The sequence below is a fragment of the Poeciliopsis prolifica genome, unplaced genomic scaffold, assembly GCF_027474105.1.
Source record: "Poeciliopsis prolifica strain line A6 unplaced genomic scaffold, Auburn_PproV2 SCAFFOLD007, whole genome shotgun sequence".
In the NCBI taxonomy this organism is placed as follows: domain Eukaryota; kingdom Metazoa; phylum Chordata; class Actinopteri; order Cyprinodontiformes; family Poeciliidae; genus Poeciliopsis; species Poeciliopsis prolifica.
Window position 1 is genome coordinate 8,293,047 of NW_026562382.1, and position 72,089 is coordinate 8,365,135.

Here is a 72,089-nt window from a genome sequence, read left to right on the forward strand (position 1 = left end):
CCTGCGATAAACCGGCAACCTGTCCAGGATGTACCCCGCTTCTTGCCCAAATTCCCATATTTTCTTTGGTGTTGTATTTATATTTTTTATTTATATTCTTATTCCTTGCTTATTTTTGCTTAATTTAGGGTTTTGGCTACTCACATTTAGGGTGTACCTTTGTATTTAATTTGTATTTCTTGTATTCTTTTGTATGTTGCGCACTGTGTGCCACTTTTCTGCCTGGAAGCTGCTGGTAACTTCAATTTCCTGAGGGAGTCTTCCCAAGGGATCAATAAAGTACGAGTCTAAGTCTAAGTCTGATCACTGGCGATCCCAATGGGACAAGGGTGTAAAAAAATGGACGGATGAATTTGCTTCTTTCAACAAATGTGCACCTCTTTGTGTTGGTCTGGCTAGCACATCCAAACCCAACAATAATACTCAAAGGTTTGTGGTTGATCAAATTCAAGGGTTATGAATTGCTGTTCCTGTACCGTTATGGAAAAAGGGAGAAAATGGCTACATAAGTTACTCATCATGCAGGAGTTATTCAAGAGTATTTAGGCACGAGTTACTTTTTAATCACAAGGTTATTTCGATTCAGTTCTTCAGAGTGACTGAAAAAGATTTCCATGACGTCTACTGGATATGCTAACTTTGAAAACAATAAATAATGGGTCAAAGAGACGGTTCAGGTTAATTTGTTACTGTGTTTTGGATCAGGTGTAGTTTTCACCACAGCAGGGCAGTGAGCTTAAAGGAGGGATCTTAGTCTGTGGCAAGAAGAGGGAGTGGTGACTATATGAGAAAATCTCATGACCCCGTCTGGAAAAATACTGTTGTAGCTCTCTCAAGGACAAACGAGCGAAAGAAAAATAGAGTAACTTACAACACGAGCAAGTTATTGAAGGAGAATGTTTGATCGATTAAACAGTTTGACAATAAGTTGCAAGATGAGGATTAGTCATTCTTTTTTTGTGAATTTGAGACCAGATAAAAGCTTCCCAAGCCAACAAAAAAACCAAACAATATCAGGATCTTTACATTTATGATTAGGCAAATTGTTTAAAATTTGACATTTATGTATGATCTTTTATAATTTTTGCAAAGCTTATTTTTATATTTTCAAATATTCAACATTTTGAATGGGACTAATTGTCATCAAATAAGCAATTTCCCTTAAGGGCTCAACTCAATAAAGTATTTTTGATTCTGAAGTGATCAGTGACATTGAAACCAGCAATGAATTTCAGACATAAATAAATGAGAACATGTGCGTGGATGTGAAAAATGAACAAGCTGAAGTAAAAACGTGTCAATGAGTGTGAGTGCGATTCTGCATTTTGGAGCTTATGTAACATTTAAGCTCAGTTTGGGTTTCATGGTTCACTGGCTCTTGAGGGTCTTTTACATATGTCACATTCACTGCAGGGATTGGTTGGCTGACCCCTGATGTTTAATCCAGCCAAGCTCGGAATGAAGTCACAGAGCTTCTGGCCAGAGCAGACATTGCTTTTGCTGTCTGTAGCTTTTTATGGCTATGTTGAGAAAGACTCCACAACTTTGCTGCAAGATTTTAAATTTACTTACATTTGTGCATTACTTAAGCAATGAAAAAAAAAAAACTTTTATATTTTTGCATTACACATCCCTAATTTCACAAACAATATGTGTAGTTGGGATTCCACAGGTCTCTAGCTTTGTAAAGCTTCAACATACCTATATTGATATTTGCTGATTTAGAAACTATAATACAGAAAAATTTAACAAAAGTTTCAAAATGTTTGTTGATGGTGACTGTGGTGACTTATGTGGAGCTGCAGGAATCATAGGACAATTAGGTATGCTCTCCACAAATCTTATTTTCTGGGAAACTGATTGTCAACCAAAGATCTTTTTGGGAAAACAACTAACAAGTAGAAGAAGGTGCTCACCTCAAATGAGTCCAATATTAAAAACTTTATGTCCTGAGAAAACAAAAACAAGAACCAAATAAAACAGAACAAACATCCCCACTGAGAAACAGCTGTGGATGTGTGTTTTTTTTGGGGGGGGCAGGGAAAGCATGAATAAGAGAAATCATTAACCAAGAAGCCAAGAGGATGTTCTAACTCTGGACGAGATGCAAAGATTCACAACTCAGGTGACAAAATCTCCACAAATCAAACCTTCAAAAAAAGAGTGTCAAGAAGAAAGGTGTCTTTGAGAGAGAGTGATTAAAAGAAAGCTTTGCAAATGCCGTTTGGAGCCTCCAACGAGTTTGTTCCAGTATTGAAAAGAGAGAAATCACAAATCACATTAAGACTTACCAAATATCTCTCTAATGAGAATTTTTATCTGTAAAGCAGGAAATATACTGGTAGCATTTAGGTTTGATAGTGTCGTTTACAGAAGGAAAGTGAAACATTCATAAAAAAGGGATGACTTGGTCTCCCCTTGCAGTTTGTTACAACACATACAATGTTGCAATGAGCTTTTGTCTCACAGAGTCTGCTGAAAACTGACCGGGGATGAAGAGAAGCAGAGGAAAAATCCCGAGGTCATTCTGGACTTTGGTGCACAGTGTGAATACTTTATCTCACTGGAACAGAAAAGTTCCCACCTGCTGGATAAGAAAAGCTTGCAACAGTTGTTGCAGCACAGCATGTACAATGTAGGTAACAGTCAATTTTTAATTTGTTGGCACATTAAAACTGTACCATTTAGTACCTCTATTTTAATTAAATCTGTCTTTTAGCTTTGTTGTTTGTTTCAGCCAAAAAATCAGAATGAAACATAATGAAGTGGTTTACACATAAATTTTGACCCTTTTCTCCCCCACGACCTTTCATTTTAATTTTTTTTAAACCGGAAGACGAGCAACGTCAACTTGAAAGTTTTTTTTTTTTTAACTCTTTATTACTATTATCAACATATACATTAAACATGTAATCGGCTTCAAATGTACATAAAATCTGAAAAACATGATGAAGCCGATCTCAGCTGCATCCATACAGACAAAAAGGAACAAAAATAACAAAACAAACAAAAAGACATACATTAGGGGTTTTCCAGCAATTTCATGATGATTATCATATCATATAGTTCTGTATCTTGACCTTTGTTCATGAATTTCGCGATAAGAAGAGGTGGCAGTGATCCTTATGAAAAAGGGAAAGACGGTTTGGTTTTTAAGGAAACGACATTTGTGTTGAAAAACTTGCCATAAATAATAATAATTATGACATTTAACAGAGTTTCAAATTTCTTTTCTTTTCTCATAGTCCCAAAGATAATATCATTCTTGGAAAAGTCCGGTAAGTTCGGATTTTAGGAAAAGCCAGTAGTGAATATCATCCCACAAAAGCTTTGCAATACACACAATCATAGAAAAGATGTTCAGCGATTCAATATCACCATTACAAAATAAACAAGTGTTATCATCAATAGCAAATCGAAGTCTAAGGAATTCCTTAGAAGGGTAAACGCCTGAAAAGATTTTGAAGTGGACTTCCTTGGCTTTTGGAGGAATGGGAAGCTTTAAATAATTTGTTCTAATTTTTTCTTTCTGATCTTTGAAAAGAAATGCGATATAAATTTGGATTGGATATAAACGGAAAAAATAGAGAATAATAAAGCATTCCCGAAGTTTTTTGTTTTTCAATTTCTTATCTGTGATACTGAGCCCATTAATCAATAGACCAGGAAGCTCTCAGCGGTTTCTGCAATCAGGGATCTCATACAAACATTTAGCTGTAGATAAAATATTTGGGGAATAGCTTTAATATCTTTTGAAATACACTTTATTTATTTGTAGGTTATATTTACCACTGAATTCTTCAAGAGACATAACCTTCCCATTATTTAATAAATGCATGACAGACCAACACCTTGTTCTAGCCAATTATTTATAAAGATTGATTTATATTAATTTTTACGTAACGGCAATTCCACAAGGGAGTATTGTGTGGGCTATAGTTATGTTTATAGATTAACTTCCAATATAATAAAACTTGCTGGTGAAAGAAGGAAAGTTTAACAGGTACGTCAACTTGAAAGTGAAGAATCATGAATCTTGACCAAGGAAAGTGGCAAACATCAGCTTTATGTTATACTGCCATCTAGCGGTTCCAAAAGAAATGAGCGGACGCTTCTCTGTGCAGACAAGTCATTCATTCATTGCTGTCTTTCTTAATTACATTGACATTGAATATTTTTTTTCACTGCTAGTGTATCAGCTTGATGTTTGACAGAAAGCTGATGTTTGCACCTTTTATTAAAAAAAGTCACACAAAAATGAACCTAATTTAAGTTAAATAAAGATTGAAACAGTGAACAGACTTTGCTCTCATTTAACATCATAAGTAAATTAATTCAAAGTAAAAGCATCACCAGTAAAGATTTACTCACCTTTTTCTTTGCTTAAGAATCTTTATGTAATTCATTTCGGGATGTTGTCCTCAAAAGCTTGACAAAATGTAGAAGAAAAGCTAAATATCTCTGTGATTGGGTAACAGTTGATGTGTGCTCATCTTCATTATGTTAATCATGACCAGTCAAAATCAGTCACTCTTTTAATCTGGGCAGAACAATTGCTGTTCTCATTCTGCCCCTACCTACTTAAAACTAAAGCAAACACACAACGTAACCTTGGTCTACACTGCATAAGTTTTCTTTTCAATTATAGTTGCAGATTTCTAAGTTTATCTTTCTATTCTATTCTATTCTATTCTATTCTATTCTATTCTATTCTATTCTATGTAGAAGACAATCAGATATAATACAGTGTGAAAGTCGTATGTTTAATTAAGTATGAATCTATGGCAAATTACCCGTATTTTATCCTGTAGAGGGCAGCAGAAGTTCAGATGTCATCACCTGGAAAGCTTTCATATTTGAGAATTTGACCATTGTGAGGAAGACTTTATTGAGCAGTTTGTCTATACAGAAAGTTGATCAGTCCAGACACACACACACACACACACACACACACACACACACACACACACACACACACACACACACACACAACACACACACACACACACACACACCCACAGCCCCCCCCCCCCCGCCACACACACACACACACACATACACCCGCACATACACACGCACACACGCACACACACACACACAACACACACACACACACACACACACCCACACACACATACACCCCCACACACACACACACACACACACGCACACACAGACACACACACACTCATTCCTAAGGGCAATTTAGAGAGACCAATTAGCATGAATGTTTTTGTTCAGTGGGATAAAGTCAGAGTCCCCAGTGAGAACCCCATTCATTCATGGAAAAAAAAAGTGCAAGCTTTATCAGAAACCAGGATCTTCTTGCTGTAGGGCAGGGGTGCTCAAACTTTTTGAGACCAAGACCTACTTTTTCTCTCACCAGCTGGCTGAGATCTACCTCATGGCATGAAGACATACAAATTATAAATTAAACCCTATTGACTAATTTTTTATGCAAATATACATCAGTTATATCAGAAATGATAAAGTGATAGAAAACCTAATGCAGTTTCTTCCTCAGTGAGATTCTGACACTGGGAGCAGGTTACTGGTTTCTCAGTCAGAAGCTGGTTGCAAACCTGAGGCCAGCAGGTGCCAGTCAGTTATGGTAGATCTGAAATTTGGTTTGATGACGTCACTATGCGAAACTGCAGACTGATAGGAGGAACCAAAGAGCTCTGCAGATGTGAAGGCAAATCTTATGAATTTGGGATATAATTAATGTAATTTGACATAATTATCGTGGTAGAAGCCATTTGTTTGTTAAAACTTAATCAAATATGTGTGTGTATTGTGTTGGTTGTGACGTTTACTGCAAACGAACGAGGTAATTAGTCCAAGTTTGTCGTTTATTGAACGTTCAGAAACTCCAGCGGCTGTGATGAACCACAGCGAAGGAAAACAAAGGCAAAATAACCCGAACAGGTGATCAACTCAGAACCACTCGCACCTTTTTACTCTCTTTCTCTTTATCGTTAAGTACACCCGTTGCCGTGGCAACCGCCTGCGCCCCGCAAGCTGAGCAAAGATTACGTTAAAAACGTTCAGTCCATTACGATATCAAGTTTCCAGGCTTTGTTATTATTTAATGAACCTACAAACGTTTTGGATCTTAGTGAATATTTTTGATAAGCCTGTCAGAAGAGGAAGTGCTGCTCTGAGCATCCTGGAGGTCTTCAGTCTGTCACCTGCTGCCGAGATCAACTCAAAACCTCCCCGCGATCGACCGGTAGATCGCGATCGACCGGTAGATCGCGATCGACGTATCGAGCACCTCCTGCTGTAGGGTAACAGCACAACTAACTGTGCAGCACAACTAAACTCATGTAGTCCAAAATGTCACTCAGTATACTGCACAATTAAGGTGATCTCATGATATAATCCCAGTAGACAAAAAGCTGTTGTGAGTTGTAGACTTTGTGGGAGTCTTCCCACTTGATTTCAACAGGAACAAAAGTCCAGCAGCACCGACTCAGCATGGGTATCCAGGTGCTGCCATTAGCTGAGAACAAGGGTATCAAATAAATAAATACATATTTTTGGACAGAGATTTTAAGTAACTTTTTGTGCACTATTGGTTCAAAAGGGAGGCTAATTGTAAAGCCCAGTTTTGAAAAGCTATTGAAGCATCATAACATGCAATAACAATAGAAAATATCACTATAAAGAAAGGTTAGCTAGGGGTTAGTCGTATGAACTGTTTGTTACACGCCTGTTAGCAGACTGTGCTGCGAGAAAATTCCAACCACTTCTTCTTGATCCTTTTTTGTAATGGGCCCCCCGCTGTCATCCGCTGGTGTTTCCCTTTCTCACTTGCTGTTCTATTTTTATCTTTCAAACAACTGGTCTCCTAAAAATGGGCCTGTCCTGCTCCAGTAGGGGAAGAGAAGCTCGACTATGTATGGTATCCACCCACAGCACATCGCAGGCCCGAGTGCGCTCCTCTCTTCTTTGTGTCCACAGGAAGCAGTGAGAGGAATCACGCAGCGGGGAAAGAATTTCTTAAGAAGTTTTGAGATTTCTCTCGGCTTGCTAAAAACTCCAGCTGACAGACTTTCTTTCGCCTCCTAAATCCCTCTGTAGAGATTCCTCACTTTCTTCCATCCTTTCCCAGTTGGGCTGTTCGACATCTCCAGTTGTACAGCTTCATCTTCTGAAACCGAGTCACGCTCTGCGCGGGTGGATGGTTAGCTGTGGACCATGTTTTCCCTGTGGTTGTTCCTGCTCCCTTGCCTGAGCTTTGTGAGTGTGACGCCGGCTGAGAAGGGCCTGGAGTTCCCTCAGTATGACGGGAAGGACCGGGTTCTCGACATCAGTGACAAGAATTACAAGAAGGCCCTGAAGAAGCACAGCATGCTCTGTTTGTTCTACCACGAGAAAGTGCCGGACAATAAAGAGCTGCAGAAACAACACCAAATGACTGAGCTGGTGCTGGAGGTAAAGCATGACAAGGAGGTTAAACACTGGCAAATTGATAAAAGAGAAAGAGGCGAGTGGATGTGATACAGAATTAAATGATATGTGACATATAGAGGTCCATGTTTGTGCTCCAGTAAGCTGGAAACCCACAGATAGGAGAGGATTATCTGTGGGTTTTTATCTATCTATATGAGGAATACTCCTGAAGGTCAGTGTGTACTCTATGAATGCCCAGTTATCCAGGAAGAAGCATTGCTGTCACTTGAGGTTGTTTCACCCTAATTCACAGCGTCTCCATCCCATAGAAGTATGTGAGCTCTTTTCACCCCGTGCCGCTGCTCTGTTCAGAACAGAGCAGCTAAAGGTCACAACATTCTAGTCTGCAACACAACACCTAAAAAACCCAAATCTAATATTATGGCCTCATTCACAAACTGATTTCCGGGTTAAATGGTTCTTAATGTTTAGCACCAAACGGCCTTGTCTTACCGCACAAAGCTAAAGCAGGGCTCCTCTTTGACCTGTTGGAGGTAATTTGAACTCCTGCTAATAGCTTCCCTGCATAGGTGAAGCTATTATCAGGCAGGCATTAAGTCTCATGTAAGGAATTTGTCTAACTGGAATGAGGTGCACAAGTGACTGTAAGTGTAGTGTTCAAACAGTAATTTAAGGCTAAGACAACAAAAGTTTAATTACTAGAATATAACAGTCTTTTATGTTTCCATTAGCAGAAACATGTGCACTATTGCAGCAGGAAAGGGGATAGATTGTCAGAAAAAAATATATATAAATAAGGAGTCAATAAAACAGAAAATTAACATTTAAATAGAAAAATACAATAATCAATGGGAATATCCCAATAAAAAATGTATTGTCCTTTTAGAAGAAAGTAGTTCAAGTCCAATTCTAAAGTGAAAACATCACTCCGAAAATTCTTGAAAACCACTACGTTTCATCAGTGTCACAATATCTACAGTGGTATTTTGAATGTCAACAATTATCTGACTGACTTAGCATTATTGTTTCAGATATCGCAATCTCATAGTCTTCTTGACAAATCTGATATTGTGTCCCAACAGTTGGACACAATATCAGATTTGTTTCAGAGCACATTTCCAGCTTTGAGTCTAACACAGTAGTTTGCTTCATCCCTTCAGGAACCTGAATTTGTGTGAAAATATAAAGTTTTTCTAATAACTCTTTCAGGCACCACAGTGCAGTTTACATAGAAACTAAATTAGGCCAAATTAATGTAATTTTTTTTTACTGTGTTTGGTGATTTAATTTACAAATGCTGCAAGAAAAGATGTAAAAAAAAAAAGTCACATTCTTTTCATGCAGTAGAAGAAATATCTGATGAGTTTGTAGAAATTACTAATATTTGGTTAAGAACCGTCTAACGCATCGCAAATTGGAGTTACATGTATTCATGTGTGTACTGACCCAACTTGAAATCCACCATTTTGCTAGTCCTCCCAGCAGCACTTCACCAGTATGTTCCCTTCCCTGTTGCATTGGGAGGTCAAACACCAAAAAAGCTCCTGTCCTATACATGACAAATACCAGAACAATTATATGCTCTATGCTCTGACTGTGGTTGTATTTAGAACCAGGGAGACCGAGTGATTATGTAACTATGTCTTTCTGCCTCGAGCCTGCAGCACCTGTCATGCTGCCAACTATCTTCTGTGATCTTGGAGCTTTGTTCGGATTTGCTTGTCTTCATACAGAAACTGTAGATCTTTTCTTTCACTTTAACTCTTCTTAATATTTTTTTCCCTTGACTTTCAGCTTGTTGCTCAGGTCATGGAGGAAAAGAACATCGGCTTTGGGATGGTTGACTCAGTCAAAGATGCAAAAGTTGCAAAGAAACTAGGTGAGGACAGAGACGTGTCTTCAATCATTTCTTTCTTTATTATAGCAAGATGAATATGATAGAAGAGATTTAGCTTTCTTTTTTCTGAAATTGTTTTCCTTTTAATTGCAGGCTTGGAGGAGGAGGGAAGTGTGTATATTTTCAAAGATGACAGAGTGATCGAGTTCGATGGTTTGCTGTCTGCTAACATTCTGGTGGAGTTCTTGCTGGATGTGAGTAGATTTGTTTCAGAGAATATTTCCAGCGTTGAGGCCAAATCAGTGCTGGTCGTAGTTACTAGACCACCCAGGTCACTCTCCAAGCTCTTTGCTTTGGCTTCTCTCATTAGCTTTTGGAGGAGCCTGTGGAGGTCATAGAGAACGCTCTGGAGCTAAAAGCCTTTGATAGAATGGAGGAGGACATTCGCGTTGTTGGCTACTTCAAGAGTGAAGACTCTGAACGTGAGTGTTTTAGTTTGCAAAATGCGTGATCTTCTGCTGCCTGATCATCTTGTTTGTTTAGATGGCTTTGCAGAATAATTTCTTTGATTTTGATAGGAGCAAAAATAGATTTTAATCCTCTTGTCTCCAGGGATTATTCATAGTTTTGTATTCATACATTGAATTGCCAAAGAAGACCCCAAACAGTTAAGATTTTGCCAAGAAAATCAAAACAACACTTGTGTATTATTAACAATATTACTGGTCGAAAGCTTTTCTGAGATGTAAGAAATGTATCTCTACTCTATTGTGTAACACCACCACAATTTAAGAGAAATATATATTTTTTCTATCAAGTGTTATTTAGCCAAAACAGTCAAAAACTGAGTATAGTAAACAATCAGAGCTGTGCTGGAGCTTTATCCCATCTGGCCATCTGTGGGAGAAACGCACTGAGGTCAAGGATGAGCTATTTCCGCTCCCTGATGTGCAAAGGACAACTTGATCTGTGACTAAAGAAGAGAATACAACAATAAACATGTCTTTACTATAATACTTCTGCGCTGAGCTGCACATACTTTATATGTCGTTTTTGTTTTTAGATTATGAAGCATTTAAAGAGGCTGCAGAGCACTTTCAGCCCTACATTAAATTCTTCGCCACATTTGAAAAATCTGTAAGTGTCAAACAGAGTAGAAAAGTTTGTCATCAGGAATCTGCTATAGCTGGCTGATCTGATTCTGTTGGTCAAGGTGGCCAAAGAACTGACCCTGAAGCTGAACGAGGTGGACTTCTATGAGCCCTTCATGGAGGAGCCTGTCACCGTCCCAGGAAGGCCACACTCTGAGAAGGAGCTGGTGGACTTCATAACAGAGCACAGGCGGTAAACTGTGGACTTACCTCAACTTATCTCACATTTTAAATTATTTGCAACCTTGATTCGGCGTTGTGATACGACGCAATGTGTGATATTGTATTTTCTGTGCCACCAGACCAACTCTGAGAAAGCTGCGTGCAGAAAATATGTTTGAGACCTGGGTCAGAGAGCAGCAACATTAATACGTCTGCTTTATGTTTTTCTCACAACATTCTTTTAGCAGCTAGAGTTAAACCTTGCTCCTTTTCTTTCAGGAGGATGACATTGAGGGGATCCACATTGTGGCTTTTGCGGAGGAAGAGGACCCAGGTAAGACAACATGACATTGTAGAACAGGAGAGTTTATATGATATGAGCTGAATAGTTTAGAGATCTGTATCTAAACTATAAAACAATAAAAACAGGCCTGAACTAATATAGAAGAATAGTGACTTAAGCTTATATATCAAAACATATTTCTAAATCGCAAAATATATTTTTAAAGAAACTAAATAATAAGAACAAAATTTCTGTTTTCCAGATGGCTATGAGTTCTTAGAGATCCTGAAGGAGGTTGCCAGAGATAACACTCACCTTCCTGACCTCAGCATCATCTGGATTGACCCTGATGACTTCCCCCTGGTGAGCCTTATGCCTCCTACGTCAGAGTAACTGTGCCTGAAGCAAAGTGCAAAGGCAAAACAATTATGTTCTCTTTTCTGACTCCTTCCAGCTGATTCCTTACTGGGAGAAGACCTTTAAGGTGGATCTGTTCAGACCGCAGATCGGCGTCGTCAATGTTACAGATGTAAGTTCCCGAACCCAAACGTTCAGACCAAAACAACACTTTCTGACACAGTTTATCCTTTTAATGTGAGCTCAGGCAGACAGTGTGTGGCTAGAAATGGAGGATGAGGAGGACCTGCCCACGGCTACGCAGCTGGAGGACTGGATTGAGGATGTTCTTTCTGGCAAAGTAAACACTGAAGATGATGATGATGATGATGATGACGACGACAACGATGACGATGATGACGACGACGACGATGATGATGATGATGATGAGGACGAAGACAATGGGGATGATGAGGAAGAGGATGAAGATGATGAGGATGACGACGAAGATGATGAAGAAGAATAACTAACTGCCTTGACGTTGGCTCTTCCTCCATCAGTCCTGCTGTACAACTTTGGACTCAAAATGACTGTATGTCCTCTGAATCGGTGCCTGTTGATCTTTTTAATTTATTTTAACATTTAATATTCAATTTTTGAACATGTAAATTTCTGTGATTGGGGTTGAATATAGAAATATGTAAACATGTTTATCAGGGACATGCTTAATGGATATGGATTTGACTCTTCACAATAAATGGTGTTGATGTCACCATTGTTGAAAAACTGCATTCTTAATCAATCATTGCAAATTTATCCTTGTAGTCGGTACTTATGCTGTGATCATTCAGATTCATGCATTCATATTTACAGAAGGTGGACAAATCAAGACTTTTTTCTCACCTATTGCAGGTAGTGATCTAATGTTTCTGAAAAAACCCTACAACCTTTTTAACGCAGCTGATCCACAAAAAATGGTTGGTTCATGTGAGTCCCTTTAAATGTGAAAATGGTGTTCAGATCAGAATTATATACAGTTTTAACCAGAAGTTAAAATACACTGTAAAACCACAAAGGATCTGCTGTTTCTGTTTGACAATAAATCAAATGTATCTTTCCATGTTTGAAGTAAAATAGAATTACTAATTACTAATTACTCAAGGTTCCCTCAAGTGAACATAGTTTGGAAAGACCAAACTGTCTTTCATGGTTTGGCCTTGACTTTGTAAGCCTCCAAATTCACATCTGTCTTTAATGGGGATCTAATTGTGAATAATACAAATAGGTGTATTGTAAGTCAAAATGCAAACACACTGCTTCCTTTTGTCATGGATAAATTAAACAAAATTATGCAAGATAGGAAGGAGATTAAATAACTTAAGAGATCAGTACAAATATTTATTTCATTTTATTTTTTACAAACTTTGCCAGAATGGCTGTGTTTTACATGTTTGTTGTATAAAACAGGACATGGAAACTGGAGCTCATGACATGTAGTTGCATAAATATGGGAAATCAGTCTCTTTACTCAGGTTTTGTCCATATTAACATAAACACAACCGAGGCACGTGTGTAACGCTCAGAAACAAATCTACACTTTCTCTGAACACAGCAACACTTCAAGATATTACAACATCACCAACCTCATAAATTAAAAAACAAAAAAACAGATCAACTATCCTCACATGTCAAAAGTCAAGGTAGATTCTCAGCATGTTCTTCCACTCTTGGTAGACAGGTGGCAGTAACGTCTCAGATGAAACACAAAAGCAGTACAGAGACTGCTCAAGATATTCATCTTCAATAATTGCTTTAACAATTGGCAGTTTAAGAGTACAAATGGTCCATTTCAAAAATATTTTAAGAAACAGTTTTAATGTCAAACAGAAAACAGGAAATTAACTACCATATATGGACATGTCCTCTGGAACCACAAAGTGTGGCTGCTTGGTGTCATAAACAAAGGACATACACAAAATATCTTGACAAAAAAAGAATACGATTTTAACATGAATAGATATGTTGAATAGGCTTGTGGTTACTTATTTGCTACAGAAAATAATGGAGTGAGCACTCTGACTTCCTTCAAAACTTCAACCATGCAGAAAAAGAGAGTAAGTGTTCTCATCCCAAAATAATCCCTTTGTTGTAAACAACTTGTTGTCCAAAGTAACAAAACAATAAACATCGTGGCTTCAAGAAAATTAGCAACTGAAGCTCAAAGGACAAGAACAAAATACATTTCATAACAAAGCTAACAGAATTAGCTCTTTCATAATTAGCAGTCAGTCCATTATGGTTGTAGGGAAGTATGCTTTTACTGGAGGAAAATGTGCTATTTTAATATGTTTTTTATTATTTTTGCATCTAGGAGAACAGATCAATTATGGACTATAATATTGCCAAATCTTGACTATAATTAAATGTAGAAATGTATGTGTAGATTTAAACACATAAGTATAAATATCTAGAAATGAAATTAGTCTTGTTGCGCAGCTGAACCACCTAGAGTAAAACATGAATTAAGAAAGTGTGGAAAAGTATGACTTTCAGCTGCTTCCATTCAGTACCGCTATTAGTTTACAAAATGATGGCACAGTTTGAGAACATAAAGTAGGGCATGTGTGTGACATAGCTACTGATAGAGAAATGGCGGTGCTGACATCAGAGTGATGATGCTCGTCAGAACTTCAAGTTATTTCTCCCATGATTCCCTTTTCCTCACTGAACAAACTGTGAAATAGATCTTAAGTTTATAAACTTTAAGTTTATAAACTTTCATTGAGGCTTGATATGTCTTCTAACATCTTGGATGTCCTCTTTCTAATCCATAAATACATCACTCAGCCAAGTGTGTCTGTCCATAACCTACTGACTAGAACATTGGTATTCAGCTGGACTGTGCTTTGCTTTCTGTTCGTTAGACTCCTGTCATTTATCTAATACTTGCATGTCTTCAATTATTTGCGGCCCAGGTGTCTCATCAAATAAAGCATACATAAACAAGGTAAAAAAAAAAGAAAAGAAAAATCACAAAATAAAAAAGTTATCAAGCAATCAATGCACAATTTTGTATAAAAAGTAAAATGGGATAAAGCATATTTACATATAAATACTGTACATACATCTGTAATCCAGGATGATTATAAATAATAACTGCTACTGTTAAAAAGGAGTAAAGCACTGTGCAAAGGTATCAAACAACCACACATTTTTTACATTTCCTTTTCAGTAAGGAGTGATCTTTTAAGGTTGACTTGATAAATTATTCTCAGATGTTCCTTCAAAACTTTCCTTTGCACTTTGGAAAACAGCTGAACTTCAAAGAACATCGAAAAGCCTTCGAAAACCCTACGCCAGAATTTATCAAAAACACATTAAAAGATTACAAATAGTGTGGCTTCTAATGAGAGATGACTCAAGACCTTTTGACAGTGATACGGTTCTGGTAAAAAGAGTTACGGTAACTTTACAATGAATTGCTTAAGACAGACTCCAAAGTGAACCTCTATGAAAAAGCTGTGAACATGCTGCAATCCCTCTTTTGTCCTGATTCTGTAACTTTCCTCCAGCACATCGGTGCACACTGACATACAAACCAAGGGAAAACAGAGAGGCATGAAATACGTGATGAACTTTTCCACAGTTCATCATGGTATAACCACAAAATGTAAGATGTTTGTTGAAAATTTGTTGTTCTGCAATATGTTTCCATATGCTTGGAATAGCCCAGTCAAATCTAAAATGTAAATTTGTGTTAAGATTTGAAAATTGCTTTTGTCAGATGCTCTCCATCCAGTCTGACTGAACTTGAGCCAGTTTGAAGAAGCAAAAATTTCCCAAACTGTGAAGACACACTGCAAAATATTTATATTTTTATATTCAACAGAAGATGGTTGGACAAAGTAACCTCATTACTGAGCGGTTATGACTTCAAATGCATTTAGCTAAAATTGAAAGCCATGTATTCTTTTCATTTCATATGATAATTATGCAATATTTTTCCTGCTGCATATCATCCCTATGAAATAAACTGGAATTTGTGGTTAAAAATATGACAAAATGTTAAAAAGTTCAACAGTAAAGCTTTTCAGAGGCACTGCAGATGTCATCAGTAGTCCATGGAGGTATAACTAATGTGAGCCTTGCAAATGTTTTCAGAATAAATGCTTTCCTTCATCCTCATTCCAGCCCGTCACGATGACTACAACATATCAATTTGAAAAACAACACGAATAAGTACAAAAACGGTACAAAATGTTTGTCTTGGAAAAGTTCAGCTGGACAACTGCAAAAGTTCTGTGTTTTACAGAGCAGCAGCACAGCTGCACTGTATCACTACTAAACAGATGTTTCTGATTGGAGCAGCAGTATAAACTTATGAGATTTGGGGTCAATGTACTCTTCAGTCAAACGGATGTAAGGGATGCCTTTGACTGTGACTGCTAAATTAAAATCAAGACACTTCAACAGGAACTCTGTTCCCTCCTTAATGCCGCTGGTGACTGAAGCTTCGCTGATCAAAGTCCACTGATCGGCCATCCAGCGCTCTGGGCCGTACAGCAGGGTCGGACCGGGAGCGAGGTATGCTTCAAGGAAGGCCTGGACACAAGGGGGAAAAAAGTTATAGCCATACTCAGTACGGTATGAAAAAATGCTTAGTGTAATTTAAATCAACAGCTTGACAGAAAGTGAAAGTGTTAGTTAAACGTTAGTTCAATAATCTTGTACAACATGACAACAAACCAGACTGACCTTAGGACTCATGTTATTCACTAGGCAAAAAGCCAGGTGCTTCTGGATGCTCTCCATGCTGTGGCAGTGCTGCCTCCTGGTGGTGCGGAGGTATTTTTGCAGGGAACGAGCCATCGAGGGAAAGACGGCCAGAGCGGCTTCACGAACATCCATGATGTCAGACGGTGCTGCGTTCTCATCTTCTTTCTTCATGCGCCGGACATGTGTGAAGGCCTCCTCAACGGCGACCACCAGCCTGATAAACCCACAGATATAGGAAATACTTTTACATATGGCCATTTGTGTAATTATTAAAACAATGATCTTGACCCGAGACACTTGTGATATGGTAGAAAGAAACATAGAAGTATGATAGACCAAATATTTATCTTTTGGTGTATTATGAAAATGTTATTAATATTAATCATACTGCTCATTTATCCATTCTTTACCAGAGGTGGTTTGATGATAATGTGCATAAATAGTAGCTGTGGGTATCTTTTTCAAGAAACTGTAGCTTCGATTGTTCTAACTTAACTTAAGGTTCTCCACAAACATTTTTCCACAATAGACTTTGTCTCTGTTTCTGTCTGTGTTATATTCTGTGACCCCATTAGGAAAAGGACATTGACTTATCCCTTTTTCCCAAATCCCTGAAACATAAATCCTGTTACATTTGGGCGGAAGAGCAACCCGGTCTCAGTGGATCTATAACACTGGATTTGGAAACGGCTGTTAGAGAATCTGTGCCACCACTGGGACAATGTCATGACGCGTTTTGGTTTCCAGGACTCTAATTAGTTTTGTTCTAAAGGCCTGGTCTGCTGAAAATGTGTTATACACTTATGTTGGTTTTTTGTAACTTACCTGGCTCTTCGCTTGCGGACTCTCCTCTCATAGTCTGCCTCCTCATAGTATAGCTCACTGTGCGCGTTGTCTTTGCGTTTGGTGGCAGGTGTAACCATAGGCCGTGACTGATTTCCATTGCTGGGCTGAGCTGCAGCCGTACCACCTGGAGCTAAAGCCGGGAGAGAACACAGGTAAACTGATTATGTCAGTGTGACATAAGGAAATCAGCTTCCTGACCCGTCAACACTGGTGGTGGACCTCACACCAGTGATGAATGGGCATCGAGAAAACAACTCAGAAAACAACAGAGAAATCAGATGTAATCATAGAAGAATGAGTATGAATTTTTCTGGTCAGGATTATGCCCGTCCAAGTCAAATCTTTTAAGAAAACAGGGTTTCTGGACTCTGTATGTTCATCTTTGAGACATCCTTCCAGTTTAATTTGCAGATTGTTTTATTAATAGCAAAAGATAAAAGTGACTTTCAGTTAAATTATTACAGAAAGCATCTCATTGGGTGTGGCTTAAAGTAAATTGTGACATAATGTGAATATCAAAGTCTATTGACTTTGATTACACTGCATGTAATGGTTTGTGTAATGAAACTTGCAGTGGAACTGAATCTCATCAGCTTTTAATGTGGGCGCATTTGTTTTTCTCAAGCATGCGGATCAGTAAAGTTAGGGGGAGGTGGTAGAGTTAATGCTACAGGTCAGGTGAGGATATAAATCATTAATAACCTGATGTGCATATGTGAGTGTTGACGCATCCGCAGCTCAGAAAAAGACACCAAATGCAGTGATGAAAAACATGTGAATCATCATGTTTGTTGGGCATTTTCTACAGAAAAAAAAACAGCACCCTCTTTACCTCCTGGCCTACTTATATGTACTGTAATAAGAGTGGTGGCTGTGGGTGAATGGAGTAGGGAAGAATAAGCCATGCGTGGGGGTTGACAGGAAAGGAAAAAAGGGACAGAACAGGCGGAGCTGGAGACAGGCTGAGCGGAGGAAGGAGAGATGTAGGAGAATGTGAGAAACGAGCATTTCTCTGATGAATTATTTAAGGCATAAAACTCCATGCGCCTCTAGAGGGCTTTTCGTTATGCTCCGATAGGGATGGGGGAAGATTACTACGAGGACACTGTATTCCATACTATATCACCGCGAAGGATCAAGAAATCCAGAGCTCTGCAGTGGGTGGAGGATAAATGCGCAGTGAGTGGAAGATCCTTTTAGATGCAGGAGAGAGTACAATATGTGACACTGGAGAACAGGCACACGTAGTTATGGGGAACAATATGTCGAAATGCAACAAGGCGCTGCAGTGTGAGTGAGTAGGTAATGCACTATGATCTTTATATGGAGATGGCAAAGAGGAAGCAGCTAAACCATAAAATAAAATTTGATGTAAAAGTCTTAAAACATCTTTTACTCTTTGCTGAACTTGTTGGAACTGACCTTCTTTATTTTTAGACTTTTGCAACTTTTCTCTCATTTTACTGTTGCAACTGATCATTCATTTTGTCAACAAAACTAGCTAATATTGAAACTCCCAAAGTAAAAGGATAAAGACTGTCATCGTAGTTATTTTTATAATACAATGTTTTGACTAACATTTGGTCACAAGATAACAATTTACTGTTGGAGTGAAGCAATCGTTTATTCATCCATAGACTGGTCACTGGTCAATCAAACGTGAAATTTGTAGATTTCACGTTTAATGTATTTCATGTCAGTATTACCTCGACCCACAAATACAATCTGTGTATGTCATCCTCCAAATGGTCTATTAAGAGATAATGGAGGACATAAAAATTATTGCCTTTACTGGACAGGAAAGTTTCTGTCACATTTGAGGTGACCTACCGTCCACGTTGTAGACCTTTAGCCCAGCCAGGTGTTTGGCAGTTCTGTGTTTAGAGGCAGAGAGGAGGGCAGGGTTGTGCAATGGAAAGTCTCTGTAATAGTATTCCAGGATGGTCAAAGCAGCTCGTTGAATGCTGTGTGACAGAAGAATGAGAAAATATTAATACAAGTTTGGATTTGATCTGATTTGTTAATCTTGGCTTGAAATTCAATAACACAAGCTTTGTTTATAATGTGGCTTTGTATTGTTACAGTACATCAATTACATTTTTATTTACCTGAATCTGACAAATAACCCATCACCATGTATAACAAAATATTAACAGCATCTTGATGTAAATTATATTTTTTTCTGTGTACAATTTAAAATGATAAGTAAATAAAAAATAAAAGGTTAGGTTAGGCGAGCGCTGATCAGAGAAGCAGCCGAGATCCACAGCTCAGGTGGGGGAGTCTCTCAACAAGAAATTAATTAGAGATTAGGGTCTGAATTAACTTGAACTATTTAAAAATAGTCAATATTTGCTGGGGAACTTGTAGTCCTTTTTCAAATTGTTTGTAGGAATTAAACATTTTTGAAAATCTTTAATTATTCTCATTCCACGTCAGAAGTGCAATCAGAATGATAATGATTCAATACTACTTGGTGTTGGTTCATAATTCAAAATCCCTACAGAGCAACTTTGGGTTTGTGGTTGTACCGAGACGAAATCAAAAAAAGTTCAAGGGGCGTGAACAGTCTTGTGACAAAATGCGAACATAAGAAATTGTTTCAAGAGTACATAGAAATTGCAAACTCAATTCACATCAGTTTTACATCCTAAAACTATCCAGTGAACTTTGTGTGTGCAGTGAATGCCAAATTTTTCTGCCAGTTAACACAAGTTCTAACAAAGAAAGGCATGAGGGCATTCCAAGCTGCTGGGGCCCTCTATACCATTCATCAAAAACCCATTTGGAGCCAATTAGACTTATTATAAATGGTTAAGTTTATGAACCTTACATTAATACAATTCTTCTCGCCAGAAGAAGACATTAGGGGCACCGTGTCCTCCACTGTCATTCCTCCCCCAAGCTCCTTGACTCACACTAACAAGACTCTTGAGTAACTTGATTACAGCCTATGCCAGTCTTCCCTGCAGACACGGGCCTCCGATTACACTCATACTTCAGTGTGTAGCAACTAGCCAGCATGTGTCTCAGAGTGGACTGCAGTGAGAGGCTGTTTTCAGGCTAAAGAATTTGTCTTCAGAGTGATTGTAGGTAATTTTTATGATTACAACAACAGCCTTGTGTGTGTGTGTGTACCTCAGCTGTCCAATGTTGTAGTGGCGCGTCTCTCCGTCTGTGGAGCGGATGACGCACACGCTGTAGCAAGGCCGGAGGTGACGGAGCTCCAGCAGTACGACTGCCAGGTAGTGAACGAAGAGCTGGGAGTCCACCAGAGACACGGCAAACTGGACGATGCCATGGTAATCTTCATCCTGATTAAACCACACAAGAATTTCCAACAAACTGAATGAAGTTTTTTTTTTTTTCTCTGGGGCACATATTATAAAGCAAGGAAAAGTAAAAAGAAAAATCAAACACTTGAATGAGAGATTTCCATCTGAAGCTCATTAACTGAAAACACAACATGGAGCTTCGGCGTGATGCGGCTGAAGACATCAGAATAAATTACTTCAGGATTCTTATCTCATCTCATCTGAGGAAGTGAAACATCCATCTGTCAGGAAGTGGGTCAGACTGCTGCCAGTTGGAATCACTTCATGCATTCAGCATGCCAAAGTAAGTGAATATTCATCAGTGCAAACAGAGTGTCTGCATAGTGAAGCCAGAGATATTCACTTACATAAATTCTATACCTGTGTGTATGGGATACATGCCATCTCTGAATTATTGTAATTCATAATTCCAGTATGAGGTACAATATTTCTTTGACGTTGAGCGCTAAACTATTTATCAGTAATATATCAATAAAGATGCTGTGAGCTTCAGTCCTTTGTGGCTTTATAGTCCTTTGATAAGCAGTACTCAGGGAAACATGAAATAATTCTAACACTAAAGACTAGCTATATATAAGAAATAAACATAACTAGAAACAGTAAGATCTAACCAAAATAAAATAATAATGAAACTATAATCAAACCAAAACCACTCATCTAACTAAAAATCTATGCATGATTTAATTAATTTTCTTATTTCCTGTTTTTAAAAAGTGCATTGACATGACATGTGATGTATTTTTGTGCTATATTAATAAACTGAACTGAATTGAAATACATTCAACATCAGTTCCCAACGTCAAGCTTCTGCACACATGGCCTAAGCAATAATATAAAACCTCACAAACAAGTGGACCTCTAAATGATGAGATACAAAATAAACACGGCTTAAATCAAATTGCGATGAACTTAAACAGGTTACTCATCCTCAAACCTCTCCAGAGTTGGCTAAATGTGCCATAATTCTTGTCCTTTATTAACATTTATTTGTCGACATGAAATATTTAGTGGTGACAGAAAGTAGCAAGAGAAAATAATCTGTATTTATTGAGGAATAATATCAGTAGGAAAAAAAATTGTTGAGCAATGTTCACTGTTTTATTGTAATACATTTTGATAATGAGAGCTACACCAATGTGAGCTAAATAAGACGCTATCTGCAATAAGTCATGGTCGAGTCCAGCTGTGACAGTCATCATTATTACAATGACTATAATTAGTTATTTTGATGTTCAAAATGAGAACTCTCTTATCCTTACAAAGTTGCACATAGTGTCTCCTGTTTTTGTTCACACAATAAATATTATCTTTGAATATGCTAATGTTTGTGAGCCAACAGTTCTGCCTGCCAGTAGCTGGCAACCAGCACCCATGTTTACTATGTCTCTACTACGCTCAGCAGCATCCTCGCTCCCCAGGAGGTCCTGGCAGGCTACCATGGAAGCAGGAGTACTGTATAATCGTAAGCCCCAAACCAGAAAGCACTGGGGATTGCAGACATTTTTTCAAATATCCAACCTGTTTAACTTCCCATTTCTGAAGCTACAGGGAGTGAGCTGCAGTTTCAAATCTGAAATCCTCAGCCAGTTCTCTATTATAAAAATAATGAGGATCAGAATACATTGTATTCCCATAGGATACATGTAAAGAATAATAGTGGTATAGTGATATATTGAAATTCCTTTGCTGTTTGAAGGGTGAAATGCCATAAAACAAGGTATTTAACCACAATAATGGCATTATGTGAAGCCTACCTGTGCATCGAGGATCCGGACCCCGTAGAAAAGCCAGTAGGACATGGTGAGCAGCAGTGTGAGAGTGGTGAGAAAGGCCCGATACACACACACTCTGGGCAGGCAGGCCCGGCTCGGCCGCAGGAACAAAGCCCAAACAGCAACCAGGAGGATGAGGATTTTGAAGGAGATAGAGAGGAAGAGGCCCTCGCAAGCTGCACCGCAAGCCTGTAGTCTGTCCGGCCACATTACGACTGGGAGAAGCAGGAAGACCAAGGGTGTGGCCAGCACCAGCAGACCCACACAGGAGCCCACAGCCAGGGGAAGATATCGCCGGAAGCCCTGTGTTCGATCCTGTAGCTCTTTTCCAAGGCCAACCACTTCCTCTTGGGAGATGCTGAGCTCAGATGTTCCTGTGACAGCTGTTGTGGTCTCTCCCCAGTTATCATCCTGAAAGAAAAGTAGAGACAAAAGAAAGAGGAAACGATCTTTAAAGGCTTCTACTGTTTGGATATACCAGTTTGTCCATGGTGGAAGAGTTTACCCTCATTAGAAACCTTTGATATGCTGAATTTTAAAAGTAGCAGAGCATGAAAAGTATTAGATCCCTTACAGATCTGAGCTGTTTTTGCTTTTCATTGTAGTTAATTTTTCCAGATCCTCAAATTCAGCTTTTAGCTATTATTATTAGATTAATAAATCTAATAACCTTGCGTGGTAGTGAGAGTTTTACATAAGAATTAAATCACATTCCTGTTTGCATGCAGTATACTTTTGCCAGTCAGACCTTGGTTACTCTGGTCACTGAGCACAACAATCAACCAATCCCACTTGCAACTGGGACTGAAAGAAACATAAAGTGAAGGTTGTTGTGGAAAACTTTCATTACAAGCAACTTTAGATACTGATTTCTTTCCTTTTTGTTCAGTGGTTTGATCCTTCTTGTAATTCACACTGGAATTTTTATTGTGCTTTATGCAACCTTAAAACATTAATTAGTATTAGTATTGGGTTGACAACACACCACCAGCTATGTTTCAGATAGTTTTAGAAAGGTTTAGAACATTCCTCAGAATAATCTATGAGAAACAAACATAAAAAATTTACTTACAGGCTTACACAATAGATTTTATCCATTATGTAAGTGGCTCATAGCATGGGACATTTTTATATTTATTTAAATAGCATACGCTCTGTGCTATGTAGTTTTTTTTTTTGCTTTAGCTCATCATTTTTAAACTTTAAAAATCTAGTTGTCGTAATTCAACATGACAGAATGGGATGCGAAGGAAGATCCGCACGGCAGCATAACTCAGACAGCCCCTCCATACACACACCTACATGCCTGCATACACAAACACAGACTGTGAATCGCAACAACAGCTTCAGTTGTGCATCATTACAGGCCAGTCACCTCTTTGTATCTGAACAGTCGTGGCTCGTTTAAACATAAGCATTTCCAACACACAGACAGGCAGGATGAATGTGTAAGTGGAGATTGTTGTTTGCGTGTCATTAATTCAGGCAGCTATTTATTGTCCCCAAGAGTGCTGCCGTGTTGTGCCAGCTACAACCATTCACGAGAGCAGCAGCTGCAGAGACACGGATGGATGAGAGCTGGGGAAAATGACAAGCTGAACAGAAGAGCCTTCATATCATCACACACGTGTGCATTCAGACATACACCGAAGCACGTCAAGCAGCACACAGAGCCAGAGAATGCAGCGGAAATGCCGGAAAACCAGACAACAGACGGTCACATTAACGCTCATCTGTCTGGAGAGTATTTATCCCACTGCATACTGGGTCATCTCAGTCCATTGGGTGGTTTAAATGAACAGTTACAGATTATGAAAGCATTGTTATTGTTTTTTTTTAAATATAAACCAAGGTTTTGAATTACAGTTGCAAAAAGACACCAAATGAGCACAGACTCTGTCTTCACTGCAGTTAACAGCCAATTAACTCAGCCTCGCTGGAGGAGGGGATGCCAACGGGAGCCAGAAGATAAATGAGCATGAAAAAAAAGAAGAAGCAGAGGAAAGGGAAGTTGGGTAGGGGGATGGAAGCGGGTAAGGTGCAATTTAAGAGCAGAGAAGCAGAGAGAAGGGAAGGTTGGAGCGGAGTGGGGTGCAGACGTAGTTCATCCTGTATGTGTCTGTAAGGCTAATGAATGAAAAAAGCTCCCAGCCAAACACTCCTGGTTCCTTTAAGGTTCATTTTAGTTTCTGTCAAGCAATTTTTTTCTTTTCAGTTTTTCTCAAATCAACCTGCTCTTCAGTGATGCCCTGCTTTCATATTAGCATAAATGGTCATAAGTGAGTGAAATGATTCTGTATTTTGTAAGCTGGATAAATTGATGTACAGTAGTCATTCTATTTAAATAAATCTGAAAACATCAATGTTTTTCTTTTTCACCAAAATGCACCATATTAAAATGTACCATAAATACATTGTAAAAGAAATTAACCTTTCAGTGAACTAGAAATTACATAGTAAGCTGTTGTTTTTTATGCATACTCAAACTCTGGATCATTGAGCAAAACAATCTGCAACAATTCAGCAAAAATGACTGCAGTGTCAAATCTTGAAATATAGTTTTTACCTCATTTAGTTCGTAAAAAAAAAGAAAAGCCTGATCTTATTCAAATGTGGTCCTTCCTGGGAATTACAAAAGTATTGATATTCCTTGAGCTACTTCACATTTTCACCCCAGACTAATTGCAGCTGTTCTGCGAAGGACTCTATCGGGGAACATCGGTGAACAGACAGCAGAATGAAGACTAAGGAACACAACAGGGAGGTCAGAGACTAAGTTATGGAGAAGTTAAAAACAAAGTTAGGTTATAAATCTGTATGTCGAGCCTGGAATGACTCAATGAGGACTGTTTAATACAAGACATGGTTATCCAATTAAATCAAACAAGCAGCCAAGAGGTGCATGGCTGCTGATTGATTTGTAGCTTAAGTGGGAGAATTGGCTGTGAACTTCACTGCTTTGGTCTTTATGAAATACAGACAAGAATTCAACAGTTGTTGAAAATAGCCAAGCAAAGTTCCATTTACAGTTTACCAAAAGTCATTCGAATATTTATAAATTGTTGATCTGCCTGATAAGAACCAAATCCCAACAGTGAAACATAGTGATGACAGTATTGTGGATCTGTTTTCTTTGGCAGTGACAGACAAAGTGATGTAAGCTGATGAGAAGATGGATGAAGCGAGGTATAAGGTAGTATGGATGTTCAGCTTTAGACAGGAAGATGAGCCCACATCTTCAGCCGGAGTTACTAACTGGTTTAGGTCAAAGCGCCGTGTTCAGGTGTTAGAATGGCACAGTCACATTTCAAACCTAAATCCAAATAACAATCTATGGCAGGGCATTCTGCATCCAATCTGAATGACCTCGAGGCATTTTGCAAACGAGAATTCATAACCATTTAAATCTCTAGAGATGGAAAGCTGGTGGAAACACACTGTACCTATTTAGACTTGCAGCTGTAATTACAGCAAAAGATGGCTCTACAAAATCACTCATTTGGAGCAGACCGTACTCCCAAAACGTGGAAAAACATGCATACTTTTACTTCTACTTAGCAATTATGCACAACTCTGTGCTGGGCCAGCATATAAAACAGAGTTTTAATGTTCTCTGGTATAAAACAAAATGCAAAAAAGTTGATTCACCAGGTAAAGACTAGAAAAAAAAGTTTACAACATCTACAAATTGTTTCTTGAGAGGGTCTGAGATTTGTATTATCTGCCCACATCCACCATTAACAAAGCACAACGACAGAGGACAAATACTCTGCCAGCTGGAAAGCACGACGGCCCAGGCTTGCGCCGCTCCGGATGACGCGCTACATGTTGGTTGTTTATGTTGGATATGGTTCAATGCCACATAGTCTGACTGTTTTTCTTTAAATTACTGCTTTCCTTTTATTGTGTGGGTGTTTTTTTTTTTTCTTTTTACATCAAACTGCAAGCTGTTCATGTCTCGAGGCTGTGAGTAGTTATCTGGACATCCGCTCAGGCAAAAAGCTAAAGAGACAAGTAGTCACAGACTACAAGAGTAACATATGCTTTGGTGTTGCTTGAGTTAACAGTGCGAGGAAACTGAAGCTGCTTCCTCCTGGCACGATGTCTCTCACAAAGCGGCATGGGCAGGCTCAGCAGCAGACTCTGTGACTCACACACACATACACACACAAAAACACACTAACTCCACTCTAAGAGTATATCCCTATGCTGTGCATGTAATAAACACGGAGGATTATTCATATCAGTTTTCCCCAAAGTGGCGTTTGGCAGGAATCTCAGGCTAATCACAGCCTCTCTCTCTCTCCACTGGAGACCAGTTCATATTCCATCAGCTCCGCCAGTGGATGTTTGCTGCCTCAGAAAACCCAGAACAGAGCGGACCCGGGTGATTGTGATAGTAACGAAAGTGCTGCTGCTGGTGCTGGACAAATTTTTTTTGGTGGGCAAGACGCAGCACAATGGCGGATCACCTTACACCACCGACAAAGCATATGAGCCGCAAGCGGACAATCACATGCCAATGGGGAATGTGTGGAATGTCACTTTGCCGCCAGAAGGGCACACAGAGCAGAGAGACGGTGGAATAGGTCTAAAGAAAAATCAAAATATATGACTGAAGAGAAACTATGAGAAAGTGCAATTGCTTGAGTGTGAATTAAATAGCTCCTTGACATACAGATGAGTAGAAAATAAGAAGATGCTTTTCTAATTTAAACTCATTCCAACTGGGTCATTGCCTAAAAAAGGCAAAGTCCTTTTTTTAGAAGAGACTCTGCTTCTCTTTTCCCACATATTTTTCCTCTTTCTGCACCGTCTTTAGATTTGGTGCACAAAAGTCAGGCATTTTGGGAAACACCTGTAGCTTAAAATTTTAAAAACAACAGACCACAATCTTACAGCGGGAGGTGTCACAGTGAGAATAAAGCCAAAGGAAGTCATTATGTAGGAACAGAGATAGGCTGTTTCCAGTTTTTGTTCTCATTGCATGGTACAAAGAAGCCACATTAATCCTCTTATCTAAAGATCAGTCAAAAAATATTGAATAGTTTCTTTGCACTACTGCCTTCATATTTAAGCTTTTCATTCAAGAGGATGTTTAGGTGTATATTTATGTATTTGAAAGTAGAGGCTAATTTCCTTAAACTGCTCTCGCCTCACTAAATTACTTCTAGTGCTTTTATTATTTCCTGTTCATAAGGTTCCCACACAGCATGACCAGCATGCGCAGTGTAACCCAGGACTGAATCCATCCACGCCTCATAGAGCGATGCTAATCCTCTGACCTATTTGATCTTGAGTGACCATTGTTACTTTATATAAGGCAATGGAAAGCCAGCTGTGTTGGGAGCATGAGTTTATAAGGTCAGCATACAAAGTTCATACGAGGATTACCGGATTTGTTCTAAAAATAATGTGATTGCCCCATAGACAATTTCAGAGTGAACGTCTGGAAAACAATAATGTAACTGCCACTCATTTGCTATTCTCGATTTTCAGCTATTTGTCTTTATTTTCGGTGCACTGCGGCGTATGCGCTGTAGGAAGTGGAACATGAACAAATACCTGCGTTTCATCTCCAGGGTCCGCGGCTGCTGACGGCTCTCCGGGGAGCGGCTCTTCGTTGTGAACGGGGGAGTCCTGGGATGGCGAGTCGGGTGGGTTGATCATGACAGATCTCTCGGAGCGACTGCTGTCTTTGCTGCTGCCGCCTTTGTGTCTGTCGCGGCTACGTTCCCTAAAAACAGGGAAATTAACAAAAATAACAAACACAATGACTAATTCTATGTAATAATCACAAAGAGAGATACTAGAATAATGTAAAGGTTAAGGAATTGCGTGGACATTATTTCCATGGTTTAATACCTTGTGCTCAATTTTAAATTTGCTGATTTTGAAATATTTCTGTTCAAGAAAACCACAGAAAAGTCATAATGTAGAAACTAACAGAGTGCTACCCGTCACTCTAGTTAATGCCATTCTGTCCTGAAGCTACAAGCACCTTGCCGGTAAGGCTAAAATCAGGCGGGCGACTCAAGCAAGTAAAGCAAATATTTAAATAGTTGTACTATTACACAGCAGAACGGAAAAAGAGACATTGGCGCAGAGAGCAAGTTAAAAACTAAACTAAATTTAGAAAGTAATCATTCAGATGTACTGAATCAATCTAGAAATAATAAATAAATGTCAGATATGCCATCAATAAAAGTGTAATAATTAGTATCTTTACTGATAATCTATGTAATGTTTTCTGTTTTGGACAAAAACCCTTGACATTTATACCAACAGTTCATTTTTACCATAAAAATAAGTTTAGACAAGAAGGCTTGGATGCAGTGACTCTGGATAAAACTGACAAAGCTAAAACAGATAAGAGAACATCATGAGCCACAAAACGCTGATTGCTATGCCCATGATAAATACGACCCTAATCCTCCATATCAATCCCTTGCTATTTTTGTCTCACCTCATTCACTGGGTGACAAGTGAAACTAACAAAAGAAAAAAAAAAAAAAAAGTAAAATGCAACAGCTCAGGCTGGTGTGTGATCACACAGAGCAAAGAGTTCCAGCAGAGAAGCTGATGGGCAGATGATGAGGCCTACAGACAGGAAGCATACCCATGGCGGTTCGATCTCGCCGAGCGACTGGAGTAGCCGGAGTGGGTCGACTCGGTGTCCATCTGAGTGGCGTCTGGAGCTGGAAATTGGGCAGGAGGACGAGGAGTGACTTGTCGCGTGATAGAGATCGTGAGTTGGAAGCGGGGCTGAGGAGGAAGATGGGTGTGTGGGCTCTACTGGAGACAGGAATCCACAGAGACTGACAGCGACTCCAGAGAGCTGCTTCAAATGCCACATGAACCTGAGAGACAAACGGAGAGAAATCAGGGAGAGGCATCAAAACCTGCCTTCAGCAGTCAACAAATACAGTCACGATTGCCGTGCAATTTTATGTTAAGCTAAATTATTAGTAACTGTGCAACACTTTGCCAAAAAAAACACTTTCTTAAAACATCTCTTTACTCCTGCAAAACATTATTGCTTTTTTATGTTATGTGTAATTATAGACAAAATGGTGGGAATTTGTTCCTCTCACTTCGCACGCTCGACTCAGAATAATTTACGAGACAAACTTTATGTGTTAAAGACTTATTAAGAAGCAGATCCAAAAACACACACTGAAATACTCCACAGCAGTCACAGTTGCAAGCTGGCAAGATGTCTTTTTGAGGCTCATTTCTTTTAGAAAAGACGTACATATGTTCTTCTTGGCAAAGAGTTTTTCTGAAAATGACAAACAAGAAAAGCACCTCTGAAATCTTCTTAAACAAATGCCTCGCAAAAATATTCACATTCCTTCAAGTTTTTTTGTTTTGCTGTCAAGTTACAACTCTACATTTAAATGTATTTTATTAGGATCTTGTTAGATAGATCAACGCAAAGTTGTGCATATCTGTGTAGAGGGAGAAACATACATGAAACACTTTAATCTCTAGATTAGAGCTTAAAGTCTTTCATTGGCTGTGCACATCCACAGAAATAATTAAATGCTCAACTTTCAAAACTTGCTCGAGATTCTTCGTTGGATATTGACCGCCTCATTCAAATGAGTGAATATTCTTTGGCCTAAACCGTTTTATAACAGTGCTGCCTGTATGGTTTGATTTGTTGCTCTGCTGGAAGCCTCCAAAAAGTTTCCCTCCAGGCATAGTGGTGCCATTTCCATGTTTTATTTCAGAGATGATATGTTTGGTTTGATTTCCTCTCTAAAATGTCCCCCTTTCATTACTTGTAGTGAACTATGTAATCAAGACTTTTATTGCTTTCTTTCCAAAAAATGTGTTCATATTACCATTTCTCAATCTGGACCAGATTTATGGAGTCTATTTTTTTTATAGTTGCCTTGTTAACATTCTTTCATCTGAGGTATAGATCTCTGTAGCTTCTAAGCAGTTACCAAGGGCATCTTGGTTCCTTGTCTGGATGATCTAATTAATTTAATAACTTATGAAATGTTAGAAACTTTTGCATATTATTATCAATGTCATTTGTTTAAACAGTCATGGCTAAAACTAAATTAAAAGTATCTTTCATTTGTTCCACTTATCATCCAGTTAATTTTTCCACAGTTTTAGATTTTGGATATCTAGGAAACTATCAGATGATGATTTTAGATTTAGAGTTCATTATGAAATATTAGGTAAGCTTTTACAATATTGAAACTTAAACGGCTAGTAATAACACAGATATATCTGCCTTGTGTAAATGCATTATTAAATTCTCTTCTGGTTGTTAAAAACATTTTCTTTTACAAGCAATCACAAACTCTTGCACCTCCTAAACCAAATTAATTATAGAATATTCTATACTAAATTAAATATTAAAGCCTTCTTTTTTTTTTACTCAACATGCATACAAATTTGTTTAAAAACGGGCTGCATGTGGCCCACTCTGGGCCCTAAATGGGCGCAGTGCGATCCATCCAGGAGGCTGCCTTACTGTCTCACCGTGCATGACCATTCATTTGGACCACAATCTACGCCCTGTCTGTCTCTCAGCTGTTGTCCTGACAACCAGCCGCCAGTACCCATCCCCAGTATCACCTCCTAATAACTGGAATTATTCTGCACATCATTTACAGGCAATTTGTTGTCTCTCGAGTCAATGATGGATGCTTTATCTAAATTAGCACACGCAACACACCAGGATGAGATCATGGTGGCAAAGAGAAATCGGCTCCTGCTGATCTCTGTGTGCTTTTTGCTTAAAAACTATTTGGACTAAATCCTCCATTTAGTCAAAATTTGCATTTAAGCATCCCCCTACCGGCCAAATCATCTCACACTACAAATTGTTCAAATCATTTTGATCAGGCAGCTGTAAAGAAGATCTTTCTTTGTGTTGATGTTGAAGCTAAATGCCGGGAGGGCGTCATGTGCTTTGAAATGTCAATTATGAAGACAAAACCTTATGAAGCAGCTGCAAATTTTTTGACACAAAATCTCAAATCAAATTTCCTCCCGACATCTGCGGCGTCCACTGTTGCCTTGCCAACGCACAAGGCTGAAGGCTGCATGGAAGGGCAACAATCAATCTCCCCCTGCCGAGAGGAAATTTATGTGATATCTATGTGTGGGTGTGCATTAATGTGGGGGGTGGCAAAGGGATAGGACCCAAACAGCAAACAATAGCCTTTCAACCCATCTAGAACCCATATGGTTAAATGAATAAGCCTGAATCAAAGCTGTTAACCCCCTGAGTGCTGAAGTCGGAGCGCGTGGCTGTCGTATGTGGGCCAGGAGAATACCGGCGCAAAGCCCACTGATGCAGGAGACGATCATGAGGAGGCATGTGAACCAGGCCATGTGGAAGAATCGAAGCCACAGGCTAAGAAAAACTATCAATTACCGATCAAGAATAACTATAAAACATGTAAGAGAGAGAAAGAGAGAGAGAGAAAAAAACTTGCGTATAAGCATATTTTTTCTAACTGACCCTATTAAATGCAATACATATTTAAACATCCTGATGACACTGTGTTGAGAAAATATATTCTGCGGCTAAATGTAGTTGCATCAGCGCACATCGTTCTGCTTGGCTGCACTGAGGGAGTCACAAGGGCAGAAACTGACACTAATGTAAAACAAACATTCATTAATGTGTTTGTTTAATGGAAGGAGCCTGCTGCACAGTAGGAGCTAATATAATAACACGTGCAGGCAGATTGGACGCTGCTGGCATTGTTTCGCCTTTTATCTTAGGGACATGAAAAACACACTTTGCTCGTCATGAATCAATGTCCTTGCAAAAGGAGAGCTGCATCATTAGAATAAGTTTTTAGCCTCCAAATGTGAGACTGTGTGTTGCAACGATGATCTGAGAAAGAGATGATGATTTCATCAAAGTATCCAGTGCGGACCTGGCACCCTAAACGGCTCATATCTGCCTCGGTGCGTCTGCAGAGCTCATGCCGGAGCCTGGTTACCATAGCATCTGTGCCCTCCCTCTCACACCCATTAGCCATTGTGCCTCCCTTCCTTCCTCCATGCACACCATGCTCTGGTGGTATTACTATGCCATAATCTGTCTGATGCAGCAGCTGACTGTTTCACGAATCCAAAGCAGTCGACAAATTACGAAACTCCCAATCCACAAATGGCACAATTCCTACTGTAGCACATTACAATCTCTGGCGAGTCGGTTGGATTTTCGTTACCATTTTAATGTTGTTTTGAAGACAAAAAAAAAACAAAAAAAACAAAAAAAAAAACTGCAGCAAAAACACAGAAGAGAGACGTTCCGCTGAGCTTGTTAAATCAAATAAATCAGATGCAGGCTGACAGACTCTCTGTGTGTGTATGTGCTGTGCCAGTGGTATTTATTGTGAGTACAGTCTCCAATCCCTCTGTGGACTTCAGCTAACCCAGAGAAGCACCTGTTCGTTAACAGATTTCAGTCCCAGTGGAATTCAAACACATACATTTTCACATTCTGTGATTTTATAGCCACAAAACTCTGTGTTTTTTATTGTAAAGTAGATGATCATTTTAAAGGGAAAGGAAAATGGTCGACGGTTTTTAAATCTAAATGTGGCATGTATTTTTATTGAGCCCTATCAGCCTTCCATAGATAGAAAATAATGTGTTTGACTTCTGTTTGTAAACTAGTTTGAGCACAAACAAATCAATGGAAAGTATTAATGATATACCTCAACTTTATTTCTCAAGGAGAAATAAGTCTTTAAACGTTTTGTCTTTAACCTCTAATGTTCTGTAATAAACCGTTGTGGTCTTCATGGACATAATTTATCAATTCGGCGACTTCTGAAGGTAATTAGTTAGTATTGAATTTGAAAGCTTTAGAGAAAAGGATGATAAACACAAATGCATTTATTTAATTTCGCTTCCACATCTATGGAAAGCTATGTGTTGGTCTGCCATAAAATACCTCCAACCCCCTCAAAAAATACACAGAAATGAGTGATTTTAGTGTGACAACTATGAATTTTAAGGCAGTAAACATTGTCAAAAACAAACAACCTTTTATTTCTTCTGTAGGCGTAACTTTGAGTCGCATGCTTTACCACTGCTGCCCATTTTATCTCTGGCGTGCTGCAGAAATATTTCTTGGATACGTGCAAAAAAAAAAAAAAAAAAAAAGCAAATCCCTGACCTGCGATTGACTCCTGGCTTACCTCGCTTTGTTCACTCACCCCCCACCTTCACAAACACACCCACAGAGTAAAAGGAGAAAGTTAAGATCTGACACATTCCTCAGGAATGCAAACTTCAGGCCCTTCCGATGCGTTCAAGTGGAACTAAGTAAAAGTACAGTAGGAGGAAGGAGTAGCACAGCCATTGCTGAGGAAGAGATGCCCTTCAGCCCAGCCAGCCCTGCTGTAAGTGCTTTTACGTCTTTCTATAGGCCTGGTGTAAAGAATCTTGCATCACACCATCCAAACTTTAGCCTAAAGGTAGTGCTGTTTCCTCTTACATCCTGTCCAGCCAGTCAGAAACCATGGCTTTAAAGAGAACAAAAGGCAAAGCGACCCCTTTTCTTTTGATCTCTCCTTGCAGGAGCTGATATGACTCATCTGATCAGGAGTTCCCCAGCCTCTCCTAACAAGCCATGCTCAATAATAAATAACCGTAGCTCTCTTTGCACAGCATCGGGGGCAGCGCCAGAGAAGCTGCTTTCAGATTCAGCAGCACTTCATCCAGCTGTGCAACCCTGCAGACAGCTGCGGAGGATGGCGATGCCCTGCGGAGGCTGCCTCGTCTCCGAGCAGCCTGTGTTTCACAGGCGCTGGCAGAGAGGAGGGTGTTACTGATCTGCTTCACAGCTGCAGCATCAGTCCCAGCCTGAACCCCCAGTCAGCCCCATTCAGTGGCCTGTGTGATGTGCAATCACCTCAGATAAGCCAATCGTTTTTTAAAAACAAATTATTATTATTAGAGCTGTGTTCTAATAAAATATAAAACAAGCAAACAAAAAACAAACAAACAAACAAACAAAAAAAAAACAGATTAGGACGCAGCATCTGTTTGCTAAGAAGAAAAGCTTTTTTTTTTTTTTTATATAATCATCCTCGCCGCTACGACAGCAGTGAACTTAATTCCTAGGAGGTCGTCGGCTTTTTTTTTTTTTTTTTTTTTTTTGGGCAAAGACAGCCTCCACCCCGCCCCGCTGCCATAAACGCAGCATTTCGATAAAGCTTGATTTACTCTACCTTTGACTCTAGAATTGCCTCGAATTCCGGAATGCGCGTCTGGACGCCAGTCAGTGGATGTGCGGCTGCAGCTCTGAGGCGCGTCTGTCTGAGCCGAGAGAGAGACGCAGCTCCGTCACACGAGCCTGGCTATTGTAGTGAGCAGGACCAGAGAGGCAGGCGGAGTGGACGTACAATGCTCTCAACAGAGCCACAAGGAGATTTCACTCCAGACCACAAGAGGTCGTCCTTTGTGGGACTTGACGACCCTCCACGAAACAGGAAAACTTACACCAATTTATTTATGTTTTTTTTTCCCTCTCTCACGTTAATTCAATTTAATGGTCAATAGAGAAATCATGTTTGCTCGACTTGAAGATATTTTGCGGCGACAAAAATATCTAAAAGCCCAAATTCACAGTGAAAAGGATCATATTTCTACTTCTAGACAGAAATGAAGAAGTCCTGAAGTTCAAATATTTTCTATAAGTTAATTTATAAAATGTATTGGTTTCAAAATTCAAGATAAATGTTATATAGATAATACAGGTAAATTTAAAATTTTAATTCTCTTTTTTTTTTTTTAAATTTTGGCTTTACAGCTATCATTAATGCTCCATAACACTGATTTAAAAAAAAAAAAAAAAAAAAAAAAAAAAAAAACAGGAATGAGACAGGAATGTGACAGGAATTGATTTAATTTTTTTAAACTTTTTGAGACAGGAATGTCATCCTCCATGTCAACGTGCTGCAGGCTCTCAGCACCGTGTTGGGTCTCCTTTTTGCATAAATTTCTGCAGTTTTACAGAGTTTCTTTATTAGTGGCTTGCAACTCCTCTAGTTTCTTGGGTCTGGTTTCTGTCATCTTAAGAATAAGGTGCTGCATAATGCCTTGGCAGACACAGAACTGGCCAACATCAGCTGATGACACGGCGTGGTTCCTAAAAGCATCACTGGCTGTGAAAATCTCACACTGAACTTTGAGCAAATTCAATTCTATGCCTCTCAAAATATGTCTTCAAAACTGTGGAAACTTGATCTTTCTGCATGGAGTTAGCATGTTTTCCCTGTTCATGCGTGTGTTCTCTCCCGGTACTCTGGCTTCCTCCCACAGTCCAAAAACTGTGTGTGTGCATGGTTGTTTGTCCTGTCTGTCTCTGAGTTGACCTGTGACACACTGGCAACCAGTCCAGGGTGAACCCCGCCTCTCGCCCAGAACATTAGCTGGAGATAGGCACCCCACCCCCAGCCCCACTAGGGACAAGGGTTTTAGAAGATGAATGGATTTACTTTGTCAGAAAATGTACTTTGTGTGCAACAATCCAAAAATTTTGTCCTCCTCACTGCTTCTGAGGATGCTTCTGACTGTGTCTCTGATTCTGTTTTTAGTCCTAGCATTAAGGACTAAAACAGCTGTAGCTATTTAAAACAATAATTTTAAAAATTTATGAATGAATAAGAAACATTTAAATGAGTGTTATGGCGCCATCTTGTAATTTTACTCATCTCCGGAAGAGGGCGGTGTTGTTATCTAGAAAAATATAAAAGTATGTATGAAAAAAAAGAAAAATACTGCACAGGTTGGGTGTTATTTTATTTATACTCTCGTATTCTTCAGAATAACATTCAACATATTCTAATTTTATGTAAAACATAGCTACATTTAATCATATTAAAATTAAATCAATTGAAATGAAACAGTTCTTGAGTTTTTCTTTTATTACTTCATGTATCAAGTTAATTTTTTGTCTAATAAATGTTTAAAATATCATACTACACTCAGTAATCTGCTTTATGGTATTTATGGTCATTTGAAATGTGTGCTGCAGAAGGTCTCATTTTAATAAAAAAAAGAACAAGAAAAGACTCACATTTACAGCTTTTCTAGTTGTTGCAAGGTCTCAATCTTAGATGTCAGGGGAATATTGTTAGATTTAATAAATTATGTATATTTATATGAGACTAAATATGTAAACAGCCATGAGTAGTGTGTTGCTTTGAAAGGCTTGATTTTTCCAGTGTTTTGGTTGAACTTTGAATTTGACTAAACTCTAAATAAGCAAAGCACACAACTTTTGGTCTGAATGCTAAAGGCTATAAGTGACAAAATATCAACACTGCACATCAGCATGAAAACAAAATCCTGGAAGTAAAATACAGTGATGGCAGCATCATAATAAGATCTGAAGCAGCTGTAGTGGAGATACAGTCATTTTGAAGAACATCTTTATGCAGAGCATTATAGAAAACTACTTTACAAGTTACACAAATATAAACTAATGACTGGAAGAAATGGCTGCACTCTTGCAATGCTTAAGTTTAATGGTTACTGAAAATATATTTTTTGGTATTTTTTTATTTTTGCTGTCATTTTGCTGTCAATTTATGCAGTTTATCATACATTGATTAAATTGGATTTCAATACACAGTTCTACTGCAAAACCCCACAAAATGGCCATATCTATACAGAACACCTGCGAAATAAATATTTTTTTTTATTGTTGTTCAAAATAAGTGTACACTAAAGGCAAGTATGGGCAGTCAAAAATCCCCCAATCAATCACTATCTAATGGTTTTTACAATTCTTAATTAAAATATTGAAACATTAAAGATAAAACTAGTAATTTACTAATTAAAAACCCATCCCTCCATTGTTAAAATTGGAATTAAAATTTGTGTGAAATTAATTCAACAAATAGTTCTGATGCAGTGCCGAAAAGAAAGAATTTAATATCTGATTGATTAATGGCCACAAGTGACGTCAGCTTGGTCTTAATCCCACCCACTGACTTTGAAGTAAGTAGCTCAAAAGGAAAATAACTTTATGATGTGAAGCATAATCATTTTGTTGAAATAAATTGTACAAAATAATTTGCAAATAATAAAAAAAATGAGACATTTAATAAATTACACGTGTAAAGGAATATTCATCCTTTTACCTTGTGCTATTAATGACACCATTAGTTGTGCCATTTATTTATTTATGGCACTTTTGGACCTCCAGATTTACTGACTATAAGAATATTCAATAAGTACACTTTGCTTACAAATATTCAGAAAATGCCTTTCTTTATGGCACTAATTCTGCAGAATTTTTCTGAAACTGTCCTGCAGCTCCTTCTGGGATAAAAAACAAACAAACAATGAAATAAAAAAAACTCAGTCAATGTGCTCCTCAGTATCGGTTAATAATCGCGATCCTCAGATCCGGTGATTTGATCCTTTCTGACATTTCCCCTCAAACATCCAGGACATGGTTCAGGTAGGAGATGTAACAAACTGCGAGTCGCAGGATTTCAATTTTGGACAACTTTTTATCGGGTGGGAGGGTCGGTAGAAGTTTCCTAAGCTCCGCAAAAGCCACGTTGAAGGCAACGACGCGAACACGCTCCCTGGACGCATGCGCAGACCGATATTTGGCGGTTGCGCGCCTCCTGCGTCTCCTCTCCTCTCTGGAGCGCGCACGGTCCTCTCTGTCCTCCGGCATTTACCCTCGCAGGCGGAGGGAGGGAGGCTCTCCGGGTCCTTTGGTCCCCTGGTGTAGTCAGTTTGCTGTTGGTCAGAAATAAGAATCAGGGGCCTCATGCACCAAGCGTGCGCGCGCACAAGTCGGCACCAAAACCGATGTTTTTCATGATTTTAATATTTTATTGTTTAAATGTAAACGATGAAACTGAACCGCATTTATTATCAGACAATAAGCTAACGCTGCTTCAAAGCAGGACGTTGCCATGGTTATTGCTTCACGTGGTGGCAGACTTCCGGGTATTTATACTGCTTTACATACGTAATTATGGGTGGACCAGCAGCTGCGCTCTATTTTCCGCAAATTAGGATTTATAAAGGAAAGGTGCGGGGCTTTATCCAGCCAATTTTTTTTTTGTGCGCCGCACTTTTCAAAATTTTTCCTTACGCCAAGTTTTAGTGTGAAAACTGCCGCACTCTTTTATGCATGAGGCCCCACGTCATTTTCTCTGGAGGAAGAAAGTTTTTTTTTTCATTCTAAAGAAAAGAGGCATCAATTTCCCAATGCAAGATATTAAATATAAAAATGCTCTCTTTGGATAGAAATTGTCATAACGATGTGCTGCAGGCATTTTCTTTAAAATTAAGAGCGATTTCTCGCAGTCTAAAACTGACTCCACCGGGGCCCCTCAGCGTTGATCCTGGTTGGAGAGACCGCCGCTGTCCGAGGTGCTGAAGGGAGACCGAGAGAGACTGAACAAATGTAAAAACACAAAAACAAACAAAAGAAAAACTATCCAGTACTGTAATTTGAGCTTGTATGTATTTACTTATAAGGCATTCATCTTCTGTTTATTTTCGGGACGATCGTGAGAGGCTCTGCATGTGTTCAGCGATTATGGGGACTAAAGCGGGGTAGCTACACCCTGGACAGGTCGCCTAAACAGGACAGTACAGAGAGACAGAATCATGTTGACACACAATGAAGGTATGGCGTACATTAATCAATCAGCCTAACTGTCATATTTTTTTCTGTAAGAGGAAGCCGGACTACCTGGAAAGAGCCCACATATGGGAGAACATGCAAACCTTGGCTCAACTTCCAGCTGAGCCAAAGTGCAACAACAACAACAACAACAGTAATCAAATGTTTGTTTTCTTGCCTAAGATGACTAAGAGATCAATTCAAAAGTCAGGAAAAGTCAAAAGTCAGGAAAGGGTCTTAAAATAAAATGAAAACAAAGTGAAAACTTGCTTACCTGATACATTCAAGAATCCAGTTGTAAATGGCTGGAGAAAAATACAAAAAATAAAGTCAGAAAGCACAAAACCACATTCCTGTGTTTTACACGATGCTTGAAGTTAAAGAGAAAATTTTAGGATTAAGATGTAACTGAGGACCTGGGAAGGAAACCTCCTCATCTTGTTCCGTCTCCTCTGACAGTCCAGCCGTCTGCTTCCTTCTGCAGCCTCTCTTTCTGTCCTCACTGAGACACACCCACCTCTCTTCTGGAGCTACATGGACAGAGGAATTGAAGAAGGTTGTAGGTAAGATGTGAGCAATTAAAGCTAATGTAAATTTATTGGCTTGAATGATTAAAATGACAGGAAATCTTCATAATCTCACAGTTGAGATTTTTAAAAAAATGTATCATAGCATTTTATAGGGAAAAACATTCCTGTTGCGCTTCCTTGAATTGGACCAGATAAATGGACAATAAATGTCGCAAACGTTTTTAAAGTAAAATATGAAACCTCATGTTGGTCTTTTGGCTCCTGACATTTTGTAAATTGTCAGCGTTGATTATTAAATTAATGATCACTGTGAAGAAGATTGCTGCCGGTGGAAAATATGTCCTCAGATTCTGCAACAGGCTCTGTGAGAAATGACTCCACCGTGACAGAGCTTCGGCATATGGCCACCATCATTCTCTTCAAGCCACCTGTTTGTGTCTTGTCAACCGATAAGAGACAAAAACACAAACGGGTTGTAAATTGCTTACAGCTTTCAAAAAAATCTGAGATGTGTGAATGATGTTGGTAAAATCCTTATTCTTAATGTGTGCCTTTTACCCCTCTGACTGATTGGTGAAAATAAAAGGCTATTGGTTCTGATATTCTGCTTATTAAAAAAGCTTATTTTCAAAACCTGAGCAGCGTGTATTGTTTGGAGACTGCATATTCTCTTCCTTGTGTTTCCCTGCTCTTTTCCCACTGGGATGTCTTGGATTTAATTCGTCGTCTGTTTCAGTCTAGACACCATCTGGTTGAAAGGACAGAGCCTCACATTTTCTTCTTCTCTTTGACTTCATGTGCATATACACAAAAACTTAATTACGTTTCTTTGAACATTTCTATGTGGACTGAGTATATTCTTATTAATTTAGTTTTCATCCTCTGCTACAACAGTTTGTGAGTAATAAACCTTTAATTTCTCAACCCCTCTGTCAGTCATGTCTCTCTAGATAACAGCTGCTGTACAGTTTTGAGGGGAGATTTGGGTCGATCAGCTCTTGCCACTGTGTACTTTAAACGTGCATGAGTTATCTTCGTAACATGGGAAGGATCTGACAAATAACCAACTGAATTGAGTCAAATATTTTGAGGAGGTGATTAGTGAAATAGAAGCAGGTGGCAGATTGCTAACAGGCTACGGAAAAGAGCTGAGAATAAACTGAAGAAATCGAATAGGAAGAAATGGCTAAGCAGAGACAACACAGAGAAGCAGTAAAAACAGAAAACTACACTCTCCATAATCAGTGTTTAATTTGACGCCGACTCAAACCCCTGAACCAAAAGGTAAATTAGAAAACTACAAGCATATTACCACAGTAAACGTAATTAAAAGTCTTCTATTTGTGCAGGAGAAGACCTTGTGCTGCTCTTGCACAAAGTCTGCAGAGAAGAAAGTGTCTCTGCTTAAAAACATAAATCAAATGGTGAAATTGCCCATCTGTGTGGTAGGAAGGGAGCCTCCAAGTTGTGATGCTAGATTTTGTTGACAAGTCCAAAAAGTTTGGTGGCATTGGGACTTAGCTGAAGTCACAAATGCTCCATTCCAGCAAGAAAGGAGATACTGGAATGTTTTTTTTTCCCTTTCATATCTTGTTATGCTAATGAGTTGTAAGGCAGATCTGCAGTAAGTACCTCCAAGGGATCATTGGATTATGGAGAACATCGTCTGAGCCAAAGGCGATAACTAAAGAAGTGGCATGCATGTAAATGTTCAGATGTTCTTATCTGTGCATTCCTTTGCTATGACATCAAATAAGTATGCAGAAGGTTTCTCAGTCCCCTGCTTTGTTAACAATGCAAATCAGTGTCTCCCTGTGAGCCATGTCACAGTCCAGTGAACGTCTCTTCATCATGTTGCCTGCAGCCTGCAGGGGTTTGGACTCAGGGCTTTGCTCACACTGAGCAAACTATCATTCTGAGGAGAAAGGAGCAGTTATGCAACAAGAGGATGTCAATCCCACACTGAAAATCAATGTTTCAAAAGATCATTGACAAATTTTAAAGTTAGAACTGACAAAAGGTCAATCGAAAAGCAGCTTTATTTATTAATCTGTACATCAGTTCAAATGAAACTGAAGTGCATTTAAATATATCTTTGGAAAGAAGTAAATCAATTTGAATTACAGTGAATGTGTGTAACTTGTTAAACTGGTCTGTCTAAACACCGCACAGCCTTTATGCAACAGAGAAATATTACCAAAAAATAGAGAAATATTACCAACAAACAAAAATATATTACAAAATTTGGACTTTTGTCATGACCTCAACTACAAGAATGCTTTTTTTTTAATATACTCAAAATAGTTTATTGTGTATGTGAGAAAAACATATACATGAGAAGGTGATTAGTGAGCACTATTTCACTAATCACATTATTTTTAGAGAAAGCTGCTGTAAGGGCTAAACTTTGGGTACATTTTGACCAAATTACAGAATTTAGTTGGCCAGCTGACAGGGGCAATACATCAGACAGCCTTTGTAGCCAAAATGTCTGGGATATGTGTCACTGGAGTTTGCTTATCCCTTTAGTCATTGTCTCTCTAAGTGGAAATTGTATCCTTTTGTAGTGGTAAAGATGAAGATGATTAAGATTAAAATAAGAGTGAGGTTCAGTTACAGCTGGACAGCTGAATGAAAGAGCTACGAAGACTGAACAACAAATAGACAAATTAATTTTAGCCCGTCTTGCGTCTTTTCCTGAGCTGCCCAGCACCTGCCAGTTTGTATGTTGCCAGAAGGCCCTGCTGACAGCCAGCCAACAGACTCACAGTAAATCCTGCAGCTCTGTTTACTTAACGGTCATCCTGGTGATTAGATCAGCAACATTAATCTTTTAAAGGTTGCTATTTGCATCTCTGCAGTGATTATTTTCCATCAGGGTACAGCGAGAATGAATGTCACAACATCTGGATGGCTATAACTCACTGTGGATGTAAACAGTGATTAGGTCATAAACAGCATTAAAATCAGATCTTGGGATTAGCAGTTTATGTGCAGTTTCGCCATCTACTGGTAAAAAAGTGAAAACAGGATGAGTATATTTTTTGCTTGAATTAAGTTTGTGTGATTTTCTTAATGAAAACTTTCACATGCAGATGTCTGCATAAAAAGTTAAAGTAAAAGTTGTCACCCTACAATGGCATTGCTTAAATTTATATTTGAACGTCGTTTATGTAAGTAGTGGACTCCTACGATCCAGTATGTTTCAGTTCAACTGTTTCTCAGAAACTGACATTTAAAGCCTTTATGATGGAAACATTTAGCTACACTGAGGTCCCAAGAAGTTGAAATTTCGAAAAGAAAATTTCAACAAATAAATTAATAATCCCTAATTGATTGCACTTTTGATGATTTGTGTCTTTTGCAGTAACAACCTCCAGCGAATAAAAAAAAAACAAACAAAAAAAAAAAAACAAAATGGGAAAAGCGTTTTATTTCTTACAGCTATTATGTTAGCGTGATGATTGAGCAAAACCAAACAACTCTCAAATCTTACTGGTACTAAAGCTCACAAATGCACCATTGTTGGCTGTGACGTCATTTCCAGATCCAAATGTCAAATTCTATTGTAACTGGATTATATCTAAAAGTCACCAGCAATTGTTCATTGTTCAATGTCAGCTGCTACGATCAGAACCAAACAAATACCACACAACCCAGCTTTAGAACTACACTTAACCAAAATGATAGAGATAAAGAACAGAACTTTGCAATAATGAATTCCTCTGGTGGCCACATGATGGTGCTGTTGCTCACTACTTAAAAACACATTTTGCTGCCATACAAACTCCACTGCATGGCTGCTGTCAGGATTTGTCAAACGTCTCCACAGTGATTTAATCTGTGCACGTAGTTGTACAGACATTGCTCAGCTCATCGAAATATGATGAAAGAGCGGAAACAACACTAAGTTAGCACTGAGTCTGCAGCAGGACAAAATGGAAGAAAAATACTACATTATTGTTCATGCACAGAACTTATTCGACTTCAGATTTTAGTGGAAATGAGTCAAAATCTGAAATTACTCTCTGATGTTGTTACCTGAATCATGACGATAATTGTTAATTATCTGCACCTGAGTGTGTTTGAGCACAGCCAGATATAAAAACAGCTGAGTGACTTTAGCAGGTAGGGTGTGATTCATTCCAGGTCATTTGGTTGTGGCAAAAGACAATCAAGTTTTCCACAAAACTTGATTGTGGAAATCTCTGACCTGTATGCCATGGGTTTTAAAGCCACTACTGCAGCTGAGGACATCAAAGGTACAAGGTAACTTTAGGTGATGAAATATATTGTCAGAGGTTTGTGTCTGACAAATCTTTCTTGCACAGGAGACTTGAAGAATGCTGAGACATTCCATTATCTTGGTGAATCCAAACTTCCATGGGAGCAGCGAAAACTTTCAGATGACATCACAAAGGAGCAATCTGAGCTCATTGAGGCAAATATGATCATCTTTCAGGTAATTCTACATATCGGTGATCTATAAATGCACAATGATGTACTTACTGTAGTCCCTCTTTCTGTTCCCCATGTACTGGTTCAGTGTTCCTGGTATCCTGAAGAGCTGGCTTGATCGGGTGCTCACCAGTGGCTTTACCTTTTCACAAGGGAAACCTTCAAGGTAAGAGTTCAATGAAGGGTTTGCAGAAATCCAAACATGCTGTGTTCAACCGGTTTCCTTCTAGAACAAGAAAGCCATGCTGTCCTTCACTACTGGGTCTCTAGAATCCATGTTCAGTCCAACGGGTATGAATGGAGACATGAACATCACACTGTAGTCACTGCAGATAGTGTAGTGTCTTTACTGGTTCCACTGCAACATACTGGAAACCTCTTAGCAAGTCTTTCTCTGCAGAATGGCATCTTGCAGTACTGTGGCTTCCAGGTTCTGGCCCCTCAAATCTTCTGGGCTCCGGCTCTGGTCGTTACTGAAGATCGTAAGAACACGCTGAAGAACTGGCGCACACGACTGCAAGGCCTGCTGGAGGAGAAGTCCCTGTCCTACACAACCTTGGACTGTTTTGATGAGAAGACTTTCCAGTTGAAGCCTGATGTCCATGAGAAGCATCCCGGCAGGAGTTTGGTCTGACTGTGGGCATCCACCTGAACAAGCCACTGACCCTCACAGCCAGATGAAGGCTGGATGCTGATTCTCATGATTATTAAAAGTCATTTGTCTGGAAATGGAGATTGATATTTAAACTTGAGGTTCCAGAGTCTGGAGGAGAATCTACATTGCTTAAAGTCCAGAGTGAAATTTTCAGTTATGACAGCCATATCATCTGTTAGCATTAGGTTACTGAAGTCCAGTCACTACAGCCATCCACCAGGAAGTAATATAGCAATCATAACTTATTTCCATAGGCTATATGGAGATGCTGATTTTACTTTACAGTGAGACATCACTCATTTTCACTCTGCCAAAAGCTGATCCAATGACCATGGTATCAATGTGCTTGATTTACCATCAAAATGATCTGACCTGAACCCATAAAGACCCTCTGAGGTAGTAAGAGTCACCAGATCCAACAGTGTAAATGATCTGAAGGCTGTTGTCACTGCAACCTGGGCTTCCATTACATCTCAGCAATGCCACAGACATTGATGCAACAATGCATGCAAAAGGAGATGACATATAGAATCCCTTGTGTAAAAAATATATATTTTTTAAATTGATATGTAATACTCAATTTTTCTTAAACACTGCATTTTGGGTTTATCTGTAAGTCATAATCATCCAAACTGTAAGAAATATTTACCATGTATGTAATGAGTTTCAGTGCCAGTGACAAACATCAAAAAATGTTGACATCTTTCTCAACATTCAATCTTTTTGTGGTCTTGCACTGAGATGATTACAGACTTCCACAACAAGCTCTCACACACAAGAATTCAGCAAATCAGGCACCAGTTGAAAGATTAAGAATTATATTTCAGTCCATATTTTGAAAATCCTTTAAATTGGGTTGAAAGAAATTTTTTCTCCTGAACTTATTGACTTTTCAGCTAATTCTTTTATATTTGTGTATTTTTTTTTAATCTTTTTATGCTGTCTTTTTATATTGCTTGACAATTCTTTTTTTACTTGATTATGTTTTTAGTTTGTTTATGCTGTGGTTTTCTTCCTGGAAGAAACGATTTCAATAGAACATTCCTGGCTAAATAAAGAGTCTTAAACTTGCCCACCTCACAAGCACCAGTGAAGGACTTCCTGTGCAGTCAGGCTTTCCTTTAGAAACTATTATCAGTGAAGAAATCAGCCAGGCTTCATTTGTATACAAGTTTTACAAAACGGTGAACAATGCGTCAATGCTATTTACATTGTGCGCAATGGAAAGTAGAAGCAAGACAAACTAAAGAAAGCAACAAATAAAGAAAATCTTCCTGTCCCACCCTACCTCACAGCCAAACCTGAATTTACAGTTGCATCAGAATTCAAACATGTTATCTCAAAGCTAGACAAAATCAACAAAGTCGACTTAAAACAAATTATATTCAGCATAATATATAATACTGAAATATAGTCGAAAGAATATTGAGATATGGGCCAAATTCTTGCACAGCCATCAAAATAAGCATTTCTTCAGTAAAATTTGCATCGATTTTCATCAACAATAGTATAAACACAACCAATGATGTAATTTGATTCCTAAAAATCGCTTTTGGCTCTGTGAGAGTCTGGCATGTCAGTAAACACAAATTGTTTATCAGAGTGTTAAACCAAGTTTCTTATCTGTATTTATGCTGCTTTCATGCCTTTCGTTTTAGTTCTCCCACCAGTTCTGCTCAAAAAGCCATTTTTGTTGGTTCAATTGGAGGAAGTTGATTTCGTTTTAAAAAGAAAAACACCCTTTGGAGAAAAAACAAAACAAAACAAAATAAAAACAGTTAAATCATTTCATCAAACACACATAAACCAGAATGGTATTGAGTTTTATTTTGAAGGTTGAACCCAGATAGATAGATACACACACACACATATATATGTATGTTTTAGTCACATTTTGACATTAAATCAGACTAAACGTTTTCTGTTTTAGGTGCATTTGGATAACCAAACTTCTCTGTATTTTTAAATATCAAAAAAATTAGAGAACTTTAAGATTCTTTTTTCTCATTTCCTTTTTGAAATGTAGAAGTTTTCATACCGTACCATTGCAAATATATTTGAGCCACTTTTGAAAGCCAAGCGATGGATTCTAGAGACCCAGCGAACCAACAAAATATCTGAGCTGAATGAAGGTATATATGTGTGGTGAATTTTTGGTTAACACCTCAAAACACTCCATCCTTGTGAAATAACGACCTGAGCCTGAACACTTATTGTATTTTCAGTATTTTGTAAAATAGAAGATAATGCTAAAATAGTTTTTCAGATAAACATATGCTCAGGTTTGAGTTTTATGTCTGTCTTAAAGCGACACACTCAGTTTGGCCACACAATGGCACTGTGAGCCACGTTTTGCGATAAGCATCTCATAACATAAAAAGTGTGTGCAATTCCTTTTGCTTCTGACGCACACTATGAAAACACAGACAAAGCAAAGTTGGAGTGCAGATGTTATTGTTATGTTTGTCTTTGTTTTATTTAAATGGAAATTATCATGTGAAATATAGGAGAGCGACGCACCATGTTGTCAAGATATTTAAGAATCTGCAGCTTAGTGTGTGGAGAGCATGAAAACATGCCCTCCCTTCCCCCAAGTCATTTTACGTCATCCTTTCGTGTCAAAACAAAGTGAGTACAAACACAGCCTAAATATAACTTAACATAAACCAACATACTTCTGATGTAATGGGATACAAATCACATTGAGGCGACGCACTGTTTCTGTCTCACTTAAATCTTTCTACAGAGCCAAGAATTTGTAGTACTTCAGTTTGGGAAAATGTAACGATTGTTAATTGAACCCTTCCTCTGGAAAGAAAGAATCGGACATCAGTGCATTTGATGCGACATGTGTCCCAGTGCCATGCCTTTGAAGCCTGATGCTAAATCTGTTTTTCTTTAACGAGGCAACAATCATGAGTGGGCTTGACCACAGGCAACTGTCTCTGCAAAGGAAAGTAGTGTAAAAGAAAACCAAAAGCTGCACGGTGAGAGGACTACCAGGCCACTCTGGCTTCATGTGGGTGAAAGATAGCGAGACTGGCATGTAAATTTTAAACATCTTGTAGACAGAGGGACAAATACAGACCTGCATGCTATCAAATATTCTGGAGCCACATGTACACATGTCTGGCTCTGCTGCTTTATTGCTAGGCCCAAAGATGAAGAAAAACAAACACTGTAAAAAGGAAAAAAGGGGCAAATCATTGCTGAAATTCAGTGGTAAATGAAGAAAAATGTTTTTTTTTTCTGGAAACAAATCTTTAGGTTGGGGGAATAATCCTCCCACCTGGTGACCCTGATTGCTATTTGGTGGCATCTGAGAGGGCCTTCATGTGGAAAAGATGTATAAAACCTGGAATTTGAGTTGTGAATATCAGGCACCTCTTTAACTTTTTCTTTTCTTAACCAACTGTTTATTTGGAAACCAACTTTAGACTGGGTAAGCTTATTTTTGTGTGCCTGCATTTGAAAACATTTATTTCTTGTGTCTGCTCATACCTTAAGAAAGTTGCTGTCTTCTATTGGATTTCAGTTACTGAAATTATTGAGTCTGATTGTTCTTTTCTCCGTATGGGAGCAGAGAAAGTGTATGCCAATAAGAGCACTGGATTTGGTCATCTTTCAGGTAATACATTCCTAGCAGCAGTGCATTGTAGTATATTATCAGAACCTACTTACTGTAGTCCCTCTTTCTGTTCCCCATGTACTGGTTCAGTGTTCCTGGTATCCTGAAGTGCTGGCTTGATCGGGTGCTCACCAGTGGCTTTGCCTTTTCACAAGGGAAACCCTACGGCCTGGAAACCTTCAAGGTAACAGTTCAATGAAGGGTTTGCAGAAATCCAAACATGCTGTGCTCAACCTGTTTCCTTCTAGAACAAGAAAGCCATGCTGTCCTTCACCACTGGGTCTCTAGAATCCATGTTCAGTCCAAAGGGTATGAATGGAGACATGAAGTCTTTCTCTGCAGAATGGCATCCTGCACTACTGTGGCTTCCAGGTTCTGGCCTCTCAGATCTTCTGGGTTCTTGCTGCCGAAGATCATAAGAACACGCTGGAGAACTGGCGCACATGACTGCAAGGCCTGCTGGAGGAGAAGTCCCTGTCCTTCATAACCTTGGACTGTTTTGATGAGAAGACTTTCCTGTTGAACTCTGAGAAACATGCCAGTAAAGAGTTTGGTCTGACTGTGGTCATCCACCTGAACAAGCTCACAGTCAGATGCTGAGATGTTGCCATTCTATGATCAATAGACCTGGTTTATTGACCATAGAACCTGACTTGTTGAGTTCAAGCTCTGTGGTTGCTTGGCCTTTTAAGATGAAAATGGTAACTGTTTTCACCTAATGTGTGCTGCTGGTTGAAACTTTTGATTCAAACTTGCCATTGCATTGTAATTCTGACTTGAATACTATACCCACATTGCATGGATTCTGATTCTTCATCACTCATTCAGTTGTGCAAAATCAAAGATATATGCTTACGAGGGGCTTGCAAAGACGTGGCTGAACACTTTTCCCATAGAAGCAGCTTTTGTTTGGGTAAGGAGGAAATGAGACAGGGGTGGGGGCGAGGCACACTTAAGGAAGTGGCCTTGCGCACTTATGTCCAGACTACAGCTTGTGACAAATAGGAACTGGATTGCGTGCTGCTTTAAAGGTCGCACAAAGTCACTTTTTAAAATCCGACCGAGGTAGAGCAATTGCCTGTCTCTGTAGTCAAAGCCTTTTCAGATCCTGCCCTTCAATTTAGTATTGACCTGGAAGATATTAACTAGAAAATGTAAAATCTACATTACACAAACAAAAGGATTTCTTTGGATATATATATGCCAGAATAGAGATTGGGTGTAAGGTTTACATCATGGAATCAGATTTGGAGGAGTTCCTGTTCTCCCATTGTCCATCAAAGTTTTCCCACAGTGACTGCATGGAAGGCCATTTTTGTCTGGCTCTGTGGAAGGAAGTGGGTACCGTCTTGCATGATGAAAAAGTCTCCGGAAAAACAGATTTGGTTCAATAGAGGCCCAAATGCATATTTATTGGGTTGATGTAAATAGAGCCCCATATGTACTGTGAGGACTTGTCCAGCTTGTACAATAAATTGTCAAACATAAACGCCCTTCAAGCATTAAAGAAACATATCAATCAAACCTATTTAATTTTTAACTCTGTCAAACATTATTCATAATTGATTTATTGGTGTTTTTACCCAGCAGTAAACTGGTGCCTGTGTTTGCGGCAGGTGTCATCGGGTTAATAATGTGGGTTATTTACCCCCAACAGGCAGCTGGGGAGGGAAAGAGGTCAACCTGAGCAATGAGGTAAATTATTTATATGATTCATCCTCTTGCTCTTTCAAAGGTTACATTGAAATCCAATCAGTCATACCTTCACATCAAATGCAGCCTGCTGAACTTTGCCTTAGTGCGTGAATGAGTGAATGCATGTTTGCATTAACGTGAGGAGTGTGAGGCCGGCTCCTCGAAGGTATATCAAGATTGGCAGCAGGAAAGGCTTGTAATGAGGAACTGCCAGTGTTAACTTTCATGGTTTCCAACTGTGTCCTTTACCTTTGCATCACAGAGTGTCCATTGTGTGTTCCCCCGTCATCACAGCGGAAAGGGAATTCTCTCTGACATTTGAGCATGATTATTCTCACCTCTCACAGCAGCCTCTTAAAATTAGCTTTTTACTTGCAAGATGGAGATTTTCCAGAATGTTTTGGGGAACAACATTTATTTACATTTATTTATTGAACTGATAGATTTGATAGAGTATGCATCCTCCAAGACATGCACAGTAGTTTTCTAACTAAGACGTCTAACTAATCGTCAGTAATAGAATTCTGCTACATAAATCATAAATTCAACAGCGTTTTGTCCAACTTTTATTGTCACTTGGAAAGGAAGGTTAGGGAAAGGATTTAATCAATTGGCGAATAAATAAAACAGGAATGTAAGAATGTGGAGCATGCTCATTGCTCTTTGGTTGTTTTTGTCACCTGTCATGGTGGCAGACAGGGTGAGAACAGTCATGGTGTTCCTTGTGCTTGGTTATTTCTTGCTTGTTGCGCCTTGGACAGTGTTCATGGTTGAGTGTTGTTTACCATTAATGTATTGCCTTAATTGCTATGTTTAATAGTGCAGACAGTTGTGGTTTCAACTACCTAGGGCGTTATCTTTTTAAGGATGGCAGGAGACCTCTCTGGATTGTGGCACAGAGGTGGAAGCAAAGCAAAATGAAGAAGAGTTTGAATTGATAATGATACTTGTTAAATTTCTTCAAGACCAGGACCAGCGCCCCGCCTGACATAACACAATAAGATTAAATGCACCAAATTGCAATTTAAACCCGTCCAAATTGCAATTTGGACGGGTTGCATGTCCTCCTCCGCATGCAATCTCCCCCACATGTCCTCCTCCGCCCACCTTCTTTCTTCTTTCTTTCTCTACCCTGATATGTTTGTTCTTTGTCTTTTTAATGTAGTTTAGTCACTGGTATTTTCTGAAAGAACAAACAAACAAACAAACAATTAAAAGCAACAAAAAACCGAATTACAAACAGATGAACTCCAATTTAATTGCACTGAAAGTCAATGTTGTTGAATACCAGCTCAAAACACACTTTTTCAAATGGTTAATTGCTCTTTTTTCAAAGTCACAAAACATTGTTTGTATATCTCCCTTTAAATCATGTACCACCCAAAAATTTTTACTTTGTAAAAGTTTTTGGTCTTAATGTGACAAAATCCGAAAATGTGCGAAAACATTTGCAAGGCACTGCATAACTCCCAGGTTTAAATCCCTTGCATGAATGTTTATGTGTCCTCTCAGCCCTCACAACCTTCTGCTTAAGGTCGCAGCTTGAACAGCTGTTTAGAAGAATTATAAAAAAGTTGTTGACTGCGACAGCTGTGGAGGAACAAGACCACAAACAGAGCCAAAGAGGCCTGAGTGAGGTCCAGAGAAGGAGGGAAAACAGGGGGTGAACAAATAATAACAAAGTCCACCTCCTTCCTCTTCTTATGCACTTCTCCTGGACATGTCCTTCATCTCTTGTTCAATTTATCCTCATCTCCGTCCTTCTTTTGTGTTTGTCATCTGCACTCACTGATGTGAAAATTCACAGGAAACTTTTACCACAATGAGACTTTTCACATGTCTTTTGCACTATTTGAATGCTCATTGAAGATGCATGCCTCATGGGATTGGACTTCAGTTTAACCACGCGTATACATGTTCACAAATTACTCCTGACAGACACTTCACTCCGCTAAGCTGGCAGTGATTGGGCAGCAGCGAGCCTGCGATTTACAAAGTCTGTGGCTCTTGCACGTAAGGCCTGCCGTCATTGCTTTGATGAATAGAAGGAGATCACGCTATTGGATTCCGACTAAAGCTCTGATGTATGGAGCAGCCTGGTACTGAGAGCTTGACGTGAGGCACCAAAGCTGTTTCCCATTTACAAGGTTGAGTGTGGTTGGGAGGTTTCTGGTGGTTTGGGGTGTCAAAGTGACGGGGTTAAGACTCCAGTCAGCCATTACCCTCCTCTTTAAATCTTTTTGCATACTGTAATGAAAAACAGACCTTTGCTATCTCCGCCACAGGATGCAACAGGAATGAAAGGCATAGACGAGAACACAGCAGATTCCCCCCTGACGTTGAGTTTTCTGTTTCTGTTTGCTGTCTGTCTCTCGTTTCATGCGTCTACCAACTGTCACACATCAGTATAAGCAATCAAAGACAACAAATGGTCTCATGTGCTTTTTTCTTTGCAGTGGCTCCAGCTAAAATCAGGAGTACAGATGAGGTACGAAGGCGGTTTGAAAAAGAATAGGAGACGCAGAACCCCTTACTCAAAGCTCCAGGCGTTCAGAACCCAAGTCCAGATGCTGCCCGGGATGCTACATCCTGACTGTAAACCCCCCTGCAGTACTGCATTGCAAAAAAAAGTTGAATAAGAACCACCTGGGTTGAAGAAAAACGCTTGAGGTTATTTTCCATTTCAAGTTCCCTTATTTATTGAAATTAATATTTAGTACATCAGGGGAAGTTTAAAAATAACATATTTACAATGTATTCTCACTTAGAAGTGAGTTGGACTTCATTTCTCTGTCCTGTTTATCCACAATATTTATCCAGCCATCTTGTTTGAGTGGTTTGGAATTGTGTTTACCAAGTAAAGTTTACAGCATTTAGTTTCCTCTTGAAGCCCACGCTCTTTGAAAGCCAGTGAAATGTCAGAAGGTCAAAGCTGATGTGATGACATACTTTAACATTTAAAGAACATTTATTGCTATGTTTGGGCTTGCAGGGCACGATAGATTTTCCAAGTCTGCAGTTGAGCAGCATGTAAAAATGCAAAAACATTAATGGTTGGTTCAGACACAATTCAACTGGAATGTCAGAGTGGATTCTGTGACCCAGTGTTGCACATGTTTTAATGTGAAACAACTATTACCAGACCATTTTTGACCTCTGTCTACAATTTAATTCTTCACAGTTAACTTAGTTATTTGCCCCTAACAGGTCACTTCAAACTAATGCAATATAGATGGTGTAAGGAACATAAAATACTTTCCATCTGTTGTTATTTCTCTTCCTTATCTGGCTCAGAAACAGAGGAAAATAAGTTGCCAGTAATCCTGATTATCATACATAAAAATGTAAGTGCTGCTACATCATCATTGCTAGATGGATTTCCCATCCTGTTGACTCTTGTGTCTTCCTTGAGAAAAAAGCATAAGTTTTGATTGTAATACATTTATGTGTCATGGCTCTAAAAATAACTTTTCCCATTCAACCCAAACTGTAAACTCGATCTTAGTGACACCTCAAGTGACAGACTGTCATTTCCAGCCACAGGATAGAAAAACGTTGACAAGGAATGCTACTGGTTAAGCTTCTGTTTTGCTGCAGGCCTCTCAAAAGCACAACTGCATTCCAGCAACTCTGAGGGTCCATTATTCACTGAGCTGACGGGACAATAGGGGTGAAAGTTACGTAGCATATTTGTGAACTTACTGTCACGCATTTAGAGAGGACAAGTTCATTGTAAAGCTCACACAGGGTTTGTCAGGGTAGGATTACGAGATTACACCCGCACTGCAGAGTCTACAAAGAGATTGACATTTTCTTGTGAGCTTGCTGAAAGATTCTCTCATTCACTGATCCATAAGGGTTGCCGCAATGTCCCCTGGGGAGAGACTTTTTCTTCAGATATCACAAGTCTTCTGTATGTTTTCAATGACCTTGCTGTTCCTTCGTGTCTGTCCACAAGGCTGGAAAAATGGTTGCATGTTTGAGGGGGTGAGTAGTGGGGCTTGAAGAGAGCATAACGTTTTGTTTGAGTTACCGTGATGTACAGAGAGGACAGACAAAGTCAATGGACTGTATGAGCAACAGAAGTTTTGGCCAAATGCTAAGCATTGACAGATTCACAGACGTAAGAGAGAGTCGAGATGGAGAGCCAAGAGTAAACCTTCGTAAACAGCTCAAGGTATTACTCACTAGCTTTTTCAACACTTAAATTGTTATTCTTTTTATGCAGCCCTCTCAGAGAAATGTACTTTTGGTCCATGTCCAAACAATTGTGCAGCTCAGTGGAAGCAGCTCCTTCCACAGGGAAGAGTTTCAGAAAGTCAGAATGAAGTATGTAGAAGGGTTGCAGCTTACGAATATTTAAGTAATTGAGTTTTTCACAATTAGTTTGATGATTTATTAAGTATTTGGGCAAAAAAAAAAAAGCAACAAAACAGTTCTGCTGAAAAAAAAGGTAAAAAAAAAAAACGTTGACAGAAAGTAATTTATATTGTGGTGTTGGCAAGTTTCAGAAAATTTTATTGAAGACTTCAAGAACGTCGTGTGTTATTTAAATGTAAGACCTAATATAGTGAGCATAATATTTTAACTGACTTCATAAAATAAGACAGTTAAAGATTATAGGCTGGTGTGTTTCAGATCTGGTCTCTAACTTCACTCCCTTTGTGCGTTTGAATTACCCAAGTTCCCTGCCTTCAAACAGAGTATACTGTAATGTTCATAATAGTTATTGGCAACAGTACTCAAGAACTACTGCAGTCTTATTTTCAAGCCAAATCTTTCCACATCTACACTTTTTCATGACACAGAACCTTGAAGAGGATAACCATCAAGAATGTTTTGATTTTAAGGTCCTCAAAACTGGAACATTTCAGTAGTAGACGTTTTTCAGGGCTCTTAAGTGTCGGACTTTAAATTACTTCTCATGGCTGTTTGCTGTGACTTTCATTGATTTATTTTGTTTAGAAAAGGGAAAATCACAATTTTCCACACACAGATCCACAACACACAAAAAACAGGAGTGCAGCATTTCTCAAAAAAACAAAAAACAAAAAGCTAAACAAACAAACAAAAGAAAAAAACGTATAAAAACACAGAACAAAAGCAAGAACATGGAAAAATTGTTGCCTGAAGAAGTATTGAATAATTAAATATATAAATTTAGGATAAACTATGGTTGTCCTTTGAAAGAAAGTCTAGGAAGTCCTCGGCATGCATAAAACTTTTCCATTTCTATTACATTTAAAACTTTTTCGATCCTGCAGAATCCTGATAATTTGATTACTTTGCATGTGGGATTTTCACATGATTGAATAAAATACACCACAAAAGTGTTTCTACTGTACTGATGATTGAAATGCCCTTATTTTGAAATTCACATTGTGTGGTATTTCCACATGAAAATATTTCCTCGCATTCTTGTCTCATTGAATAAAATAGACTGAGGCAGGTAGTTTAGCAGCTTTACTGTAAATCTACCCACATCAGTTATCTAGGAAACGTAACAAAAAACCAAAATATTTATTTTTTTTCAAATTCCCAAGTGATGAGGTTATATTTGGCACATGCTTGGCCAGAGTTTGTGAACTCTCTTTTTATATCTGTGTTTTTTGGCAGGCGCCTGGTGAGCACTGTGCTGATTTTAGTATTGTTCCCTCCTCAGGGCGCGTTGGAACTTAAAAAAAAAAAAAAAAAAACTTGTCCAGACATTCAGCAGATGAAGCTATTTATTCCAGTTTCTATCTAGTTCTGCATCTTTTGAATGTGGACCAAACTGGAGATTTTCACCAAGCAACTCTTTCTCTTGTCCAACCCAAAAGACCTTCGGACAGGATCCCGTTGCATGATAAAATCCCTGAAAGCTAGCAACAAAACAGAAACCCAAAGTCTTCTTAAGCAAGTACTCTTTTTTGGATTAGAGAACAAATACAGCTGAACATGCGCAGTAGGATGCTGAGTGGGGGTTGAAATGTTTTTATCAGGGATTCCTTATTCAGCAAATTAATAAGGGAAAATACTCAGCCAGTGACCAGCAATGCAAACTATGACAAACTATAAAAATGTCAACTGAAGATGCCAACTGAAGATGTATGCCAGGTTATCAATTTCATTTTAAAATTAAGAGATTTTTGTTTTGAAAAGGCTTTTTTTTTCCAACGTAGTCATAAAATGCCTCGTATGAACTCAAAAATCTTTTCACTGAGCAGCTTGACACAAAGCCTTTTGTTACTTTTGTTTCTTTGGAAATCTGAGAAGTTCTCAGGTTTCCCACACATTCACAGTTTGGTGTAAGGGATGCTGTGTCTGTGAGAATTGCCTCCCTTTGTTATATTTCTCAACAGGGACACGCTCTCTGCCGACCGTGCACCTGCACAAAATAAAAAAGATCCTTCATCCTACCACGAGCCCTAAAAATATCTACAATGATCCCGATTGCTGCCAATGTTTTGTTCCTTAGACTGTTTCAAAGGTCCAGTAGTTTTCTATATGTTCACAGACTCCTTCAGAAGCTTCATCCACTCTGAACACAAAAGATTCAGCTTCACCCACTCTGTTTGACAGATCATAAATGAATAAGTAATTAAGTGAAAAATGAGTGATTTTTTGAGAGGGGGCCACAGAGGAATGTGAGGGAGTAGAAAAATGCTGGAGGGGGGCCTCAAGGCAGAAGGGGAGGCTGATCTGTAACAATGTGGTGGAGGAAGCATTTGAGAGGGACCCTCTGAATGGACATTTGCACGAAAATGGAACATGTCTGTCAGACCCACCAGCATGATGTATGGCGCTAGATTACAATGGAAACTGCAGCTATTTAAATAAACTTTCTTCATTTTACTTCCTTATTTCTCTCTCGTTTTTTCTTGCACATGGCCTCCTTTCTCGCTCGTCGTTTATGTCCTTCATGTAGCTGCCAGCTTTTTTCAGTTTCCCTGTCTGCTCATTTTGAACCCAGTTTTCATCTACCTGACCCCGCTGAAAAGAAAACAGTAGTGTTGTACATTTGTGAATCATCTACTACCTTATAGAAAATATTATTTTGTCAGCCCAGACAAACATTAAGCACATTTTTGACTGAATCAGTTGTTCTACAGAATGAGAAAACATTAGATAAGGAATGAAAGTTAAGTAACCAGATCAGTAGTGCATTTTCTAGATTTGGCAGACTTCCAGGTTGTAAAATGGTTTGTTCCAGTGGGAGTGGTGTCGTATTGAAATATGGGATGGCCATTATCAAGCTGGAGGTGATAGATACTTTACCAGCTGAGGTTAACAGAAATAAGTGCAACACTTTGACTATTTAATCAGTAACTCCCAACATATTTTTATTCTTCATTTTTATGACTGAAAATGGAAAGCATATTATCATGGTGGTGAAGAGATCCCTGGACGTAGCGCTGATGTCTTGTATATATATATTTTTAAATATAAAACAAGAAGAACAACAGCATAAGAAGTGTATGAACTCAAAACTTTGTATGAATGTATATTTTAAAAAAACAATGTTTTTTTGCATTTCAATTACACTGTTATTTACCTCTCACAAAAAACATTGAGCTAGTTCATGCTTAACAAGAATTACTTTGAAATTCGAAGTAATTTTTTTTACTCCAGTCAAAATTAATTCACATATGTTCATAGTTCATCAACTCAATATTCTTTAAAAATCTGAAATAGTTGAACGAGTCCTTGGTCATTTATTACATGTTTTGTCTGGAATCGTTATTCTCCAAGTTGTTGGAGAATAAGGGAAGCACAAACTCACTGCACATTTTTTAATGAATCTACAGACTTCTGGACTGTCTGTAGCTTTTTTTTTTTATTAAGCAGTTAGTATACTGTAATATTTCTTTTTAATTAAGACAAGCTTGAGCCTAAGCACATCAAATATAAAGTCTTCTCTCATGCTTTTTCAGCTCTCCTTGCCTGTCTGTGTGACGCACATGACAGAAAATTGACTCTAACAGAGCACAGCAGGATCTTCTCTCGCCATTTATATCAGTTTTACTTTCATAGTTTTGATGGGTGGACCTCAAGTTTTCATGTAACAATGTCGAGGCTGAGGCTTCAAATGTGACCTATCTACATTACACAGGGGAAATGTTCTGATGAAATTTGTAGGTGGAGCAGAAGATCATGAACAAACTAAGATTTTAAGTTTATGTTTATCCTTCATCTTTTACTGGCAGCGTTTGAACAAACGCACATTATCATAAAAAAAAAACTACAAATGAAAGACATTTTTACTAAGCAAACAACTGATTTAGTCATTTCTAAGTTAATCTTTAGAAAAACAAACTCCTTGTTTTTGAGTCTTTCAGATTGTTTCAAGACCAATACAGTCACTTTTTCCTGAGCGCCAGTACTGTCTTTTCTCAAAACACACACACCCCTGGTGTTCCCACTCCGGCCTCTCTGTGAATGAGAACTGCAGAACAGAGGTTGGCAGAAGTCTGCGGGACTACGGATGCTTATCAGAGGGGCTTACAAATTTCCCCCAGATGATTCTGATATGGAAGACAATGGATATGCGTGCGTAGTGGGAGCTTTCTTTAAAGCCTCATTGAAACTGACTTCACTGCTTTGCTCTTTTAATGAGGTCAGAGTAGCCTTCTTGGTGCATTTGAATCAGTGAATACAAGACCGACAGTCATAATAAACTTTATACGCTGTCTGACTTGGGCAAGCCGCTTCTCTTTTTATGAGAAAAAAAGCTGGACATGCTGAGCCTTTGTTATTTCAATATTTTGTCCTTTGAACGTGATATCATTTATTTTTCAGAGCTTGATCAAAGTCTGTTATCATTATGAGGCCAAACAAACACCGTCTCTTGCCGCACTGTGAACTGGAATTCCACAGCTCCGCTTCCTTTTGTGATCCGTTCTTTGTATTGAACTCGGGGTTAATTGCCCAGCCGGAAGCAGCTGCGAGGCCTCTGGAGCTGCAGGTGAGTTCTCAGAGGTTCTTTGTGCACATGAGCCTCCTGCACAGCATTGAGCAGCCTCCAAGGAAGTTCCCTAAAATGAGACCGAATAAGTCTGCAGCTAGGATTATGGCTGGTAGTTTTAAATGAAGAACTGCACTGGTTAAAAAAAAAAAAAAAAAAAAAAAAAAAAAAAAAAAATATATATATATATATATATATATATATATATATATATATATTATATATATTTATATATATTATATATATATATATATATATATATATGTAGACATACATATACATATATATATGTATATATACATATATATATGTAGATATATATATATATATATATATATATATATATATATATATATATATATATATATATATCTATATATATATATATATATATATATATATATATATATATATATATATATATATATATATATATATATATGTAACTCTGAAATTTAATCTTGATGTTAAAATGGTTTAAAAACGTCAGAGTAATATTTTCTATAGTGGTGGGTTAATATTCCCTCTGTGTTGTCAGTTACCTCCAGTGGAAGTGGGTGTTGGGTTAAACCCATTTGTTGGTTTTGGGTGGATGCAGAAGGCAATCGTTGTGGTTCACTGAATGTCTGAAACTTCAGTTTCATATCTAGGCAAATTGGGGCGCGGCAGAAATCGCTGCCCCTGTCGAGTCATTGTGGAAACATGTATTGCATATATTTGCCCCAAGGTACAAACGTCGTTGTTTGTGGTCTTTTTTTTTAGTCAATTAAATTTGTCGTCGTTGACACCCCCCACAAGGAGGGTGAGCAATAAACTGATTGCTGTAAAAAGAGCTGGCTGTTGCAGAGTGCTTTATTCAAACAATTTATGGGAAAGTTAAGTGGATGAAAAAACTGGAGTTGAGCAAGATGCACAAGGAAGATTAAATCCCATTCCAAGGTTTAGTGAAAACACAGATTGCAGTGCTTCAAGAACCACCATACATTGACAGTTGTAGCCCAGGATATGGGCTACAACTGTCACATTCCTGGTGTTAAGCCATTCCTGAACCAGGGACCTTGGAAGCTTCTTAACCTGACTATGCAATACAGACGAGGTGTAATTAACGTGAGCTTTCTTACCACAACTGCTGAAACACAGTCTTGAATGTTGGGTCCAGGTTTTTATGACTGTAGAACAAGGAGGGGAAACAAGATTTTTTGAAGAGTCACTATTTACCTGAAGCTATTAGACAGAAAACAGGCAGAGATCCTGTGAATTGAAATGAACTGCACCAATGTGAAGATCAGACTGTGGCTCTACTTAGATGCTGCATCTAAGCAGCCTTAAGTTATTTAATTGAATTCTCCAGCTCATCTGCAGTGCTAGTTCTGCTGTCTCATATTTATCTTCGTCATGGTCACTCACACAGTTATCGGTTCTTTTGGCAGTGCATGTGTCAAATCCAGATGGGAAATTAAACCAGCATCTCTTTTTTGTTATGGCAGTGACCTGGACGAACTATCAAGTCAATATACTGAACAGTTTTTTTTAAGCCACTGTAATAAAAAATAACATCAGTAAAATATAAACATAACACTCTGCATGCAATGAATTCATACAAGTTTCACTTTTTGATTTGAATGACTGAAATCAGTTTACTTTCGATTACATTTTAATATGAAGTAATTCAAACATTTTTACATCCTACTATTTCACGAAAACGCTCCAGAGAATCAGAGGCAGAAATGTTCATTTCTCTGTTTTTTTTTCTTCACTTGGCCGAAACTGGCTGGGCTGCGTGATGTTTTGAATGCCTGAGGTGATGCCATATCAATACGCAGCACTGTTGGACCAGCCCAAGGAGGCGTAGCTCTTTTTTATCAGCAAGTGCAGGTCGAGGGAGTGGATCACATTTACTGCAGAAAGGAGAGAGGCACACGCGAAGTTTTTTTTTCTCTCGCTGCAGAGTGGAGGTTTCTTTGAAACACCCGAAGTAATCTCAAACAAATCTGATCCACAGACGACAAACTGCGATTAAAAAAGGAGAAGAGGAAAAAAAAAATCAGGTAAGCGTTCAAGAAGAAGAAGCGAAACTTTTTAACGGAGATGCTGCAACTTTCCTCTGCTTGCTTTTCTGTAGATACTTCGCTCTTTCGAGGAATCACGGCAACTTTTTCTAACACCTTTTTGCTGAAATCTGAAAACAGTGCAGTTTAGTTTTTGTTTTTTGTCGCTCGTTCGTGCGTTTGCGCCACTCGTTTGCCTCGGGTCTTGAGTGAGACTGCGACTTCAAATCTGATAAAGGTTTTGTTGACAGCCTGATCCAAATCAAAAACGACCACAGTGACATTGTGGGCATCCGCTGTGAGCAGCAGCAGCAGCAGCAGGTTCGGATCGCTGGTTCCATTAGGAGCTCATGCGTAATAACGCACCCAGTGACACCTCACCGGTTATCTACGCGGAAACGCCGGGTCCCGTGCAAAGAGGCCAGAGATTTTATCCGGGAGCCAGTCGATCGGGACTGACAGGACACGCTGCACCTGCGCTATTCACGTCGACCAACATTTGCACATGAAACGAATTGGTGTATTGTGAAACAAATGGCGTTTGGCTCTTCTTTGTAACCGCGTAGAGGGTTAAAAAACAAAACAAAACAAAAAACGTAGAGAAAACGAGAGGTAAACATACAGTGGGGAAGAGGGAGACTTTATGTGCAGTCTGTTTGTTATCTGATGTGGCGGGTGTCAGGAGGTTAATTCGCTTGAAGCCCGGGGGGCGACCTGGCACCTTCAGGTATTTTCCATATAATGTGGAGGAGTTCGGATCGCGTGGGTCTGTCGCAGCTCGGACGCTCACAATTTAGGCGAATATCTGCTATCTTATCACGATGATTTAAGAGAAGGGCGTCAGATATGTGTTCAATCAGAGTTATCTCAAGGGAGTAAGTTAAAAGCCTTGCAATCAGTAAGAACTTGAATTGATAGGAGCAGATTTATATATTTAACTGCGAGGGGCATGTCTGAAATGCAGAAACATAACTGCTATAATAACACAATTGCAGTTAAGAGCTTGGATTTTTTATTTTTTTTTATTTTTAACATTTTGTCTTCAATGTATTTCATTAAGATTTTGTTTAATAGACCTATGACTTGCGAAGTAGTAGCCAAATGTCACATGATTTTATTTTTCTGTTTTCTTTTCTTCCTCTCCTTTATCAAACAAATCCCCCCCCCCCAAAAAAAAAAAAAAATGTGGTATGCATTTGTGTTCAGCACCTATTTTCTCCTATTCCCTGAAGGAAATCCTGTGCAGTCAATTGCCTTCAGCAGCCACCTATTTAGTAAATAGAGTCCTCCTGTGTGTAAATCACACTCAGTGTAAATACAGTTAATCTGCGAAGGCCTCAGAGGTTTGTTAGAGAGCTTTAGAGAACAACACTATCATCAACAGAGCTGACAGACCAGGGGTGAAGTTGCGGAAAGGTATAAAGCAGGTTTAGGTAACGACACAATAACTCAAGCTTTTATCATGCAGCAGTGCTCATCACCCAAAAACACACAAGACATGGAAGCAAGCGCTATTCTGAAAAAAAAAGAGAAAGATGTGCAGAAATGGTAGAAACCCATTCCAAAAGAGGAGTGAGCATTTTACCTCAGGGCTGCTGAATATAAATGCATGCCACACTTTTCAGATTTGTATTCATGTAAAACTGTTTAAGCCATGTACCTTTTTTCACACTTATGGAGTACTTTGTGTAGGTCTTTCAGATAAAATCACAATCAATTATACTGAAGTTTATGGTTGACGAAATGCAGCATATGAAAACATGTGAAACAAAAACGACTGGGCATGAATGAATTCCCTTTCAGGCATATAAATAAAAAAATGTTTACATCAATTCGCAACAGGCTGTTGTACAATTGAGAGGATGGAAAATGTGAGACACAGAAGACTGGGATGTTTGGTATTAATACCCCCTGATGATTTCAAACTCATCTCTGTTAAAGCTAAATGTGTTTCTTCTGATTTGCTTCATGTGTATGTAATCTGATAAATACTGCAAAGGTTCATGTTTTCTAAAGTGAGTGAATACAAGTTGGCAGACCATCCCCAAACAACTGCTTTTCTATAGGTTCCAGGTGTCCTTTTTCAACTTCTTTTCATATACTTCGTCATTCCTCATCCTGTGTGACTCTGTGCCAATTATCACGTGTGCAGCATTAGTCTCTCCCCACAGACAGATGTCTGACACGGTCACATTTCACTGCTCTGTAGCGTGCCGTGCCCAAACCAGTGGTCGGTGACCCTCTTTTTAACCTCGGCCAAAGCATTTTGCAGCCGTCAGGCCCCCCCTGCTGATCTTTGCACACAATTCACTCTGTGGGCGTACGAGTCAGCGAGGGGCAAACGGCAGGGTTAAGCCACTCGTGTTCTGGTTTTGATCCATCACCCCTCACCTCTGATCTCTCACACTGTGGTGGGCTGACAGTTAGCAGAGAGAGACATTGCAGGAAAAAAAAGCTGCCAATGCGGGCCACGCAGGGGTGAGGCTCTCAGTGTCCAAAGGGCTGGAGACGCCAACTTCTTTTATCCGCCCGACTGTTTCGTTTGCTTACATTCGCTCCAGGTTTGAAATCTTATGTTGTGTTCCTGCTTTATCAGAATCAGATGTTGCAAGATGACGTATTCGGAGCCATGTGCAACTTTTTCTTTGATCAACTGGGTGGTGACAGCTGATCTCTCGCCCTCTCTTTTCCTGCCTCACCAGCGGAGAAAAGACATGGGATTCAATGTGTTTTACAAAAACAAGCATACGAAGGAAAAAAAAAAACTTCTTTAAAGAGGCATCGGATTTCCCACTCTCACCAGTGCTTTATCTTGGAATGCCCAGAATGCTCCGGAAATACACCATGTTTGGATTTCTCGGTCCCGTTTCCTTAGGTCCAATATGCTCTCTTTGCCAGTGGAGCTAATATAAACATTTATTGTGCTGCCCCCAGAGTGCACATCCATCACTGAAACACCCCACCATTTATGAGAGGATAACAGAGAGGTGTTAGGAACTCATGAAAGCACTGTTTTAACAACTTAACCACATTAGGGTTTGATTCTTCACCATCTTATATTTTACTAGCTCAGTGAGACCTCTTGGAAAATAAAACATGGTTTCTGCAGCTGAATAACTCCAAGTGCAAATGAGGCATTAAAGATATATATCTATATATATATCTATATCTATATCTATCTATCTATATATATATATATATCTATATATATATATATATATATATATATATATATAGATATATATATATATCTATATCTATATCTATCTATCTATCTATCTATCTATCTATCTATCTATCTATCTATCTATCTATCTATCTATCTATCTATCTATCTATCTATCTATCTATCTATCTATCTATCTATCTATCTATCTATCTATCTATCTATCTATCTATCATCTATCTATCTATCTATCTATCTATCTATCTATCTATCTATCTATCTATCTATCTATCTATCTATCTATCTATCTATCTATCTATCTATCTATCTATCTATCTATCTATCTATCTATCTATCTATCTATCTATCTATCTAGATAGATAGATAGATAGATAGATAGATAGATAGATAGATATAGATATATATAGTGTGTTTGTGTGTATTGCCTGTGCTTTCCTTAACACTGAAATCTTCAAACAAAAAAAAAAAAACAATATTTCCAAATTCATCATATTCTAAAATAGGCAGAAGTTGAAAGCTCAAAAGGAAAAAATGCCTAACTTTGCTGTATTACCCACCACATTCCTGTTATCTGCCAAAAGTGTTGCTCTCTAACACTTCTGCAACCTAAGTGAACTGCAGACAAAAGAGAGAATACATTCTTTGAATCAGTAACTTTTAGTCTTTGTTCCTCAGTACCAGTGTTCACACCAAAGGCTGACCTGGTTGTAGCATTCACTTGATTGGCCCTGGCCGATCAGTTTTAGCTTGCAGATCCCAGTCACTAGACAATGTTTTAATGTTTCTCCTGACATCTAACTGCTTATGAAAACTTACTAAGTTATTTTTGTCTTCACAGGATCCATCCCAGTAGGACTTCTGGAGTGCATTACCGCCCAGTAGTCTGTGGTCAAAATGAGCCTTAGCGCAACTGAGCTGGAGGAGCTGTGGGAGTCCTTTGGAGAGTTGAACGTCTCTGATAGCTTCAGCAACATATCAAGAGTGGATGTGCTGGTGTGCACCACAGCTTTTAACCGCACTGCTCTGCTGTACTCCATGTGCGTCCTCTACACTTTTATCTTCATTGTTGGACTGGCTGCTAATGGTCTGGTCCTCTGGGTGAACATCCGTGCTCAAAGAGACTCCACGCCTCGCCATGAGACACATATGTACATTGCTCACCTGGCAGTTGCAGATTTATGCGTGTGCGTCACTCTTCCTGTGTGGGTGAGCTCCCTGGCCCAACATGGCCACTGGCCATTTGGCGAAGTGGCATGCAAGCTCACACACCTGCTATTCTCTGTGAACCTCTTTGGCAGCATCTTCTTCCTGGCCTGCATGAGCGTGGACCGCTACCTAAGCGTGATGCAGCACAGAGAGGAGGGAGGCGCTCGCAGGAAGTTGATCCGTCGAGCTGTATGTTTTGGGGTGTGGCTTCTGGCTTTGGTGGCGTCTTCTCCTGAAACCTACTTCCTGCGTGCTGTGAAGTCGGTGCACGGAGACACTATGATGTGCAGGCCGGAGTATCCAGAGGAAAACCACAGGGAGTGGATGGTGGGAGTGCAGCTCAGCTTCATCCTGCTGGGTTTTGTTCTTCCCTTTCCGGTCATTGCAGTGTTTTACGCCCTTCTGGCAAGAGCTTTCAGTCGCTCTTCTTCCTCATCATCATCATCATCATCATCATTTTCCCATTTGGAGCAGGAGCGCCGTGTGAGCCGCAGGGTAATTCTGGCCTACATTGTGATTTTCCTGGCCTGCTGGGGGCCATATCATGCTGCTCTGCTGGTGGATGCACTATCACAACTGGGCCTGGTGCCCCTGACTTGTGGCCTGGAGAACGTGCTCTATGTGGCCTTGCACCTCACCCAGTGCCTGTCCCTGCTCCACTGCTGTTTCAACCCCATTCTCTACAACTTCATCAATCGAAACTACCGCTACGACCTCATGAAGGCCTTCATTTTCAAATACTCAACTCGAACAGGCTTGGCACGTCTTATTGAGACTAATAACATGTCGGAGACTGAATACTCAGCTGTAGAAAACCCACCACTGATCTGATCTCAGTGAGTCTAGCAGCATATGAACTCATGCTCTGCTTGATTTATCTGCTCTAAACCAATTGAGCGTCCCTTTTACAGACATCTGCTTTAAACCTAGAAAGACTTGAAGACTAATCAAAAAGCACTTAAAGCAGTTTATAATAGCAGCTGATTTACAAATCATTGTAGATGAAAAGCCAAAATTGAGTGTAAATTGTATAAAATCATGGTTTTTTTATTATGTGTGTATGCTCTGTGGATTAGTATGTGTGTAGTGTGAGTATATTATCAGCAGAATAATATCTTTGTAGTCTGTCTACTTTTGTGTATTTATGTACATTTACACTGTTTGTCTCTTTTCTGTTGTAATGCAAAACTCTTCGCACAATCTCTCATGTTGTAAAACATTTCCTCATCATTTGCAGCTGAGCCGCTATCTGGCTCCATTGCTTTTGTCCTGCTGCCACATTGTGAATTACAATCTCATTATAGTCAGCTGAAGCCTTCAGAAAAAATGATTTTCTTTTTAAAATCCAAAAAACATGGTTTTATTTTTTTCAATTATTTATTTTGTAGCCATTGCTTAAGTATTTACAGCACTCTTGTCTGTAATTTTTTTTAATGAAGCATCATCTCTGAAGCATCAGAGGTTATGAAGCATAAGCTTGCTAGCTTTGCTAAAGTTAGCTTACCATACCTTGGCCTATCAACGTAGCTTGAAGGTGTGGTATTTTATTTTGGTTATTGTTCTCTGTCTTTGCACATAAAGCTCAACATTAACACCAAAATCGTTATTTTCTACTTATAAACAACAATGAAATTTTTATATTGAAGATATTTTAAGATGGTGAAAGTGCTCTTTGGTCTTGGTCTCTCCTATTCTGGATCCATTTTTCTGAAACTCATCAGTCTGGATTTATACTAAATGAAAACACCAGTTTATATATTAACCCCTGATAAGCCCTTAAAAAAAAACTCTGTTCAAAATTGTTTTACTTTCTTTTTCTTTTCTGCTTTTTTGGACATAAACATTCTCCACTTTTATCTGTAGGCTTCTGCTGAGACTACTGATCTTATAAAGCAAGAATAAAAAGCTCCAGATGTTACTGAATATTCCCTTATTACATAATACTGTCTGTTTTGTTATGTCAGTAAATTATATTATTGAAAGTTGTGGCAGTTACACATGTCCATGTGTTAATAATCCTTTTCTGTCTGCACACAGGCCACAGACACAGTTTATGACCTAATAACATTAATAAGCGGCTTGCGTCCTGTAATGGAGGCTGCAGCTGCGATGAACAGCTTTACAATATGCCTGTTTGAGATCAAATTGCATAAATATCAATGTACTAACTCAGATTTGATTGCTTATCTGTACATGAACCAAAAGCTTGATACCAAGGGATAATGTTTATATGTTCTAAGTATTGAGAGATACATTTTATTCACTGTGTTATTTTGATATGATGTCATCATGGGTTTTGTGTTACACTTGTATTCCTTTTGCAAAGATTTTATGTAGGATAAGAAAAGAGCAGAGACACAAACATGTTTTGTAAGACAACAAGCATTCCCTTTGCATTGTAATGTATAGCATGTGTTTTATTACATAATAAAAACTGACAAAAAACATTTTGCATCAATGTTTTTTGTTCAAAAAGTGCATTAATATCTTTCTGACTTCTAATTTTAGTATGACTAATACTGTGTTTACTTATCATGAGTCATGTAACATCTAAAAGGCTTAATGATGATTGAATGTGGTTTTGAAAAAAACATTTCCCACTGAGGCTGAGTTATTAAGTTCCAAATAAACACAAAAGGCATCAAGCCTCTGCAGGAAAAAAAGTAAATAAGTATCGCTTTCTGTGGTTTATTCCAGCTGTCCCGTGAAATGTACACTACACTTTAGTCTGGTCATGGTTGAGTTGCTGGAACTGAGGGGAAAAGACACATTATCCAGTCACTGACGCACACTACAGCAAAAGAGCAGAAACATGCCGTCCTCCTCTTTTCAAAACAACAACGCAAATTTCTTTTGAGTTTCCACTTACAAAGAAAGACGTTGTTAGTTTGGAGCACTTTAGTTTGTGATTTGTCATGTCCAAGCTGCTGTTGGTTCTGTTGCCTTGAAAGCAAGCAAGAAGTTTCTGGGTTGAGTCCCAGGACCGTGCCTGTGCAGGGTTTTTCTGGGTACTCTGGCTTTTTCCCACAGTTCGAAAACATGTTTGATAAGTCTCACTAGAGACTAATCAAATCTCATTAGATTGTACTTAGGTCTGAATATGAGTATGTGTGTGTGTGTGTGGGGGTGGGTGTGTGTGTGTGTGTGTATTGGTGGGGGGGGTGGTGAAAATAGGTTTAATAGAGAGAAAACCATTAGCTTAATAACAATTTCATTTGTTGCCTTTGTTTTCATGCAACAAATCATTTTCATTTGTTTCATGAAAATGACTTTCATGCTACTGTCCTGCTTTGTTGCAGGATTTCCATGCAACAATAAGTGAAAATGAAATGTCTCATGAGTTCTTATTGAATCTCACCTTCCTTTATAGAAAATGTGGCAGAGAATGGATGTGGTGAAATCTCAGGGAAATTCTTTTAACAAGTATAAGCAATAAAAACTGCAATCCTATTTTATTGCTTGTCTTTAGCAACATTTTTTCATTCTTTTCCACAACATTTAGTCCCATTTTTGATACCCTTGAGACAGTATATTTCATTTAAAAGCTGTGCTAAAGGTTTGCACTGGTGAAACCAGGGAAGCATGTGTTGCTTGCGGAACTGCTGGCACAGTCCTGCCACTCTGTTTCAGGTCAGTCTGATAAGGAAGCTGTGCGGGGAATTTTGAAGGTTAAACTAAGCGAGTGACCTGCTAATGATACCCCTCCAGTTTCCTTTCTTTTCCAGACACAACCTTGATCTTGCAGCATTCCTACGGTGCACAGGCCTCCCTCTTCTTTCTTGTTCTGAATTATTTTCCCTATGTGAGACCTTTTCATCTGACCCTGTCAATACCTTCCAAAGGCTTTTTTACAGGTCAGCGATTCTCCACTTACTAACTCATCTACAATGAATACACAATGCTTTGTAGTAAGGTATGAAAGGCTTTGCTCTTGAAAGTGTTCACCATGTAAGTGGATTTTAAAGAAAGAGTTATGGATCCTAATTAAACCCATGTGCTGTGTTTTCAGTTTGATTAAAAGCAAACATGCTTTGGAGTATACAAAGACTATATATTTGAAATACAATTAAAATGCTATGAAAGTAGAGACAGAGCTCCTCTACAGGGCTGATCTAAACAGCCTTATCTGTTTTCCCCTTTATCTTTGCACTTAACTTTCCAGTTAACTTTCCAGTTAAGTGGAAAGATAAAACTGAAATAAAATAGGGAGTTAATAAACCAAAGGATTTGTTTTGGAACTAAACAGCTTCTCTAATAAGCCCAAATGCTCATATTATCCTCTTTTTTACTTAAAAAATACATTTCCATTGGTCTCACATAACATTCAGAATGTCATTCTAAGAAACTGTGTTTTCAGACTTCAGTAAACCATCAAAATTGACCAAAATGCTTGAAGTGGAACATGTTAGCTATGGTTGGTTTTTGTTTAACTTTTACTGTTGCATTTGCAACCACTGTTTGAATTACGATGAAGGTAATCTGAAAAAAAGAGTCATTTCTGTAAATGTGCTGATGCTGCAGATTATTTTTTTTTAAATTGCCATTCCTGGGAGGCTGGTTTTCTCAGGGTGAAAAGTGAGGCTTCACTCCAGTTAAATGGCTTCTATTCCCCCAGGAAGGCATTTATGTTATGAACCGCTGTGCTTTGTCACAATTTGCCAACTCTAATTAAATTATTCTGCTTTGAGATGTTTCACATGCAGTAGTATCAGACCTATCACTGAGAACCTTTTCTGACCAAACTCTAACGCCGTGCAGTTAAAATGCTGAACCAGCCTCAAAGGAGAAAGCTACAAGTTTCCTCTTTTATCACCTTGCCTTTAATTGTAGCTTTATGTTGTCCTGGAGCTTAGACAGCGCGCAATCTCCTCATCAAAACAAAGGAAACACATTGAGTGAGAAATATCAGTATCTGAACTGCCTCAAGCATCATGTCTGGGACCTGGGAATAACCCGTGTTCAGTTCTCATTTTTCTTAAATCAGATTTTCTCTGATTTAACAACAGTTACTTAATGGCCGACTATCTGCTTTGGTTTGATTTAATAAGCGGATGTAATGGAGCATAAATTCTCTTAATGGAGTGAGGTTCTTTTGCTTCTCATTTCACAATAATGGCCTCTATCGGTCACTGAGACAAGATAACATGAATGAATTATAAAATAGAAACGAGGTGCAGCGGCACAGAGTGATTCATGGAACATGGATTCTTTCCCGTTTTCTCCAGGAGGTGCACGCTTTGAAATTTTACGCACACTTATCCAATGATCTTAAGGCAAACATGCCTGTGTGGTCAAAGAAACTGTTATATTGTTTCTGGACTGTTTCCAGGCATGAATGTTGATTCCTAATATAGTTTGCGCTTGCTTTGCTCCATGTAGTAAAGGACTGAACAGGGTGACATAAAAGGCTTTAAATATTTAATGAAGTAGAATAAGAAATCAGCAGCTGTTTGCAGTCAAAGGGAGTTTTAAGTGGGCATATGAAGAAAACCTCATGGTCTGGGTTAGTTTAGCGCTCCACTACTGTCAGCAGGAAAGGACAACCCCTGTGGCCAGATGTAGGACAGATGTTTAGTCTAAGAGAAAAGAGGAAGACAAAAAAGGTTTAAAGACAACTGAACTGGATTTTTGATGAAGCGATGAAACAACTCAGAAATTTACAAAGACATGCCTCATTTAGTATATCCTGATTTAATTGTAATGAAGGCAGAGTCTTTAAGTGAGCTGGGAAATATCACCATTTCATTGATGTGTCTTTAAGAAACATTTCTGTTTCATGCAACGAGACCACAACTCTCTAAAGAACTCTCTGAAGGACTGAGCTTTGGTTATTTCATAAACAACACCAAAGGATTTATTTGTCCAAGGTTCAGGATATCTCATCCAGCTGCAACTAACAGCTAAGCAATCAGTGGTAGATAATTAAAGTTTAGTGTCTATGCAGTGAACCCAGCGGATGAGTCTGTTAAGATGATTATTTTTATTTGTTTGCTGTGAGAGGCTATAAACAGGCATGATGATGTTGGTCTGAAATCACAGTCAAATAAACAAAAGGCAATCTGCAATTAAGCATAAATTCAGAACAAACAAAATGAAGCACATAAATAAGCAACTGAGTCGAGTTGCTGCCTTTAGTAGTTTGCTGTCACATCTTGAGGTTCTCGCTTAAACATATGACATAACATCTGGCTTTGTTGTGACCAAGGCCTGTAAGTCACTATGAGTTATACCATTACCTTGTGAAAACAATGAAGTTTAACTCATAATGTTTGAAAACCGCAAGAACAGAAAGTATGGCTGGATATGTCCTTTTTCCTGAATTGTTGAAACACTATACTCCACTTTTGCCTTTAGAACTGCATAAATCTTCATGGTGTAGATTCAACAAGGTGTTGGAAATGTTTCTCAGAGATTTTGGTTCATATTTAAATGATGGAATTATAATTTATGTAATTATGGCTCTGATTTGTTAGCTGCAAATCCATGATGCAAATTTTTCCTTTTGGATTGAGATCGGGTGAATATGGAGGCCACTGCAGCACTGCAAACCTTCCTTTATAGAAAGTTTGAGATGATTTCAGCTTTCTGGAAAGTAAACAGCAGGAACTTCAATGATTTAAGTTTGTACTTCTAGGCCCAAAGTGCACCAGATATTCTCACACCATCACACTGCCACTTAGCCTGAATTGTCCATGCCTTTATGAATCACGTTTATGTCAAATTCTAACCCAAATGACTTGAAAACTGATCTGTTTTTACAGTTTTTGTCCTAAAATACAAAAAAAAGAAACTAAAAACATCCTAAGCACAGTGTTTCTATGTGATCCAATGAAGCACAAAATGATTCCTAATATTTTGTAAAATTTTATTCACTTTGTTTGTATATTAAAAGACAGAATTGAAGTAAATACAGACCAAGCCATGATTTTAGGTCAAACAGCTGCAATTATTCACACCTCTAATTACTTTTTAGAGCAAATCCAGAATTATACAATTTTCATTTTTCTTGAAAATATCTCAGTATCATCATTGCGTAATAATTTGGATTCATTGTAGATTTTTGTTCAGGCTTTAAGCTATTGTGTACTTCTACCAAAACTCCTATTTTTAAACGGTCACCTGATTTTTCATGGTTCAGCAGCATGGGTCAACAAACTTAAAGTT

The 72,089-nt window shown here is 38.7% G+C and overlaps 3 protein-coding genes, 1 long non-coding RNA gene and 2 pseudogenes across 4 annotated transcripts; 4 read left to right on the top strand and 2 right to left on the bottom strand.

Moving 5' to 3' along the window:
• Positions 1–6,914: 6,914 nt before the first annotated feature.
• On the top strand, positions 6,915–12,306 carry LOC129361216 (calsequestrin-2-like). Its single transcript, XM_055031959.1, has 11 exons — positions 6,915–7,440; positions 9,214–9,298; positions 9,410–9,510; positions 9,627–9,738; positions 10,320–10,393; positions 10,470–10,600; positions 10,710–10,755; positions 10,849–10,903; positions 11,115–11,215; positions 11,307–11,381; positions 11,457–12,306. Exons 1-11 carry the CDS (start codon positions 7,204–7,206, stop codon positions 11,712–11,714), a joined length of 1,275 nt encoding a protein of 424 aa, XP_054887934.1. The 5' UTR covers positions 6,915–7,203; the 3' UTR covers positions 11,715–12,306.
• Positions 12,307–13,949: 1,643 nt separating this feature from the next.
• LOC129361485 (vang-like protein 1) lies at positions 13,950–34,291 on the bottom strand. The gene is made up of 9 exons (XM_055032355.1): positions 34,145–34,291; positions 28,537–28,777; positions 27,483–27,654; positions 21,900–22,328; positions 19,949–20,124; positions 18,641–18,774; positions 16,790–16,940; positions 15,944–16,178; positions 13,950–15,790 (listed from the first exon to the last, which is right to left on the bottom strand). The coding sequence occupies exons 2-9, from the start codon at positions 28,596–28,598 to the stop codon at positions 15,530–15,532; spliced, it is 1,620 nt and encodes a 539-aa protein (XP_054888330.1). The 5' UTR covers positions 28,599–28,777; positions 34,145–34,291; the 3' UTR covers positions 13,950–15,529.
• A 3,339-nt stretch (positions 34,292–37,630) lies between these two features.
• Positions 37,631–39,053, bottom strand: LOC129360869 (uncharacterized). The gene is made up of 3 exons (XR_008606098.1): positions 38,991–39,053; positions 38,849–38,879; positions 37,631–38,528 (listed from the first exon to the last, which is right to left on the bottom strand). It is a non-coding gene; the product is annotated as an uncharacterized LOC129360869 (long non-coding RNA).
• A 56-nt stretch (positions 39,054–39,109) lies between these two features.
• Positions 39,110–44,243, top strand: LOC129361212 (NAD(P)H dehydrogenase [quinone] 1-like; annotated as a pseudogene).
• Positions 44,244–47,809: 3,566 nt separating this feature from the next.
• LOC129361213 (NAD(P)H dehydrogenase [quinone] 1-like) lies at positions 47,810–49,855 on the top strand (annotated as a pseudogene).
• A 10,533-nt stretch (positions 49,856–60,388) lies between these two features.
• ackr3a (atypical chemokine receptor 3a) lies at positions 60,389–67,372 on the top strand. Its single transcript, XM_055032384.1, has 2 exons — positions 60,389–60,532; positions 64,558–67,372. Exon 2 carries the CDS (start codon positions 64,614–64,616, stop codon positions 65,754–65,756), a length of 1,143 nt encoding a protein of 380 aa, XP_054888359.1. The 5' UTR covers positions 60,389–60,532; positions 64,558–64,613; the 3' UTR covers positions 65,757–67,372.
• The last annotated feature ends 4,717 nt before the right edge of the window (positions 67,373–72,089 follow it).

Coding starts and splice junctions, on each gene's coding strand:
- LOC129361216 (XM_055031959.1), top strand. CDS start 7,204: ATGTTTTCCCTGTGGTTGTTCCTGCTCCCTTGCCTGAGCTTTGTGAGT. Junction 10,394..10,469: donor TCGCCACATTTGAAAAATCT/GTAAGTGTCAAA, acceptor CTGTTGGTCAAG/GTGGCCAAAGAACTGACCCT. Junction 10,756..10,848: donor AAAATATGTTTGAGACCTGG/GTCAGAGAGCAG, acceptor CTTTTCTTTCAG/GAGGATGACATTGAGGGGAT.
- LOC129361485 (XM_055032355.1), bottom strand. CDS start 28,598: ATGGACACCGAGTCGACCCACTCCGGCTACTCCAGTCGCTCGGCGAGA. Junction 27,655..28,536: donor GCGAGATCGAACCGCCATGG/GTATGCTTCCTG, acceptor CCCTGTTTTTAG/GGAACGTAGCCGCGACAGAC. Junction 22,329..27,482: donor ACCCTGGAGATGAAACGCAG/GTATTTGTTCAT, acceptor CTTTTCTTTCAG/GATGATAACTGGGGAGAGAC.
- ackr3a (XM_055032384.1), top strand. CDS start 64,614: ATGAGCCTTAGCGCAACTGAGCTGGAGGAGCTGTGGGAGTCCTTTGGA.